Below are 72,089 nucleotides of genomic sequence, written 5' to 3' on the forward strand. Positions count from 1 at the left end.
TGTCTCTAAGAGTTAATAAAATATAGCTGATTTTAGGTTAAAAACAGACCAATTTTACTAAAGCATAACTCGGAAAGTTGCAAACGAATGTCGATGAAACTTCAACGATTTAATATACAAGTATGCATAAATTTTTTAGCAGAAAATGGTGAGGGTGTTTTTTTAAAGAAAGATAAATTTTTTTGAATTTTATGATATAACCACCCGAGCAGGAACGAAGAGAATGATATCACAATATGTTATGGAAGTCGAATAAGTCGGATCAAAATTTGGTCTTTTTTTGGCTGACATAATTGGTAAAATATCAAAAATTTGCTCCTCTAAGGCCAAAAGAATAACTACTTGTGTTATCTGAATAACAAAGCAATAACGTGACTGTATTCAGAGTTTAGAATAACATATTTTAGTATTGTTAAGGTATGGAATATCAAATGCAGTAGTAGGGTAAGAACCCCACCCCAGAATTCGCCCTCCCATTGGTATTCCCTTGATTTAACTCAATATATAGTTGAATTATAAGTTGTTAGTTTAATTTATATTCAATTTAACTTAGTTTTCAGTTATTTGAATAGAATTCGTTGTGTTGTTTTATGTATTTTAATGATTTAATGTGGTTTGAAAAATAGGTATTGTATTTAAGACGCGATTTTTCTATTCTCAAGAACGAGCACGAAAAATAAAATTGAGGAAAAGTAATGGAAAATCGTATCTCTTTGCACTTTTTTCGCATCAATATGGTTATATTTGTTTCAAATTTCATAATTGTGCCTTTAGTTTAATATTTTATCGCAATTCTGCTGAAAATATAACATAAATGCACTGGGCGAAAACTGGGTATTGTAAATCATATGAGTTCCAAAATTGGCCCGGGTCAAATCTGTATATACTTAACCGAACTTACTGTGTGAACCAGTTTTCGCCCTCATCTATCAAATACTTGCAAATATGCCACACATAAGCAAAAGCAAGTCACAATCGATTAGTTTGTTCGCTGATTTATGTTTATCAAAATGGTGAGTGAAAGTATCGAATAAATAATATTTTGATGCAGAAAGCGCATCATATCTTCATTTGAATTCATCTAACAAAAGAATTACCTGCTAAACATGGGTTAATGGGGTTTCTACCAAACGAAATGTTGAATTAGCGATAATTGACATCGAAATTGATAATAAGATTAAAACCGCACGAATTAATAAGACGCCCATAATATTCTCAAAAATCACAATTTTTCTTGTTATGAGAATAAATCTGACTATTGGAAAATCACACGAAAAATCCGTCTATTTTAAAGCATCTAAGCGCAATAAAATTGTTGGCATGGATAAAACTTTGAAAAGTATTTAATGTGCAATGCAGACAACAAAGAAAAAATCGTGGTGATAAAATAGAATATTTCGATAATATCATGAAAACTCTAATATCTTAGCATTACAAACCCGGTCTAACCAAAAATGCTAGTTAAGAGTTCCAAGTTATGTCAAAAAATATCCTAGTTGAGTAGGTAAGATGGATATGCCTACCAGTTACCAGGAATATTTAATACAGTAAACCGGCATACCTGTTTACAGACAGTGATTTACTAAACAATTTTTTTCCTTCATCTTTTTATTGAATATAGAAGTTAAGCTTAGTTATTTCTTGGGGAAGAGGTTAGGTTGTGGACTCGAGTCTCGCCTTCGATTAGTCAATATATAGGGTAGATGATCCATTAGTTGCGCCACTAAGCACAATATACCTTCATTTTGCTTGTTTATTGAGGTATATGTTTGTGGGATATAAATTTATCAAATACAAGGTATTTGTCACAAGGCAAGACAACTGCTTTCGTTGTACGAGAAGCTTTATAAAGAAAAAATGAATGTTCCGATTCAATTATATTGTACCAACAGTTGCGCTAATGTTTCCTTAATTAAGTTTGATGTTCCTTTAATTGTGTTATTCCATGTACATTGCTAGGTTGCTAAGTGAAAAAACATCGTAGCAAAACTATTAATGAACGCCTATAGTTGTGCGCTCCAACTGCGCGTTAGATTTTGGAAAATTGGCATTTTAGCAAATAATGCTTTAATTTTAAATGGTGTAGTCTAACTACCAATACTTCTAAAAACCTGTTTTATATAATGAATGTAATTGTTTTATCTAAAATGCTACGGTGACGAAAATATGCATTAATAATGAATAGTAGCGCAACTATTGGTACTACCACAACTACTGGATCAACTACCCTATAGCCGAATATCAAGATCTTCTAGTTCATCTAATTTTTTATTGTTCATAGTAAACATTTACTCTTTCCCAAAAAATTACTAAACAATGATATAAGTAATCATTAAGGTTATTTAAACTATTAAAATAAACATTGTACCATTCTGTAGGCACTGAATTGTATTTATTCGCCCACAATAGTGAAAATGAATTCAACAAAGGACCAGAAAAAGCACCAACAGGACCATTCATTTTAAATATCTTTGACGAGTGTCAAAGCCCTTATTTTACTGCAATGAAAATAAACATTTAGTAAAAACCCACCTTCTCTGTGTTTTTTAGTTTTACTGAATCAGGTATCAGGAGGTGATCATGATCAATTTATTTCAATTTAAATTTACATTTAAGGAATTCTTGATACAAATTGATTGCCATATTAACCACTGAATAGATATAATCTTAACATTAAATAATAGTAACAACAATTCTAATGAAATAATTGAGGTTATTTGGGAAATTTGTAACAAATAACAAGTGGGCGAAATTTGGGTCACATGGGGGACGAATTTTGGATCGCTATGGGCGAAATGTGGTGCTAGAGATTCCTGCTCAAAATTGGGTCTTTTGCTATCAAATTTCAATTTTCGCGATTCCGAATAGCCAAAATAGATAGAATATTAATATATAGTCATACTTGTCTGAGTTCAGGGCTGATTTTATAATAATATGGTGATTTATTCATTTTACATCATAAAAACCTGATAAAAGGGGCGAATTCTAGGGTCGTTACCCTATATGAGATATTGAAAAATCATTTTATAAAATATTTATAATCTAAAACCTCTTTATTCAATAAATTTTTTTTTATGAAATATATCGAATGTCATTTTATGGTCAAAATAAGATATGATAACAAAATCAGTTATTAAACTCATCTTACAACCACTGTTTAAAATATCTACTCAATAACAAAATGTGTTATCAATGTATCTCCATATCTATTCAATAACAAAATATAGCATTATAACACAGTTTGATATTGTTTTAATATTATTTTGCTCTTCGCTCCTGCTCGGAAAATATTGTCGTTTTATCCATCCCTAACTGCCCAGGCATTGTTTTCGGCTCAATTTCAAGCGTTATAAAACACAATTTCGCTATTATTTTTTTAGAAAATGTCTTTAAAACATAATGCAAAGCTTGCTGCTCTACTATTTATTTTTATCGAGACAAATACAAACGCTAATCTTTCGACAATCGTGGTCTTTCAATCTGTAGTTCAGTTGCTACGTTTAGTATTAATACCTACATTGTGAAAATGTTATGATACATACGCTGATAAATTACATAATTAATTACACTGTTAGAGGAAAAGGATGTCAGCCATAAAGCTTTACATATAGTTGGTTCTGCCACTGACGAACTGACAGGACACATAGAAGAAAATCTTTCAAAAACCATCGTCCTACACATTTTGCTTGCACACTAGCACCCTCTGTTATGCATGTTGCGAAGTAGCTTGCATTTGCAGGGTTTTATGCTGTAGGATTTTTACATTTGTATGGTTTCATAGTGAAAACTCGAAGCAACACTCGCGCGGCGCGGTGTGGCTATGTTGCGAAACATGCTTTTTTGAAAAATAAGTGGTTTTCGATTGGACGATGGAATTAACGCGAGTGTCTCGTCTGTTTGTCTGTGGTCTGCGTATTCTAGAAGCTGTACTTCTTTAACCGTCTAAAAGGGCAACGACAGCTAATGACTATTTTTCATGAAAGTACACTCAAAAGTAGATCAAGATTTAATATTTATGCAAAAGTAATAATCTGGACTAGCAACAGGTAAGAAATATTATAAAATCTTTATATTGTTTTTCATATCCAACACTCTACTCAGATATTTTTATCTTGCAGGGTCAATGGGGTTAACTTGCTACTGCTCGACGGTAGATTCCGAACGCTGTCTGTACATCAGCAACACGTACAACACAGTCCTTGCCTGGGTAAACTGCGATGACCCTTTCCAACATCCACGCTTGCGCAGGCTGGTTATCTTCTGCTAATAGAACCACTGTGCCTACGTCGATGTTAGGTTGTCTCTTGACCCATTTCGCTCTGGATTGCAAAGCGGATAAGTATTCTCTAGATCAGCGGTTCCCAAATGGGGGTTCGCGAACCCCCAGGGGTTCGCCAAAACTTTAGTTCGCTGCAGAACAGTATAGGGAAATCCGTCAGGGGGTACGCGAACCGGAAAAAGGTTGGGAACCGCTGCTCTAGATCATCTTTTCCAAAAGTAATCCCGCAGCTGATTGAGGTACTGCCATCTCGTCAAATGCAAATGGTTTGGTTGTCCTAGTCACAACAAATTCCTCGAGGGCTGAGGGGGGGTTCCGTAGCCGCAAGGTTACCGAGTCTGCTTTGACAAGCAAGTGGTCGTGGGTTCGAATCTTAGTAGAATCAAGCCATTCGATGTCAAGTGACTTTAGCATGGGTTTATTCTCAGGCCCCTCCATTTACCCTTCCTTCGTGCTGAATTCTATATTTACCCTCTGAAGCCTCTTGACAGTGCAAATGTCCCTCCTATAGTTAAGTGTACTGGTCAGAGGTACGAATGAGTCCTCGCCAGGGACGGCTATAATATGGGATAGTGCTGGCAGCGAGGAATAAGTCGGTAAAGTAGATCAAGCTTTGAAGGAAGGGTAATCCCCAATACACGCAAGCACGCATACAATTTAAAATAAGCATATCGCTCACTCAATAGCGATTATAGCTAAAAGAAATGCAGTGCAGGTCATACAGCAAATACCCGAGCGATATTACAATAGATCAACTATACTGGTCGCAGTAATGAGTCCACACATGGGAAAAAATAGGATGGTTTGGGTATCGGCTCCAAAGGCCGACCAAACATCAGATGGGCTGGAGATATCGGTAATGGAACATTCGAATCGAGTACAATGGTCGGGAGTTGACGATTGACTCAACATTAGTCAGCACGGTATAGAACTCTACAAAGGTCAAGGTCACGTTTCCCAGAGTTCTGGCTAAATGCAATTTTACCACATTTACTCTGGCTTCTTAAGATCCTCCGAAGTAAGGCGATCTCGGTGGAATGAACTCCCATTCTACTTCACGGCGTAGTAGAAAATCATTTATTTTGGCCTTCGTAGTTTCTCCACAGAGAACAGACATACATTCAGGAACAAATTTTTCGGGAATTCTTGGATAAAATTTCATATTAAAATCACCTAATATGCTTGCGACACCACCACTATAGTTTCCCAACTAAATGATTCATTTGATTTGCACACTGACAACCTTTGGCTCCTCTGGCGCTAGTATATATGGACTATATGCATTATGCTAGCGCCAGAAGCTAGCTGTTGTGATGTTAGTGTAGAATTTCATGCGCCTTTAGCGACACCATCACTGTAGTTTTCTAACTAATTTTACATAAGTTTTATCCAAGTGGGACCCTTCGCTTGGATGTCTGTTCTCTGTGGTTTGACTATCGAATAGGGCCCGTAGCTATCGCAGCTCCTTGAATGCGCCAACAATGTTGGTTCCGTTGTCGGAAAATATTCTGCGCGCCATACCCCGTCGATTGATAAAGCGGTCTAGGGCGGCCAGGAATGCTTCCGATGACAAGTCTGACACAAGTTCGAGGTGAATCGCCTTCGAGACTAGGCACACGAATAAAGCGATGTACGCCTTCACGATCCTTGGTTGTTACTTGCCCTCCTTCACTGAAATTGGACCAGCATAATCAACGCCAGTCAACTCAAACGGTGCGGCAATGTTCACTCGGGATTCAGGAAGATTTCCCATTACCGGTTGGGTCATTTTCGGCTTCGTGCGGAAACATCTCAGGCAAGTGTGGATCACCCTGCGAATAGTTGAACGAGCGTTGACGATTTAAAATTTTTGACGAATGGCTGCCAAAACTCCGGATTGCCCTTCGAGGATTTTTTGATCAGTAACTCCGTTACTCGGTGCCTTTGAGGAAGCAATAGTTGATGCTTGGCTTCAAAAGGTAATTTCAAATTTTGCAAACGTCCACCGACTCGTAGGAAACCGCCGTTGTCTATGAATGGCAGCAATGCGGCCAAACGCTTTGGTATCTCACCACTTTAAATGCACTGGATCTCTTTCTGTAGTTCGGTCTGTTGCAGGATACGCATAATGTAATCCATCGCCTTACGTATGTCCTGTACGGTCAATCGGTTACACGAATCTCGCTCAGTCTTGGGAGTTCGAAAACGACTTGTAAAAGGAATCGAAACGTTCGAAGCTGGGTTCGTGTTTCGTCACAATCGGGTTTCCGATGACCACATCCTTCAACTCAGTGATTAGTTCATCAGTAACATCTTCTATCGGCTCAGTCTCGTAGTAGGCTTCGTAAAGAAAGGATGGACCGCTCCACCACAGCAGACATTTGGTTAAGAGGGCTGGTTTCATTCCTCGGGATACGATATCCGCCGGATTTCGGTCCGTGCTGACGCAACTCCAATGGCAGTGTTCAGTCAGCCTGTTGATTTGGATCACACGGTTGCGAACGAAGACCTGGAGACGATCCAAGGGTTTCGTCATCTAAGCCAACGCTATTTGGATATCGGACCATAGTCTGATTTCGTGGATTTGCAGCTTCAAGGTTGGAATTACCTTATCTACCAGCTTGGCCAGTAATAAGGTAGCACAGAGCTCTAGTCTAGGAACGGTCATCTCACGGAGAGAGGCTACCTTAGATTTGCTGCATAGGAGATAAGATATTGCTGACCCGCTTTTATCAATGCAACGAAGGTACACACACGCACCATAGGCAGGAGACAGGGCACTCCGCTTCGTCACCTTGTCTTCGAACCTTTTCGAATCAGGTGATTTGTGGCGAAACAGGAACAGGTCTTTCTTCGGGTTCCAAAGCCTTCATCACTTCATTAGCATTAGAGTCCTAAATGGGTACCAGGGTTTCTCGATCCGCTTCATGAATTCCGTCAAGCACTTCCTCCGTGTTGGAATACCACTTTCGGATAGGGAATCCACCCTTCAGCATCAACATCTCCACGGCGTAACTTCTTGGCTGACTCGATCGAATCCGAGCCAGACAGGATGTCGTATATGCAGGAATCTTTCAGGACCACTTCGGCCGCTTTCGGATAATTCTTACTCTCGTCACGGGCAAACTGGATAAGCGATCTCACAGCGAGAAATGAGGCTGATGTTGCTGCCGAAAGATGCTTAGTCTAAATGTTTCCTACCGTAAATGAAATCGCAAGCGTATAAGATTGTCTTACGGGGCCTGAGAAGCAAAAACGTGCTTACATGTGATTGGTTTATTTGTTCATTCTAGACAGTGCCTGGTGCCTGGGCTTATTTCAATAGTGACTCGATAAATTTGTACCATATTTTCTATATTTATCAATGAATAGAAAAATTTCTTATCGATTGATGCAAATATCTCTAAAATCCATTAAAAAATAGTTTAGTTATAAGAATTACACGCCCACTTTTCGTACTTTTAAAGTGTACCTCAATACAATAAACAAAAAAGTAGTTCTACGTTAAAATAGGAAACAGGCACCGGACGGTTAATCAAATCAAATTGATTAATGTACTAAAGTTTAAAAAATACATGTCGCTTTCTCGTACGTTCAACTTATAGAAACAAACTACAGGGATACCTCGATATAAGACATCCTCGTTATAAAACAACCTCGATATAAGATAATTCGATATAAGAAAATTTTTGTCTTATATCGAACAAATCCCTTTGACATAGCTGGTAACAATAGCAAAGCTAATTTTCCATTCCAAAATCGGCGCAAAGATGTTCATTATTTCAAAATAACCCTTAAAAATGTAAAAAACTAATAACCCAAACAATAATAAATAGTTCAAAAAACTTAAACACACAACACAGAGCAAAATTGGCAACCGCCAATGCAATTTTTTTAAACAATCATGTTTCGATATAAGATTTTACATAACTTTTTGATATTATAATTTGCCTTATATCGAGGTATCCCTGTATTCATAAAAGGAAATACCAAGTTGTTAAACAAATTCGGTGCCCTAATAAAAATCGGATGTATCTTTTCCAACGTTAATTATCATGCCCACAACATGCACTTTTATATCTCCGCCCGCGTCGTCGGTGCAATGCATATTTATTGCCACTGGTCGTTCACAAATGTACAGTGTACTTGTTCAGGGTAGTCTCCTTTTGGCAGTGAGTACCACGTGTAGAATGCAGCTAGCATCTCCACTTATTTACGATGCACGTTCCGGCTGCTTTCTCTGGCCGGGTCAACCATATTGCGGTTGATTGCGTGTTAAGAGTCGTATCGTTGTGCGGGCGCGGAGGGCGACGGAAGGTAATCTACTATTGCATCTTGAACGGCAGCTTCCTGGTGCTATGCAACTGGTTTAGTATGAAAAAATTCTAGCTGCTCAAAGCTTTCTGGGGGCCAGACAAGTCGACATAGGCGCGCGACTACACGCGACTGTTGTAGTCATTGCTAGTTGTTGTGACGCGTTCAGATCCTCCCTGGTGGCACTCGTGGGATCGGTTATAGGTCGACAGGTTCGTATTCATTGCGCTTGTCGAGTGCACGTGTAATGAAGCCTGATGAACTTGATTGCACGGTTACGCTAGGCTCAGTTCTGGTCAGAACGTTACAGCAGCCGGTCGAAGTGCAACGAAATAGGAAATGGCTGCTATCTGTTGGTGGATATTTTTTTCTAGTGTTTTTTGGGTCGCCGACAGCTCGCCGGCTCCGGATGAAGATCTTGATACGGTACGAAAGGAGAACGACTTACCACCGGTGATCGATGATGACGCAGAATTGACAGTTGTGAGTAAAGAGGCAAGGACACATTTGTAGAGACACCAACATTTATCGTGCAATTCCTATTCACAGCCACAGCTAATCCGTAAGTACGGCTATAGGATGGAAAGTCATGTAGTGATCACAGAAGACGGTTATATTTTGACAATGTTTCGCATCTTTCCGAGACAGCCCGTCGAAACGGCGAAATTACCTGTTCTCATGGTGCATGGCTTGTTTGGTAGCTCAGCTGATTTCGTGATTAGTGGACCAAACACCAGTTTAGCCTATCTATTGGCAGACGATGGTTACGAAGTTTGGTTGGCGAACGTTCGAGGAACGCGTTACTCAAGAAATCATACATCGATGGTAGTGGAATCCAAAGAGTATTGGGATTTCTCGTGGCATGAAATTGGTTATTATGACCTACCGAAGATGATTGATTACATTTTAAATACGACAAAAGCGTCGAAACTTCACTATGTCGGACACTCGCAGGGCTGCACTGTCTACTTTGCGATGAGTGGTAGTCGATCGGACTACAACGATAAAATAGTGCTCATGACAGCCATGGCCCCCGCTGTTGTTGTCAAGCGTGTTCGCAGTCCAATACTGCGAGTAATGCTAAGTTTAGCCGACAAGATTGAAGAGATCTTGAGCGCCCTAAATATTGTGGAATTATTACCCTATAATGAAAACACATACCGCGTTGCAAAGCACGTTTGTCCACCGGAGGAGTCCAACAATGTATGCAGCCAATTGGTAGGTCAGATAGCAGGACCTCATCCGGAGATGTACGATCAGGTACGTAAAGGTATACACTATCGGAAGGTCGAACACTAACTTTCGACTTTTTTTTATCGATGGTCAGAAATTGGGACTTAAATACATGGGCCATGCTCCAGCCGGAGCCTCCACCAAACAGTTGAGCCATTTTACCCAGGTTGCTCGCAGCGGCTTATTTCGTCAGTACGACTATGGTAAACGTGGCAATCTTCAAACCTACAGTGACTGGAAACCTCCTGCTTATAATCTCAATTCCTCGCTCGTTCCGGTTGTAATATTCTATGGACTGAACGATTGGATGGTGCACCCCCGAGACGTGCAGCAGTTTTCCAGGATGTTGCCCCGCCTAGTGTCGGCGAATGTCGTTGCGGACAAGAAGTTCAATCACTTGGATTTCATTTTAGCAAAAAACGTCCGTTCACAGGTATATGATAAACTAATACCAATACTGAATCAATACAGTGATGTTTAGGTATTAAACAGTTGAGCTATTTATGAAAAGACACGAAACGTTGTAGAAAATTTGGCATGTGCCAGCACACTTGAGATAAACGTTCTATCGTGAGATCATGCGAAACGGTGCTCGGATGATTGTGGGAAACTATTTTTTCCTAATGAAACTCCGTTTCCGTGATTGGATGAAATAAATCGGAATGATCATCCTATAGTAAACGAAGTAATTGTCTAAGGAAATGTGAATAAAATTGACTGAAACGGTATTAGTGACAGTCAGGCACTTTGGGAAGAAATCCGGGCACGGGGGTGTGACGTGCTTCAAAACTGCGGACCTCCATCTGAACAAACGTAGCAGCCTCATTACAATAGAGGCCCGTGAGATTGGATCGGCTCTTCCTGCAGCACCTCTCACTGGAATTGGAAGCACTTCTCATCTCACCGGTACGATGCATCGATGTAATTGTATACTTCCCTATGATGTATAGGAGAATTAGACTTTGCAAATTAATGCGAACTTAATTGCATTGATTAAACAGTAACCACGCTCTCATAGCTTACTAAGTGCATCTATTATTTGATGGTAATTAGCTGTCGTAGTTGGTGTAACATAATTCAGCTTGTGTTAATTTATTTCACATATTTAATATGTACTGAATATGTTTATCTAATTCGGAAATTATTTAGAAATGATCAATTAGCAATCAATCTGAATTAAAATAAAAAACGAAAAATCCGTCTGTCTTTCATGCAACAAAGTGTCATATAGAACTTTTCGAGTAAGCTCAATGAGTTTTGCAAAGAAATACCGATGATGATTTGATTCAAAGATCAGAATGTCACTCTCTGCATATCTCATTGCTTGTTCCACGCAAAAAGGTGATCTTGGCTTATGATATGTATAAATAATATTAATTCCTTTAGTTTTACCTACTGTGAGAACATGTGTAAAGAATATTATTGTAAAACTGACGTAAACTAAGTAATCACAAGAAAAATCGTTCAAATTTTATGAACATTGTTACCATTTCGCACCCTTTACTCTATGACGCCCTTATGGATTATATTACATTTAATGCACCGAGTAGTAGAATAGAATTCATAATGAAATCAACGTATAGCTTTATGTTGGGTGAGCATTTGAGATAGATTATTTGTTATATTGAACACGAAGTTAAGTAAAAATAAAAATTAAAACTAGTACTTAAATATATGTGAGATAAAAATAAATATATAGTAAACACTGCTTCGAAGTTCAAACAAATTATATTTAAAGACTTATTATGCAACTCAAAATCCTCAGCTCCTCAAACACAACACGAAATAAAACATTAACTCACTGACACGAGAAAATTATGCGAAGTTGTACGATTATCGCAATAGGTTAAAAGACGCAAAGCAACCATTTGATTAGAACAGATACAGATAGGTATGTAAAGTTTGCTAGTTATTGGGGGAAAATATCCCAAGTAGCCCAAGTGAAAAAAGAAACGCTGGCAACGGCTCTACGCTGGGTTATTTCCAACATTTGGGAGGAGAAGAAGCTATCGGAGGAATGGATGGAAGGAGTGGTTTGTCCCATCTATAAAAAGGGGGATCGGCTCGTCTGTTCCAGCTATCGCAGCCAGGGATAGAAAAAATCGCTTCTAGCGATCAAGAATATCGAAGCGATCAGATTCAGATTCATGCAAACGACAACTACTTTGTCGCGATCTGTACAGATTATGACAAACATCACATCAGATCTTGTTCAGGATGGCGACAAACTGAAAGCGGTTGATGAGTTCGTGTATCTACGATTGCTGCTGACCGCGGACAACACAAGTAAGGGGATCCAGTGGCGCATTCAGTCGGGAAATCGGGCATACTTTCCTTTCCTTCCTTAGTTGGCCCTACGTCTTATGTCAAGGCCTTCTGGCAACGGATTTCTGGTAACACATTTCATGATTTTATGATTCCATTCATGGCATCGGAATCAAATTTCTTTCCGTGCATAACTCCTCCATTTACTTCAGTTTATGACAGTCTTTAATTCCGCGAGCACCCAGTGCTCGCCAGATTTCATCAGATAGTTGTCCAGCATTTTTGCCACATATCCTGTCCAGTGTATCCATCCAGCTTTAACCACTTTATGAATACTGCGTTCGCCGTAGAGACGCGTGAACTCGTGGTTCATTCCTCGCCTCCAAACACCATTCTCTTGCACGCCACCAAAGATGGTTCTTAGCACGCGCCGTTCGAAAACTCCTAGTGCTCGTAGGTCCTCTTCTAGCAATGTCTATGTCCATACTTTGCCCTTCGCAAAATGTTATGATCAAGAGGGATACGCCGCTGTACGAAGCTGACGATATTTAAAAACCCTCATCAGGCAGGAAGGTAGGTTATGGGCATGAAGTCGTGGAGCTGCCCGCGAAGGATATTCGAGCGCTTGCCGTGTTCGAGCGAAAGGTGTTGCCGGCGATCTTTGGCGGAGTACAAATTGAAAGCGGAGAATGGCGGAGGCGTATGAATCACGAGCTACAAGCACTACTTGGAGATATTCCGTACATCTGGCGAAAGTCAGTAGGCTACGGTAGGCCGGACACATCGTAAAACTGCCGGACGACAGTGCCACGAAAACAGTTCTCTTCAACAGCTCCACTAACACCAGAAACAGGGGGACTCAACGTGCTAGAGAGCCCGACCAGGTCGAAAGTGATTTGCGACTTTTGAGATGACTGGGAAATTGGCCGAGTGGCCCAAGATCGTGTAGAATGGAGACGACTAGTCGAAACAATACTCCTGTTTCGCCACCCCGCCCTAGAGACTGGTGACGACTACGAAAACCTCCATTTTGTGCCAAGACGCATTATTCTTCGGCCTGCGGCGCAGAGGTAACCAGCCGGTAGCCTTCTCAAAGTTGAGCTAGCCAAAGAAATGATGGTGTGTCCAACCATTACATCGTTGAAATAACAATAACATATGCATTGAAAAATGACTGATTTTAGCGATTTTTCACACCACGTTACAAGTTGATTTGCATGCAGCAGCCATAGCGAAAACAGCTAAACAACTACGCTCAATGCTTTGTTCGTACAGCCAACTTCACCCCGTAGCGAAGAAGTTGGACATGGTGAAGCACTTCGTACCTGTTGAATGGAGCCAATCTAGCATTTACAAGAAAGGCGAAAGCGTTGAACGGCACGGAGCAGCTGAAGGTGAAAATCGATTACAAGGCGGTCTCATCGCTGCGCACCTTGGGCCGAGAGGTCGGAGTAACCAGCTAAACGATGTAGAAGTACTTGGCTAAACTGGACTTGAGATTAGTCTATTTCATAGGAACGGGGCCTTCCCTCGAAAACCCACGTCGAGAATCGCGGCTAGCACACGCTGATAGACGTACAACGTCACGTGCAGTACCTTGCAAGTCGTAAGGGCCGGCATAGTGTCGTCGTCCTGTCAGTAAAAACCAGTTAGATTTAAACTTCTTGCTCGGTGGTAATCTGCAATAGATGTAGGAAGAGGCACAATATGTGTCGATAATCCAACCAAACGCGTGGCTATCTTGATAAGTGGATTTTGCAGTCTCTTTTTGTCCAGCGCCTCCATGGTTCAAAGGTACAAGTACCAGCGAACCACATGCCCTGGCGGGTGTTGTGGGTTCGAATCCGGTTATAATCTCAGATTATAGCTTGGTTCGACTCATGCACCTTCCAGCATTGGACAAAAGGTAGGAGTCAAAATGACTACTTGTTAAGCGTAGCTACCAATATCCCCCCCCCCTTTCCTTTCCGCTCTTCCCCTCCTTCACCAAAATTTTTTAATAAACTGGACTTTTTTATACGGAAACGTCAGTCGAAGCTTGCCGTGTCTGAGTAGGTAGTGGGTAATCGCCCAGAGATCGGCTGAAGGTGTCGATGAAGCTCGATGTCGTTGACGACACTCGACACTAAAACTATGATGGCAGCGCATCACGAGACTCGCTAGCGTTGCCCTAGCAAGGCAACCTACTTATCTCTTGATTACTACGAACATACAAGAAAACAACCTAGATAACATAAGATCGTAATAGGAAGTTCACATTAAATCGTTTTCATGTCAAATTTGCATTGAAATTGTATAATGATTAGAGTAAGGTACACCGGGGCTATTTGAAACGATTTTTTCAAGGTTCGTCTTAAAAGTTCTCTAATAAAACTATAAAATAATTATTTTCAAATCTGCTGATGCCATTTACTAGCTTAGTCCAATGACTATCGATAAAAAATAACAAATAATAAAAGTTGTTTTAAATAAACTAATTATTGAAATTTTAGATGTTTATGTGCGGTGTTTACCTCGTGTAGCGGGGTAAGTTGAAATACTGAACTGGCATGCGTTAAATATTTTAATTTTGCTTCTATATTTGCGTAATATGTTCCACAAGTCTGCAAATCTTCAGAATTGTTAAGAAACTAGGTCATAATTTAGTAAGTGGAAGGTTGAGAGGCTGATACATTAAAGTTCTAGAGATGAAAATGAAGAAGATTATCTCAAGGCCATACACTCCTAGATTTAATGTTTAGAGACTATTTTTCATAATGTTATTCAATAAAAACGATATGAAAACGATACAATAGAAACGAGATCACCAAAATAGTTTAAACCATTCAGTTAAATGTTAAAGGTTAAAACAACTTTAGTTAAAAATGCAATACTGTTTCAAGCAAAAGCTTGTTTCGTCAATATTAGGGGAAGGGCGGTAAAGACGGACACTGCAGGAAAGACGGACACTTGTCATATTTCATAAACAATAATTTTTGAAGCAAATCAATGATGGGAAATGTTTCTATAGACTGAATGAACACTTTTGACTTAAACTGCCGATTTTTAGCAGCGCAGCTGTCCAATTTATGAGAAAAACAAAGAAAAACTGCGTAGATGTTTTCGATGTAATTTTGTGTGTGTAGAAAATAGCTGGTAAATCGTTGGCAAACAACATATTCATGCTAAACCGACGACATTGCGTTAGTTTGATCCTTCACTAAATATCCATTGGCAGTCATATAACAGTTGGAATGGGCCAACTTTTAGAAACGATTAATTCGTCACCAACTAAAATATTGAAGGGAACCATTTTATTTTCTCGCTCAAAGGGGGGATCGGGAAGGGGGTTCTTAATACCTACAGATAATTTTACGACGCGTGACTGACACCTTTTTGCGAGTGTCCGTCTTTCCCATATCAAGTGTCCGTCTTTTCCGCCCATGCGCAGAAGATTTATACATAATATTTATAATATTAAAAAAAACATACATACAGCACGTTTTAACTATATTAGACAGAGACTTAAAGGTTCAGTTTGTATGAAAATTGCGATCAATACAGTTATAATTGAGTAGATATTGAGTAGATATTTACCTTAAGGTGTCCGTCTTTACCGCCCTTCCCCTATAGATTCTCTCGGAAGCAGGGCTGTCATTCGCTCACACTATGCGCCCAATGTTCCAATATTATGCCTCGTCGCACAGAGCGATTCGGAAACACACCTCTACAGCTAATATGCACACAGCGTACGAGCGAAAGCGGAGTGGGAGCGAACGACAGCACTCGGTGAAAATCGCCCAGCGAGTGACCATCCAAACAGCACTTGGTGCTGCCCTTTGCCACACTCCGTGCGGAATTAACGCAAAAAAATTGTTTTGTATTTACAAATTTTCTGCCCTTTTAAAAGTGAAAATACACGCTGCACTGAACAACTAATATGGTCTATGTTAAGTTAGTACGGATCAGGCGACGCAACAGTAAAAATGTTTTTTTCAATCACACCAATTCAACAGACCCAGCGCAGGGTGTACAATCCAGCCGCGCAGAGTGCGGCTCTTGGTGTGGTAAAGCACGCAGCAAATTTATCACTCTGCGTTTGCGACTGCCTTTTCCTGGTGCGCGTAAAACACGAAAGAGCGTGTTTAGCAAAAGAGACACTGAAGGGAATTTGTGGGCGAACACACACCGCATGGCGAGTGTTGTGTTGTTTAAGAATGTGTGTCTTTTGGTCTGCGCTGCGGTTTATACCACCTCTGCTCGGAAGGGAGGTTGCGGGTAACGCCTCGGAGGTCGGAGCGAATCGAAGTACAGGTCGGACTCGATTATCCGGGCGAGAAAATTTTTTTTTTATAATCTTTAACACATTTTGAACGTAAATACATTTCAAAAAACCTATTTTCAAATTTTTTTTTTCTTCCGGATAATCGAGTCCGATCTGCAATGTGAGATCAAAAATGGATCAGCTGTGGCTTCTTCAGAGACAAACCGTACCGGCGCTTGAAATTCAAAAAATTATCATCTCTTGGCATGCCATTTTTAAGCACCGTCTTAATGGAGTTTCTCTTCAAATAGTAGCATGTAAGTAGTATGAACATTTCCAGCTCAAAACGCTCGAATGTTTTTAATCGGAGTGATTGAAATTGGAATGTGAAAATAGTTTCTTTCTAAACCTCCAGATTTCCAGATATACTTATAAGCAAAAAAAATAAAAAAGTTTGACAAAACGGGTCTTTCTTTTCTTTCTTTTAAAACAGGACCACAATTAAACCATTAATCGTGGGAGGACTAATCGACCATCAGATGTAGGACTTTTGCTTTCTGATCTAAAACGAACAATCTGACAAAATTTGGTTCAAATCCGTGACGGTCGATTACAAGGTTATCGGATAACTTCGCGTGAATTGACCACAACGCATAATTTTTAGATTTTACATTTGCAATAACTTAAGTACGGCTGGGCTTTAAAAACAGTTTATATAAGCATTTAGTTCAAATAGATGCGTATAGAATTTCATGTTGTTAGTTTTACAAAAAAAAGAATTACAATTCTTGAAATTATTTCATATAATATCCGAGTGCCCATTAGAAGTACTTCACCAAATTTTCGAGCATAATTTAAGCTACATTACAAAAAATAAGGCAAATAGGAAGAGATATTTTAAGAAAATTAACATTTTATGATTTTTGTCATGATTTTGCGAAGTTTTTCTTTCGGTGTAATTTTTTCTGAAAATACACCTGATTTCTCATAACTTTTTCTTTGACAAATAAGATGGTATAATGTTTTTTAATCGAGCAAACAAAAATGCGTTTTAAGCGTTTTTACGGGTTTAGTCGGTGTTCCATACAAAAAATGCCCCCGAACCTAATTAAATTATGCAATGATTCAAACAAAGTACTTGACCTGAGGAGCATTTTGGCAAATTTTCAGATCATTTGACGCCATCTTGAATCAGTAATGGCGGCTAGAGTGAATTTCATTTTTCGCAGTTTATTCCGAAATCAACTCGCACTACATTCAAATGGTTATTAGAGCATTAAGAAACATTGCGAATTTGCAAATGGACACTGATATACTACAGTACTCGCATGCTCGCTATCAGTTTAGAATATATAATCTTTCAATTTATTATTTATTTACAATAAAAATCGAAAAATATATAAAATTCTCACAATCGATTTCGTAATCTATTGATGAAAAAATCTGCGGCGCCATGTTTGAAACACTGAAAGAAATGTTCATTAATATTTTTGCATAATTTTTTTAATTTTTTTTACTGTGAAATTGTAAGAATTACATGAAATTTCAAATACAAACACAATTCTTATTTCAAAAGCACTGCCAGTCATCATAAATTACCAGTAGTGTAAGCAGTGTGTTGGTTTAGTAACCTATTGACGTATTCCTGAACTACATATAAGAGCAATTTTAATATTGAACTTTTCAAAATAAAATTTGACCGCCATCCATATTTTCTAAAAATCTAAAAAAACCTATTATTTATACATTTGATTTAACAATTTTTTGATAGAAAAAAATAAGCGGCGCCATCTTTGGAACACTGAAAAAAATGCTCTTGAAAACTTTTTCGATTTTTTTCACTGTGATATTCGCATCGGAAAATTTCCAAAAAACAATGGAAATGCGTCCTGCAGTGAGAATAACATCTGTGATTTTTTTCAATTTCTTATGATAATTGCTTTCGGAGTAAACTGCGAAAAATGAAATTCACTCTAGCCGCCATTACTGATTCAAGATGGCGTCTAATGATCTGAAAATTTGCCAAAATGCTCCTCAGGTCAAGTACTTTGTTTGAGTCATTGCATAATTTAATTAGTGTGAATGTATTCAAATTGATCACGATCGGTGAAATCATCGGATAATAAATCATATAATTTAATTAGGTTCGGGGGCATTTTTTGTATAGAAAACCTGCTAGACCCTTTAAACGTGAAAACCAAATCAATTCTTTTATTTCACATACATGTTATCATTTTCCATGCAAAATCCTACAAAAAGGAAGACAAAAATGATAGAAAAAAATTTCTGCCGATTTTCGGAAATTCCATTGTACGAATTTCTGTTTCGTGTTAGAAGCGTTAACTTCACTCGTACACTCATTTTTCGAGTTTTTTTAGGCTGCAGAGCCAACCGGCAATTGATTTTATAAAAACATTTGACGTATATCATACAAATTATTTTTTGCCCCACGATTTTTCAAGCCAACTCCCAGGGGGGGTTTGGGGGTAAACAAAAACTTTAAAAATAATTTGCAATGGCCTAAAATCAAAATTTCTCACTTATTTATATTTACCGACCTGAAAAACAATCACTAACCTCATTTTAATTGTGGCTCAGTTACTCTTTATACTTAATTTTCATAACTTCTGCCTAATTTTGATAAAAAGCCAACTTTTCCTATACCTCTCCATAGCATCTTACTACCATTCTTCCGTGAGCCCGGAGAAGTGATTTTATACCGTACGAAAGCCAGGAGCTGAATATGTTTGCGACATTTCAATTCGAAAAAATAAAATTTCGCAACATGAACGCGATAAATAAAAACAACGTTTACCAACTATTTATCGGTTCAGGTGTGAAATGTTATATTGCGATTAGAGATAAACACAAAAACACTGAGATGCATGAGAGCATAATCTTGCTGCGCTGAGTAAATTTATTGTCGCACAAAATTGGGCTGTTTCCAATATGTACAATATGCGTTACAAAGTAACGGCATCTGTTGTATTCAACAGGGAAACATTGTCAGTTTCTAGTATAGAGAGGGCGACGGCAGATAATCTACTATGTATTTAGTTTAGTATGATAAAATTCTAGCTACTCAAAGCTTTCTGGGGGTCAGCCAAGTCGACATAGGCGCATGACTACACGCGACTGTTGTAGTCATTGCTAGTTATCGTGACGTGTTCAGATCCTCCCTGGTGGCGCTCGTGGGATTGGTCGGTTATAGCTCGACAAGTTTGTATTCATTGCGCTCACTGAGTGCACGTGTAATAAGCCTGATGAACTTGATTGCATGATTTAGCTACGTTCAGTTCTGATCAGAACGTTACAGCTGCCGGTTGAAGTTCAACGAAGTAGGAAATGGCTGCTATCTGTTGGTGGATATTTTTTTATAGTGTGTTTTGGGTTAGCAGTTCGCCGGCTCCGGACGAAGATCTTGATATGGTACGAAAGGAAAACGACTTACCACCGGTGCTTGATAATGACGCAGAATTGACAGTTGTGAGTAGAGAGGCAAGGACACATTTGTAGAGACACCAACATTTATCGTGCAATTCCCATTCACAGCCACAGCTAATCCGTAAGTACGGGTATAGAATGGACAGTCATGTAGTGATTACAGAAGACGGTTATATTTTGACAATGTTTCGCATCTTTCCAAGACAGCCCGTCGAAACGGCGAAATTACCTGTTCTCATGGTGCATGGCTTGTTTGCTAGCCCAGCTGTTTTCGTGCTTAGTGGTCCAAATATCAGTTTACCCTATCTATTGGCAGACGATGGCTACGAAGTTTGGTTGGCGAACGTTCGAGGAACGCGTTACTCGAGAGATCATACATCTATGGCAGTGGGATCCAAGGAGTATTGGGATTTCTCGTGGCATGAGATCGGTTATTATGACCTACCGAAGATGATTGATTACATCTTGAATACGACAAAAGCGTCGAAACTTCACTATATCGGACACTCGCAGGGCTGCACTGTCTACTTTGCGATGAGTGGTAGTCGATCGGACTACAACGATAAAATAGCGCTCATGACAGCCTTGTCCCCTGCTGTAGTTCTCAAGCGTGTTCGCAGTCCAATACTGCGAGTAATGCTAAGCTTAGCCGACAAGTTTGAAGAGATCTTGAGCGCCCTAAATATTGTGGAATTATTACCCTATAATGAAAACACATACCGCGTTGCAAAGCACGTTTGTCCACCGGAGGAGCCCAACAATGCATGCAGCCAATTGGTAGGTATGATAGCCGGACCACATCCGGAGATGTACGATCAGGTGCGAAAAAGTATACACTATCGGGAGGTCGAACACTAACTTTTAATTTTCTTTAACGATGGTCAGAAATTGGTACTTAAATTCTTGGGCCATGTTCCAGCCGGAGCCTCCACCAAACAGCTGATTCATTATATCCAGATTGCTCGCAGCGGCTTATTTCGTCAGTACGACTATGGCAAACGAGGCAACCTTCAAACCTACAGTGACTGGAAACCTCCTACCTATAATCTCAATTCATCGCTCGCTCCAGTTATAATATTCTATGCACTGAACGATTGGATGGTGCATCCCCGAGACGTGCAGCAATTTTCCAGGATGTTGCCCCGCCTAGTGTCGGCAAATGTCGTTGCAGACAAGAAATTCAATCATGTGGATTTCCTTCTTTCACAAAACGTCCGTTCACAGGTTTTCGATAAGCTAATACCGATACTGAATCAATACAGTGATGTTTAGGTATTAAACAGATGAGCTATTTATGAAAAGTCAAGGAACGTCGTAGAAAATTTGGCATTTGCCAGCACAATTGAGACAAAAGTTCTATCGTGCAGTTCATGTGGAACGGTGCTCGGATGATTGTGGGAAACTATTTTTTCATAATGGAACTCCGTTTCAGTGATTGGATGGATGTAAACAAAGTTATTGTCTAGGGAAATGTGTATAAAATTAACTGAAACGGTATTAGTGACAGTCAGGCACTTTGGGAGAAATCCCGGCACGGGGGATGTGACATGCTTCGTAACTGCGGGACTCCACCCGAACAAACGTAGCAGCCTCATTACGATAGAGACCCGTGAGATTTATTTGGCTCTTCCAGCACCTCTCACCGATACATCTCATCTCGTACATCGTACATCTCACCGATACGATGCATCGATGTAATTGGTTACTCCCTTATGATGTATATTAGAAGAACTAGACTTTGAAAATTAATGCGAGCTTAATTGCAGTGATTACCGTTACCACGCTCACATAGCTTGCTAAGCGCATCTATCGTTTAATGGTAATTAGCAATCGTAGATGGTGTAACATAATTCAGTTTGTTTTACTTTATTTCACATATTTAATATGCACTGAATATGTTCATCCAATTCGAAAATTATTTAGAAATGATCAATTAGCAATCAATCTGAATTAAAATTAAAAAAAAACAAAAATCCACCTGCTTTTCATACACAACAAAGTATCCTACAGAGCATTTCGTGTAAGTTCAATGAGTTTCGCAAAGAAATACCGCTGATGATTTGATTCAAGCATCAGAATGACACTCTCTGCATATTTAATTGCTTGTTCCACGCAAAAAGTTTAAGTTTAAGATTATTTTAGTTTTAGATATGTGTAATTAATATTACTTCCTTTAGTTTTACCTACCGTGAGAACAAATTATTGTAAAACTGACGTAAACTAAGTGATCTCAAGAAATATCGTTCAGGTTTTATTAACATTGTTACTGTTTCGCGCCTCTTAACCCTATGAAACCCTTATGGGTTAGATTACGTTTAATGCACTGAGCAGTAGACCACAAACTAACAGACGTAACACTTCGAACCAATTTTTTAACAAAACATCGTTTCAATGACACCCTTAAAACTTGGAAATAACACTAGCATCACCTGGTGCGGTCTTGGCGCTACGCCAGAGCAATGCTATAAATTTACTTGCATATTATCTGACATCAGAGCTAGCGCAGGCGAGCGGCGTTCTAGCGTCGCAACTGTTGTTTGAGTCTTGGCTTAAGCGAAAATTTGAAATGATCGTTTTTATTGACGATGGAATGAGGCTTCAGTGTTACGTCTGTTAGTCTGTGAGTATACTATAATTCATGATTAATTAAATGTACAGCCGTATATTGCACCTGACCGCAATTTTACGAGTCCTACGCAAATTCGGTTTTTAATAATAATTATCCTGTACTTACTAAATACATTGAAAATATGCTTGTCAAGCAAGGAGAGGTGCAGTGGGGAAGCAATAACGAAAAACTGATGGCTCAAATTGCTAAATTGCAAACATGTGTGGTAAACGCAGAAAATAACCATGCGTGGGACTCTAAATAGGTGGAAACTACGCAAAATGTATAGCGCCCAACATAAGGCGAGCATATGAAATAAATTGTTCATTATATTGTACACGAAATTTAATAAAAAAAGAAATTAAAACTGATTCCTAAATAAATATGAGATAAAAATAAATATAAAGAAAAACTGTTTCGAAGTTCGGACAAATTATATTTAAAGACTTATTAAAGAGGATCACATGCAACACAAAATGCTCAGCTCTACAAACACAACATGAAATAAAACATCAACTCATTGACACGAGAAAATTATAAAAAGTTGTACGATTATCACAATAGGTTAAAAGACGCAAATCAACTATTTGATTAGAACAGAAACAGATAGGTAGGGTTTTTTTCTAATTCCCGTCATACTAAGTAAAGCCATTCTAATTTTCATCATTTGTTGAGTGGATTTAATGAATACTCCAAAAGTTCTTGTGCTGATTTGACTAAAACACATTTACCTTCCGATCCGTGAACTTTGAAATCACTGAAAAGCGATTTTTAAAGCATATTATTGAAATTACGCAACTGAACTTTATTTCTAAAATTCGTCGTACCGTTTGAAAATCCGTCCATCAAAATTTTTCATCGTCGGAACTAAAAATCACAACAATGTTTACGAAGCTAACGCGCATGTATTTGTGTAGGACGGCATGACAAATGTTATTCTACAAAATTTCTGCAGGTCAGGCAAGTTTTCCTGGCTGTAGAATAACGACAATGCCTTGCGTGAGTTATTTTCATTTATGAATGACGGAAATTGAAACGATTAGTCGACTTTGTCTTCTTCGTCGCACGAAAAAACGTAGGAAATTTGGCTGGTAGGACTTCTTTAAAGATAAAAAGCATTTAAATAGATCTCAGCTCACTTTGATTGATCAAGACAACTAACTAAAATATTAGGGAATAACTAGTTTTGCATTGTGTGTCATAAAATATTTTAATTTTTTTATTATATTTTCAATATTTTCAATTATATTTATATTATATTTTCAATTTGTGTTGGATAGGACGGGAATAGGCAATTACGACGATGTAGCAACATACCCTATGTAAAGCTCACTGGTTATTGGGGGAAACTATCCGAAGTACCTTACCGAAAAGAGAAACGCTGGCAATGGCTCTACACTGGGTGTTACGGCAGGCGTTACGACCAATACGCTAGCGTCGTATGTTACCGAAGGGCACGCTGGTAAAATGAGAACTGGGACCGGGATCAGCACACAGTCATAATGACAAGATCATTTGCATTCAGTCCGTTAATAGATTGTCATCTCTGGATAAGTGCTAATTAAATTTCTTATAATTTCAACATTATTAAAATAGAGTAACGAATTTCGTGAGTAGCTTAGGGTATTTTGTATCTATTATTACTTACTAGCTGACCCGACAAACTTCGTATTGCCACAAATTAACCTGTGTTGTACATAAATCATGAATCTCGGATGATCTTTCTCACTATCTCGAGTTTTGCAAGCCCCCCAGTGGGCGGCGCTTCCGACGGCGGGTCACCGGCAACACTCGCGACCGGCTCGTCCTGAATGATCTAGTGTTACTATAGATAGTTTTTGTGGTCTTGTTATTGATTAATGTTTTATGGAAGAGTCTCGAATTTCTCGAGTTGGATTAGTTTTTGAGTTTCGCAAAAATTTCTGTTTTATTTGTATGAGAGTCCATATCTCCCTACCACAGGGGTGAGAGGTCGGTCTCTAACTATCATAAAATAAATTCAAGACTGAAAAATCTCCTACATGCTAAATTTGGTTCCATTTGCTTGATTAGTACTCAAATTATAAAGAAATTTGTATTTCATTTGTATGGGAGCCCACCCTCTTAAAAGGGAAAGGGGTCGTAATACACCACAGAAAAAAAATTCTGCCATCTAAAACTCTCACATGCCAAATTTGGTTCCATTTGCTTGATTAGTTCTAAAGTTATGAGCAAATTTGTATTTCGTTTGAATGGGAGCCCCCCCCTCCTAAAAAGGTAAGAAGTCCTAATTCATAATGGGAAAAATGGTTGCCTCCAAAAACACCCACACGCCAAATATGGTTCCATTTGCTTGATTAGTTCTCGAATTATGAGGAAATTTGTATTTCATTTGTGTAGAAGCCTCCCCTCTTGAAGTGTGGAAGGATCCTAATTCACCGTAGAAAATATTTTTGCCTCCAAAAACCTCCACATGCCGAATTTGGTTCTATTTGCTTGATTAGTTCTCGAGTTATGGGGAAATTTGTATTTCATTTGTATTGGAGCCCCCCCTCCTAAAGTGGGAAGAGGTCCTAATTCATCACAGAAAAAATTCTTGCCTCCAAAAACACCTACACGCCAAATTTGGTTCCATTTGCTGGATTAGTTCTCGAGTTATAAGGAAATTTGTATTTCGTTTGTATAGGACCCCCCCCTCTCAAAGTGGGGAGGGGTCCCAATTCATCATTGAAAAAAAAATTGTCTCCAAAAACACACATATGCCAAATTTGGTTCAATTCGCTTGATTAGTTCTCGAGTTATGAGGAAATTTGTATTTCATTTGTACAGGAGCCCCTCCTATTAAAGTGGGGAGGGGTCCTAATTCACCATAGAACATTTTCTTGCTCTCGAAAACCTTCACATGCCAAATTTGGTTGCATTTGCTTGATTAATTCTCTAGTTATGAGGAAATTTGTATGGAAGCCCCCCCTCTTAAAGGGGAGAGGAGTTATAATTCCTCTTATAAAGAGGGGAGGAGTCTCAATTCACCATAGAATAAATTCTTGTCACCAAAAAAAAACACCCACATGCCAAATGTTGTTCTATGTGCTTGATTAGTTCTCGAGTTAGGAGGAAATTTGTATTTCATTTGTACAGGAGCCCCCCCTCTTAGAGTGGGGAGGGGTCCTGATTCACCGTAGAAAATTTTCTTGCCCTCGAAAACCTTCACATGCCAAATTTGGTTCCATTTGCTTGATTAGTTCTCGAGTTATGAGGAAATTTGTATTTCGTTTGTATAGGAGCCCCCCCCCCCCCCCCCCCCCACTTAAAGTGGGGAGGGGTCCCAATTCATCATAGAAAAAAATTTTGTCTCCAAAAACACACACATGCCAAATTTGGTTCCATTTGCTTGATTAGTTCTCGAGTTATGAGGAAATTGGTATTTCATTTGTACAGGAGCCCCCCCTCTTAAAGTGAGGAGGGGTCCTAATTCAACATAGAAAATTTTCTTGCCCTCGAAAACTTTCACATGCCAAATTTCGTTCCATTTGCTTGATTAGTTCTCGAGTTATGAGGAAATTTGTATGGAAACCCCCCCTCTTAAAGGGGAGAGGAGTTATAATTCCCCTTATAAAGAGGGAAGGGGTCTCAAATTACCCTAGAATAAATTCTTGTCACCGAAAACACCCACATGCCAAATTTGGTTCTATTTGCTTGATTAGTTCTCGAGTTATGCAGAAATTTGTGTTTCATTTGTATGGGAGCCCCCCCTCTTAGTGCGGGGAGGGGTCTCTAACCATCACTAAAACCTTTCCTGGCCCCAAAAACCTCTACATGCAAATTTTCACGCCGATTGGTTCAGTAGTTTTCGATTCTATAAGGAACACAGGACAGACAGACAGACAGACAGACAGACAGAAATCCTTCTTTATAGGTATAGATTTTGTTATTCGGACCAGGTTCCAACATTATTAATACGCGGCTGCACGGAGTAGGCAGACCTAGCAAGTGAGGTTAGGAGCACCGTAGGACAAATAAAGTCACTAAAATTGTAAGCCCTTTTTGATAACACGTGTTCCGCATTAAAACTAAAAGATATAAATTTACAGCTTTAAAGCTCGTTATGGAATAAACCATTTAGCTGACAGAACGGTGACTTTTCCTATTTGCCGGTGGCAACATTCTTTAAAGAATTTTATCCGGACTTGCTAAACGCTGTAGGAGACGGTGACAGGCAAACCGATCTGCGATGGCTACAAACACGGACGAAGTTGATCAAACCCAGTACAATTGTGCAGGATGCACGGCTGCGGATCATGAGGAGGATATGGTAGCTTGCGATAGATGTAATCGTTGGTACCATTACTCATGTGCAAAGGTTGATGCAACAATCAAGCACCGTAAGTGGCAATGCAAGGAATGTGTGTTGTCGACTACTATTAGCGAGGTCATATCGGTGTCGGGAAAATCTGGTAATAGCTCTCGATCTGCGCGGGTTCAGCTACAGTTGCTGCATATTGAAGAGGAAAAAAAGGTACAAGAAGAACTATTGGCGGAGAAACAAGAACGCGAACGCGTTCGTCAGCAAAACGCTTTGCAAGAGCAGGAAAAGCTACTGATGGAAAAGCAAGAGCACGAACGTCTTCGTCAAGAACAGGAACGTATTCGTATCGAACAAGCATTTAAGGAAAAGGAGAAGCTGCTAGCCGAGAAGCTGGAACAGGAACGTATTCTGCAGGAGACGGCCTTGAAGGAGAAAAATGAGCTTCGAAAAAAGTACTTGAACGAAAAATATGCTGCACTCATCAAAGCCGCAGCAGAAGAAAATGGAAGTGAATGTCGTTTTAGCCAAATCAGCGGTTCGAGTAAAGTGAGACTCTGGATAGACACTCATAAGAAGCAGTTGGCTGGGGCCAAATTCGACGCCGAACCAGTTCCAGTGACCTATCCAATCCCCTCCAATGGGCCTAACGAACAGAAGGGTGCAAATGAAGGGAAACAATTACAGCATGCTGACGCGCTGACGCAGAGTAAAACTTCGGCAGAGGAAATTCCGAAGTATACTGGGACGATAAAGAAGGTACCAATTCCACCAGCAAAGGTCACGTCAACGCCGGTTATTAAGAAAGCGATAGAACCAGCAGCAAGATCAGTGCAAGTGCATCGGTCAGATGCACCGCAAGTAGTGTTACGCTCAAATGTTGAACCAGAACAAATCCAACAGCAAAAATATCAAACAGAAAATCTAAATCGCGAAAGTGTAGCACCGCACCCTAGGCCAGTCGATAGACCATTTGTACCACATCATACAATTAATCAATCTGATTCCAACGTACAGTTTCAACAACAATTAGCTGCCAGGCAGGTGGTCCCTAAGGAGTTGCCGGTGTTCACGGGAAATCCAGAAGAATGGCCATTATTTGTGAGCAGCTACCGAAACTCGACAAGCATGTGCGGTTATACTAATGCGGAAAATTTAATGAGACTGCAAAGGTGTCTGAAAGGTGCAGCCATGGAAGCAGTACGGAGCAATTTATTATTGCCATCTTCCGTTCCTCAGGTGATGGACACATTAGAAACATTGTTCGGGGGTCCTGAACGACTGGTCCAGTCATTACTCAACAAAGTTCGAAAGGCACCACCACCGAAGTCTGATAAACTGGAGACTCTTATTAATTTCGGCTTAGTGGTTCAGAATCTCGTCGGGCATTTGAGAGCGGCTAATCAACAAGCACATCTAACTAATCCAACGTTATTACACGAGCTAGTGGAAAAGTTACCAGCAAACATTCGTCTGGAATGGGCAATGTTCAAGAGGCGCCAAACTATAGTCGATCTTGGTACTTTCTGCGAGTACATGACGTCGCTTATATCAGCAGCTTGTGAGGTCACTATGTTCTGTCCAGATCCCTGCAGACCGGGTCGAAATGATAAATCAATTCCTCGGGAGAAAGTGTTCATGAATACTCACTCGCAGTACGACGCAAGTAAGAAGGTTGATACTGGTAAGCGAACAAAAAATCAAGAAAAACCATGTTTTGTGTGTCAGAGTACTAGCCACAGGGTTAGAGATTGTACTAGGTTTAAGTCTCAATCATTAGCAGATCGTTGGAAAGTAGTAGAAGCGAATCAAATGTGTAGTAGGTGCTTGGTTACCCACGGCAGATGGCCGTGCAAGTCTGCACGACTGTGTGAAGTGAACGGTTGTAGACAGAATCATAATCCACTTTTGCATCCAGGCCGACCTAGAGTAGGTGAGAGAGTAGACACAAATTATAATTTTCCTTCAGTCGTTTCTGTACACCAGCAAATACAAAGTAATACACTTTTCCGTATTGTGCCGATAATGTTGTATGGGAAGACGGGTCAGATAAAAACGTTTGCGTTCCTTGATGAGGGTTCATCGATCACTCTTATGGACAAGAATCTTGCAGATCAGCTAGGGGCAGAAGGGAAAGTCCAACCTCTGTGCCTGACGTGGACAGCAAATGTTACTCGCCAGGAAACCGATTCACGTAGAGTTAACCTGAAGGTGTCGGGACTTGGAAGCACAAAGGTCTTTCCACTGAATAACGTTCGAACCGTGGGAAGTTTAAATTTGCCAGTGCAAACAATGTGTTACGACGATCTCTCTATGAGATTCCCTCATTTACAGGGACTACCAGTTAGAAGTTATCAAGACGCAGTACCTCAGTTACTAATTGGCTTGGACAATCTAAAATTAGCGATACCGCTCAAAAGGCGCGAGGGACGATTTAATGAGCCTATGGCAGCAAAAACTAGGCTTGGCTGGACGGTGTTTGGTAATATGAACGAGTCAGCAGATACTACTACTTCACCTTCGTTTCATATATGTGCGTGTAACGAAGGACTTCGTCTTCACGACTTGGTGAAAACTTTTTTTGCAGTCGATAATTTGGGAATTTCGGCTGCACCGATGCCAGAAAGTGAGGAAGTGAAACGCGCAAAGGATATTCTTCGAAACACAACAGTGCGACTGGACGATGGTCGATTCGAAACTGGCCTGCTCTGGAGGACAGATAAAGTAGAATTCCCGAGCAGTTATTTTATGGCAGAGCGGAGATTAAGATGTTTAGAACGCCGTTTGGATTGCCAACCGGAATTACGCGCTAAAGTGGAGAAACTTATAGACGAGTTCCAGATCAAAGGATTACTTCTAAGATTTGGGAGGAGAAGAAGCTACCGGAGGAGTGGATTGAAGGAGTGGTTTGTCCCATCTATAAAAAGGAGGATCGGCTCGTCTGCTTCAGCTATCGTGGCCGGGATGGAAAAAATCGCTTCTACCGATCAAGAACATAGGGCCGATCATATTCAGATTCATTGACATCACTACTTGCAAGCGACAAATACTTTGTCACGATCTGTACAGATTGTGACAAACATCACATCAGATTATGTTTATGATGGTGACGAACTGGAAACGGTTTAACTACTTTCTGAATACTGGGTTTTCCCTAGAGACGATCGAGCTCGTGGTTCATTCTTCGCCTCCAAACACCGTTCTCTTGCACGCCGCCAAAGATGGTGCTTAGCAAGCGCCGTTCGAAAACTCCTAGTGCTTGTAGGTCCTCTTCTAGCAATGTCCATGTCCATACTTTGCCCTTCGCAAAATGTTACGATCAAGAAGGATACGCCGCTGTTTCGTACTTCGTTCGGCTGACGATGTTTAAAACCCCTTATCAGGCAAGCAGGTAGGTAATGGACCTGAAGTCGTGGCGCTGCCTACGAAGGACATATGTGTGCTTGCCGTGTTCGTGCGAAAAGTGCTGCGGGCGATATTTGGCGGAGTACAAATTGAAAGCGGAGAGTGGGGGAGGCGTATGACTACGTACGAGCTAGATGCACTGCTTGGAGATACTCCATACATATGGCGAAAGTCAGTAGGCTAGGGTGGGCCGAACAAATCGTAAGACTGCCGGACGACAGTGCCACGAAAACAATTTTCTTTAAAAGCCCCACTGGCATCAGAAACAGGGGGCTCAATGTGATACGTGCTACCCCGACCAGGTTGAAAGTGATTTGCGACTTTTGAGACGACTGGAACATTGGCCGGGTGGCCCATGATCGTGTTGAATGGAGACGACTAATCGAAACTATACTCCTGTTTCGCCACCCCGGCTCTAGGCTGCTGACGACTACGAAAACCTCCATTTTGTGCCAAGACGCATTATTCTACGGCCTGCGGCGTAGAAGCAACCAGCCGTTAACCTTCTCAAAGTTGAACTAGCCAGAGAAAATATGGTGTGCCCAACCATTACATCGTTAAAAGTGGTTCAACTCAGCCAGAGTTACCCAGTAAACGGGGTTACTTGCAACACTTTTCTGGTTTTGCGTTTCTTATAATTTTAAATTTGATTTTAAACCTCGAACGACTATTTTTAGATATTTTGAGTGTGTTTGCAATAAAACAAGAGATACTGGAGGTATGTTTTGCTTCCCAATTTCGTCTATCACTTTTTTAAAGACATTCGGTGAAAATGCAGCATGTAAGCGAACTCCAAATTGCCGTTTCAAGGCACGTGGAATTTTTCACAATTTTAATTTTTCTAGAGATGGCAGTAGACAAAATAACATCATACAGATGCAAACTTACTTTGTGCATGCTGTCTATTACGATAATTATATATTTTACAAGTGCTGCAAGCCGCGCCATATTGGAAATATCAACATGATTTCATCGTTTCTTCTCCAAGTTCAAAACATAAACAAAGCTCAAAGTTGCTATTTGTTAGCTTATATGACGCACTAATTGTGTACAGAAACTAAGTGATAAAAAATAATTGCATGTCAATGAGCAGACGCAACTTTGCACATCCATTTTTTCTACTCTGAAAGTGAAATTACTTTCCAATCGTATAAAAACAACCAAAACAATGATATAATGTATTAAACTTAACTAAACAATAGGTAAACGTCCCTTCTTTAAAGCCGCATTGAGTCAATGTCAAGTCAATGGCATTGACTACAAATGGCTATGTTAACAATCAAATGCGTTAGAGCTGTCAAAAGTGCGATGCGCAGAAGTGTTGCAAGTAACTCCGGTGTTGCAAGTATCCCCGGATGACGATATATAGTCATCTTAATTATAGATGCTCCGGAGAAATTAAAAAATAATTATGGTTGCAGTAGAAAGGCCAGGTCACACCGCTAGGTGGATTAGTGAAGGTTTTTTTATTGAATGATTATTTAGGTATTCCGAGAAAATTCGTCTTATCATGTTGAGCTTTTCGAGACTCAGCCAAATCGAGGTTTGGCCTTTCGTGATTCGACCAATTTATTTTCTTCCTTCTGTGGCAGTTGTTGAAATTCGGCCTTTTAGAATTCGCCTATTTATTATGCACAGTAATATTAGGATTCATGCAAGCTTCCGTAAAAGGCTGCTTTTTCCATTACAAATCAAGAAGGAGGAGTCTGAGCCATAGGTCTAATAATCATTGACCGATGACGTACTTTCAGTACCCGCGGCGAACAGCCGATCAAAACAGAATTGTAAAAATAGTTGGTTTCGCACCAATGCACAATGGGCAAAACCGAGCTCGTAATCCCAAGAATTAGAAGCCGCTGCTTTGGAATTTTACAAGATACTTATTCTTATGTAAAAAAATGCAGGAAATCGATTGGTGATGGTTTCATCCTGTGCCGACTTCGGGAAGTGGTCCATTTTGCCCTATTTTCCCCAAAAATCAAAGTATGGAATGAATGGAATTTGATTCTTCTGATGTTTTGACAAAATTTGGAGGCTATTTGAGTTCGCTTCACGGACGGCAAATAAGTTTTTATACTGTTTAATTAGCTTTTATCATGATTTTTGGGGAGAATAGCACAAAATGGATCACTTTCCGAGCCTGCGCAGGTTGAAACCACTACCAATCGAATTCCTGCATTTTCTTACATAGAAATAGATGTCTTGTAAGATTCCAAACCAGCGGCTTCTAATTCTTGGGATTACGAGCTCGTTTTTGTCCATTATGCAATGCATCATATCGATCACTATGTGATCGACCGCATCGAATGTCCGCTACAGTGAACAATGACGTCAACGCCCTTGCACGGCAACATGCAGCCCGGGAACAGTGTGCGTAGACGATTGCATATCTGTTATCGATGCACAATGGACTTATCGTGGAACCGCTAATCATGAATCAGGTCATTGTTCCAAAAAATGCTTGGTACTTATTCTGAGTATGAGAAACTATTATGGATTTCAATGTGGGAATGGAATATAGGATTGGTTGGGAACCAAATCGAAATTCGAGACTCGATCTGCGTGATCACCAACAAATATCGTCTACCAAATAGTAGAATGCGTTGTTCAACCAAGTGGTTTATCAACTCAAGAAATTTTATGGTTTTAGCAATTTTATGCTGTGGGTTTTGTCGTTTAAGATAAATTATGGAAAACAATTAATGTTAATAATTGTTTATACTACAGGTGGCCCTCGTGGGATCGGTTATAGGTCAACAGGTTCGTATTCATTGCAGCGCTCGCTGAGTGTACGTGTAATGGAGTCTGAGGAACTTGATTGCATGATTAAGCTAGGCTCAGTTCTGATCAGAGCGTTACAGCAGCCGGTCGAAGTGCAACGAAATAGGAAATGGCTGCTATCTGTTGGTGGATATTTTTTTATAGTGTTTTTTGGGTTAGCAGTTCGCCGGTTCCGGCCGAAGATCTTGATACGGTGCGAAAGGAGAACGACTTACTAGCGCCGATCGATGATGACGCAGAACTGACAGTTGTGAGTAGAGAGACAAGGACACATTCGTAGAGACGCCAACATTTATCGTGCAATTCCTATTCACAGCCACAGCTAATCAGTAAGTACGGTTATAGAATGGAAAGTCATGCAGTGATCACAGAAGACGGTTATATTTTGACAATGTTTCGCATCTTTCCAAGACAGCCCGTCGAAACGGCGAAATTACCTGTTCTCATGGTGCATGGCTTGTTTAGTAGCTCAGCTGATTTCGTGATTAGTGGTCCAAATATCAGTTTAGCCTATCTATTGGCAGACGATGGTTACGAAGTTTGGTTGGCGAACGTTCGAGGAACGCGTTACTCAAGAAATCATACATCGATGGAAGTGGAATCCAAGGAGTATTGGAATTTCTCGTGGCATGAGATTGGTTATTATGACCTACCGAAGATGATTGATTACATCTTGAATACGACAAAAGCGTCGAAACTTCACTATATCGGGCACTCGCAGGGCTGCACTGTCTACTTTGCTATGAGTGGTAGTCGATCGGACTACAACGATAAAATAGCGCTCATGATAGCCACAGCCCCTGCTGTTGTTCTCGAGCGTATTCGCAGTCCAATACTGCGAGTAATGCTAAGCTTAGCCGGCAAGATTGAAGAGATCTTGAGCGCCTTAAATATCGTGGAATTATTACCCTATAATGAAAACACATACCGCGTTACGAAAGCTGTTTGTCCACCGGAGGAGCCCAACAATTTATGCAACCAATTTGTAGGTCAGTTAGCCGGACCACATCCGGAGATGTACGATCAGGTACGTAAAAGTATACACTATCGGAAGGTCGAACACTAACTTTTGATTTTCTTTATCGATGGTCAGAAATTGGGACTTAAATACATGGGTCATGTTTCAGCCGGAGCCTCCACCAAACAGCTGATCCATTATATCCAGGTTGCTCGCAGCGGCTTATTTCGTCAGTACGACTATGGTCAACGAGGCAACCTTCAAACCTACAGTGACTGGAAACCTCCTACCTATAATCTCAATTCATCGCTCGCTCCAGTTATAATATTCTATGGACTGAACGATTGGGTGGTGCACCCTCGAGATGTGCAGCAGTTTTCCAGGATGTTGCCCCGCCTAGTGTCGGCAAATGTCGTTGCGGACAAGAAGTTCAATCATGTGGATTTCGTTTTGGCACGAAACGTTCGCTCACAGGTTTATGATAAGCTAATAGCGATGCTGAATGAATACAGTGATGTTTAGGTATTAAACAGATGAGCTATTTATGAAAAGTCAGGGAACGTCGTAGAAAATTTGGCATGTGCCAGCACAATCGAAATAAAAGTTCTATCGTGCAGTTCATGCGAAACGGTGCTCGGATTATTGTGGGAAACTATTTTTTCATAATGGAACTCTGTTTCAGTGATTGGATAAACCAAATCTGAATGACCATCCTAGAGAAAACGGAGTAATTATATAAGGAAATGTAAATAAAATTTACTGGAACGGTATTAGTGACTTTAAGGCACTTTAAGAAATACGGGCACCGGGGATGTGACGTGCTTCGAAACTGCGGGTCTCCATCTGAACAAACGTAGCAGTCTCATTACCATATAGAGACCCGTAAGATTTAATCGGCTCTTCCTCTTCCTTTCGATGAAATTGGATGCTCTTCTCATCTCATCGATACGATGCACCGATGGAATTGTATAATCCCTTATGATGTCTATTAGGATAGGAGAATTAGACTTTGCAAATTAATGCGAACTTAATTGCATTGATTAAACCGTAACCACGCTCACATAGCTTACATATCTATCGTAGTTGGTGTAACATAATTCGATTTGTTTTACTTTGTTGTACATATTTAATATGTACTGAATATATTTATCCAATTCGGAAATTATTTGAAAATGATCAATTAGCAATCAATCTGAATTGAAATACTTGAGTCAGAATGTCACTCTCTACATATTTCATTGCTTGTTCCACGCAAAAAGCTGATCTTGGCTTATGAGATGTATAATTAATATTACTTCCTTTAGTTTAACCTACTGTGAGAACATGTGTAAAAAATATTATTGTAAAACTGACGTAAACCAGGTACCGTCAAACGGGGTAACTTGCAACAGCGGGGTAACATGCAAAAACACTATTTCGATTTAATTTACTGTACTTTTTGATCTGTTACTTCAATTTTTAATCTATATCAGTTACTGAATCTTGTTGTTAACAGTTCAAAGAAGCCATAGATACTATTATGTTGATTTTCTGCTGTTTTGGTGATTTTACAAAAAATCCAAAAAGATGGTGTCAAATTCGTCGTCAATTTTTCGTCAGTAAAACGTTTGTGTCGCCCACAGACACTTCAAATAAAAGAAGCCTAACATACATTTTTATAGCAAAATGAACAATAAGGAAACAAAATAATCGATTTATGATGACTAGTTTTGTTTATCTTACTTGTTACCACATTATTCGTAAAACAAGTACTTAAACGTGGTAACTTGCAACGATTGGTAGATATTAAAAGCTGTGTTCCGTTAGCTTCAAGAGGCATGTTAGCATTTAATTTTGCATCAAACAACGCGATTTTGCATAGTGGATATACGACGTGTAATGCGTTATTACACAACTCCCACTCCCCTAAGTGCTTTACGTAATATGTGATTGGTCCTTAAAGAAGGTAGCTCTAAAATATCCAGACAAGGAATATCAACTGCATGAATAATATAAAAAGTTATTTCTGTAATTTCCGTTACGGGGCTCATACATTTTTTCACCAACGTGACATAGGACATTTATGCGTATATTCATAGCAAAAGCATTAAAAATCGCAAGTCGGATTATCATTTGCATATACAAGTCAAAAGAAACTCATACAAATCTTTAAATTCGTTCAATTTCTAAAAAAATATTGCTTGTTGCAAGTTACCCCGTTTAAGGGGTTACTAGTAACAAACTAGTTACAAAATTGTACAACAGCCAATATTGATCGTATATTTTTTCTCAATATATGAAATTGTTCTATCCTAGACCTAATAACTTTGTATTAATTGAATGTCCTCAAATGTACTACAGATAAGTTTTCACTTGCACTCATAGTTGAGAACTGTTGCAAGTTACCCCGTTTGACGGTAATCACAAGAAATATCGATCAGGTTTTATGGACATTATCATCATTTCACACCCTTAACCCTATGACGTCCTTATAGGTTAAACAGGATGTTAGGTAGCTCAGTGAAAATATTTCAGGGGGTGATAAAGGATCATATTTGACGAAAAAAATCCTTCTACGCATACCGTGTACCCCCGTTGGTATGACCTTCTTTAATCTGAACATTTTTAATCTGTACCCCGGTGGTATGAATGCGTTCACATTAAAAACCGACCAAGCGTCACACACAATTGACGTTAAAGTTGACCGGTAAAATAAAAAAAAAGGAAAAAATATTAATGCGTTTCCTCTTGCTCCGGAGCTTTGCCAATACAGCTCATATGCAACCTACCTCTCTGCAGCACTCAAAATAGTTTATTTTAGTTGAAATTCCCGAGCCAATTTCGTCTTCTACAAATCGAACCTTTAGAATTCGCGCATGTTTGAAATGTTTTCAAAACGTTTGTTTTCGTCAAATCAAAACAACAAGTTCAGGCGCGTCTTGCGCGTATGTGAAAATGAATAGAGTTACCAAATATTCAGATTAAAAATGAACTCGCCCAATCTGAACGAGCTGTTTTTCATATTAGCGGGGGTTGAGTGTACAGCCAAATCTCAATCGTTACAGAGTTATTGGACATTTTCAGTTTTCGGTTCTGTTTACCTTAAATTAGCTCTTGTACAAAAACTATGCTAGCTAGCTCAATTATGTTACTTTCTCTTATCTTATCTTATCTCACACTAACGCAGCCAATACTTGAAGGCATCCTGGAAAATGCCGATTGCTTAAATCGGTCATTTTTCTTGTCAACGGCCAGGCCAACTGCGCAGCATGTACCGCAGAGAGAATTCCAAAGAATTAAGTGGAATTAAAAATGATACTTAATTCCATTCAACTCATTGAAATCAAGGGGAAGGAAGAAAGCGTGGACCTCCCGTAAACGCTTCCCTTGAAGATATTGATTAATTTACAGATTACAAATTGTAGTCGTTGGGAGTATCTTTGCTAATAAAGGTTAAGTGATACTCCGGACCCTCGGGGATGAACTTATGGCATTAACCATAGTCTGGCTGCAATAGGCCAAGGTTATAGCGCCTTTTTTTCGCTCTCTGAAAATTGAAAAATTCCGTCTACCTGGCATCATTTTAATTACTTAGTAAAAGAATAAAATTTAGAAATAATAAAATATATGAATGCAGGACAATCAAATAGATAAACGAGTGAAGTTATGAAACGACCTCACCGGCATTTGTTTCTTCGTCCATTCCATTAAATCCCGCCACTGAACAGCATTTTCGATTAAACTTGAAACAGTTTAAAGTCCTATTCGAAAGCTAGGTTTTGGGTGCCTCCGGGGCAGAACTTCATAAACCGCAAAAGTCACTACCGTATGCACAAGCGTAAATTCGGACCGCTTCCAGTAACAGTTGCCTCCAGTAATTCCGTCTGCATCCAAACATGTAACTTTTTTGTCACTATCTTCAAGGCACATGCTAATTCTATATCTGCTGCCGCTGGCCGAAAAACTAATATGTTTGATTATTTTAACAACTAATCTGCTTGATTATTTCCAACTTCCCAATTCGTACGGAACCGATAATTCGTTTTATTAAATATTGTTTTACAAACTGTAAGAAAAATTTTGACAGCGAAAAATTTTGCTGCCGTCCACACGCGCTGTTTACTGCGATCCTTCTCACTCGAATACTCACGCCACTTGGCAAAAAACTTATGAAACATTGTACACCGACTGAAAAAAATAGTATCCAAAAATTAGTAAATTTATTGCCAGAATCTCAAAATATACTGAGATAAAGTTAACGTTCCACAGGCATTGTACAAAACACAACAGCGCGAGTAACCTTCAATTAAGTCGTCATTGAAGTTTCTGGTTTCATCTTTGCAAAGTTCAGTTTCGGCAGTTAAACCCTAGCTCAATTATGTTACTTTCATTCGAAAACTGAAAAAAATTTGTATTGAAAATTGCGTTTTAACCTCCCACTTTATGAGATTTAATAGCTTTTAAGAAGCAAAAAACTTTGAAATAAGTGTTTCTCAGGGCATTTTTATCGAATTTCTCCTAAAAATGTGTGATAAAACTGATTGCTGTTATTCACCAATAAGCTCTAGTACCGTTGTACAATTAGGTCTTTGACTCGAACTCATACATCACGCATAGCGCACTAGATTAACGCGTGCGAGAGACACGGTAAGACGCATATGGGAAAGAGTTTCGAAACTGACTTTTCGAGTCTCTCTGGGACGTTTCTGAAAACAATTGCAGTATTAAAATGTATTCTCCGGGACCACTCGCGGACATTTACCTTTGTTATGGCTCCGCTAATTGTGTAGCAACGACAGCCCTGCAGGAGTATGGTTGTAGATTTTCTGATCGTCGGCTACATAATGCAAGTAAGTGAACATAAATCCAGAAGTGTTCGTTTTGTTGCACAATGATTTTCATTCAGGGACGTCTACGACAACGCACCGTCGCTTCCGAGAAGGAACAATGTTTTCAACCTCATCAGCAAGTGGCGTCAGCAATTGACCATAAAATTTTGCGAATCGTGGGAAATGATTTCAAGACAAGCACGAGGCAAATTGCGGCACAGTCCCTTGTCACCACGGAGGTGAGGAACCTATTGTACCGTGTAAAAAGCATTCTTTCCACACTGCAGGTTCAAGAGCTGCTACTAGCGAATAAACCTAAGCGGCTTGAGTTTTACAGGATTATGCAAGCAAAAGTGGCGGCAAACCCTCAATTTATGAAAAACATTGTTATTGTTTTTCATACGTGTCACTGTGTCAGAATGAGTTCATCGCACGTGGTAATCTAGTGTGATATGCGTGATGTATGAATTCTTGCAGTTCAGATACTAATTCAACACCCAAAACCATACGTTTAAAATAAAATGGCAACGAAACAAGAAGAGTAAGACGTTTTACGTCAAAGAACTAATTGTAGAACGGTACTAGAGCTTTAAATTGGCGAATAACAGCAATCAGTTTTATCACACAGTTTTAGGAGAAATTCGATAAAAATGCCATGAGAAACACTTATTTTTTTGCAAAGTTTTTTGCTTCATAAAAGTTACTAAATCTCATAAAATGAGAGGTTTAAGCGCAATTTTCAATACGAAATTTTCTCAGCTTTCGAATGAAAGTAACAGAACTGAGCAAGCTAGCATGGTTTCAGAGCTAATTTAGGGCAAACAGAACCGAAAGCTGTAAAAGTTCAATAACTCAATAACACGATGCAACATAAACCCCTCAGCTCTACAAACTCAACACGAAATAAACCATTAACTCATTGACACGAGAAAATTATAAGAAGTTATACGATCATCGCAGTAGGTTAAAAGTCACAAAGCAACCATTTGATTGGAACAGAAACAGATAGGTATGTAAAGCTCACTGGCTACTTACTTACTTATCCAGCCGAGAACCGGGGTGGCTCTTGCCGTATGCAGAATTCCTCTCCATTCTACTCGGTCCTGGGCTGCTCGTCGCCAATTCGGTTTCAACCTGGTCGAGCCATCTAGCACGTTGAGCCCCTCTATTCCTGGTGCCGGTGGGGTTCTTGAAGAGAATGGATTTCACTACACAGTCGTCTGGCATCCTTGCGACGTGACCGGCCCACCGTAGTCTCCCAACATTCACCAGGTGTACGATGGGAATTTCTCCAAGCAGTGCCTGTAGCTCGTGATTCATACGTCTCCGCCACTCTCCGCTTTCCATTTGTACTCCGCCAAAAATAATCCGCAACACCTTTCGTTTAAAAATGGCAAGTGCACGTATGACTTCCGTAACCAAAGTTACTGTCTCAAGTCCGTAGAGGACTACCAGTCTGATCAGCGTTTTGTACATCGTCAGCTTTCTGCGGCGGCGTATGCTCCTGGATCGAAACGTCAAGCGGAGGGAAAAGTAGGCTCGATTTTCAGCTTGAATGCGTCGAGGGACCTCCTTACTCGTATTACTGTTTCCGGTGACCAGAGATCCCAAATATACGAACTCATCAAACACTTCCAGTTCATCGCCGTCAATAGCCACTGTCCATGGGAGGCAAACATTACTTTCTCGGGAGCCTTTTCCTACCATATATTTGGGTTTCGATGCATTAATTTGTAACCCTATCCTCCCAGCCTCCGTTTTAAGTCTGGTGTAGATTGCCTCCGCCGTCCCACGGTCTCTGGTAATGATGTCGAGGTCGTCTGCAAAGGCTAGGAGTTGGCTACTCTTGCTGAAGATCGTTCCTCTCTTTTCGATGCCCGCTCGCCGGATCACACCTTCAATAGCGATATTGAATAACATACAGGACAGTCCATCTCCTTGCCGTAACCCTCTGCGCGATTCGAAAGGACATGAGAGTGTCCCCGAAACGCGCACGTAACACATCACTCGTACCAGAGTAGCTTTGATCAGCCGCGTCAGTTTGTCCGGAAAACCGTACTCTTGCAGTATCTGCCATAGCTGTTCGCGTTCAACGGGATCGTATGCTGCTCTGAAATCTACCAAAATATGATGCGTGGGCACGTTGTACTCTCGACATTTCTGGAGGATTTGTCGGAGAGTAAAAATTTGATCCGTAGTAGCACGGGCCTCCGTAAAGCCCGCCTAATACTGCCCAACGAATTCTCTTGCTATTGGGGATAAACGACGCATCAAAATCTGGGAGAGCACCTTGTAGGCGGCGTTGACCAGCGTAATGCAGCGGTAGTTGCAGCAGTCTAGCCGGTCGCCCTTTTTGCAGATGGGACAGACTACGCCTTCCATCTACTCCTCCGGTAGTTTCTCTTCCTCCCAAATCCATGAAATCAGCCAGTGAAGTGCCGTTGGTTGCTAGAGGTTCTTGGCCATTTTTGTAGAGTTCTGCCGGGAGTCGGTCCTTTTCGGCGGCACTATTATTCTTCAGCAGACCGATTTCTCGCCGGATCTCTTTGATTCTCCACACCTTCTCGCGTATACGACAGATCTTCTGCAATGCCACGATGCCAAACCGATGCCACCAACGAAATTTAGCGATCTGTCGTTCCAGGTACCAAGTCCGAGAAGATATTTCTTGACTCTTGTTAGTTTTTTTGGGTTTAGATAGGTAGCCGTACTAGGGCTTACGCTATCGTCATCTTACAGTGCCGAGAAAACACTGTGCCTCCCCCCTGTTGGTATACGACCTTAGTTTCCACCGGAGTTGGTTACCCGATCTTCGCTAAGGTTACTCGTATTCCGGCTGGTACCACGTGGAGATAGGGGTAGGAGTTGCAAAATAAGAGGCTAGGGACCACAATGGGGTCTGTTTTACGCATTATCCAACCATTTATCAACCACTGCTCACTGGTTATTGGGGACAAATATCCCAAGTACTTACCTCAGTGTAAAAATAAACGCTGGCAACGGCTCTACGCTGGGTTAAATTCAAGATTTGTGGTCTGTCCCATTTACAAAAAAGTGATCGGCTCGACTGCTGCAACTATCGCGGCATAACGCTGGTGGTAAACGCTGCCTGTTACGCCGCTCCTGTTACGCCGCCTATCACCGATAGCTCAATGTTGCATATAAAAGTTATCGAGCGAGCTTCATGAAGTTCCAAGAAGCTCGCGGCTCTACAGACGGCAATTTTTTCTTCCGATAGATCTTGCAGTAATGTCGGGAGTACAATGCGCCCACGCATCACATCTTTATTGATTTCAAAGCAGCATACGGTACAGTCGATTGAGACCCGCTGTGGCGAAAACATACACGAAAACGAGTTTCCGGCCAAATTGACGCGACTGATCAGAGCTAGGATCCAGTGATGTGTTTCGTGCGCACCTCGGGGACATTCCAGGGTTCCTTCGGGACGCAGCAAGGGATGAGACAAGTTAACGGTGTTATTCAACACTCTTAAGTGAAGCCCTGTTAAAGACTTGTTCGTCGAAGCACTCAGCGCAGAGAGCAACCGCTCGAACCTGAGTTCCCGTGAGCTGATCGACGTCCTAATACGGGCATGTGATACCACTATGCTTAGGACGGGGCAGGCAACGAACGGTCGTCGCGCGGTATACTGGTGGAGCGAGTCCATCGCTCTGCTCCGTTCTAGATGCCACAGAGCGAGAAGGCAAGTACAGAGGGCTCGAACCGCAGCAAATGTTTAAGCGCGTGGGGTCGAGCTTAGAGCGGCCAGATTGGCGCCCAACAAAGAGATTAGGTGTAGCAAGAAGCTCCTGTTTTCAGGAGCTATGCCGAGATGCGGATTCGAACACCTGGGGTGGTGCCTACTAGGTGGTGATGAAAAAGATAATGGATGCATCTACTCCACAGGAAACCTGCCCCCACAAGCTGAAAGTCATCGTGGAAGGGCTTTTCCCGCAACACGATCCAATGTGGTGGCCTCCGACCCCGTGCGGGTTATCGAATGATATCCTAATTCCGGTCACGAATGAGGAACTCAACGTAATTGCCAGGAGCTTAAAAACGAGGAAAGCGCCCGGTCCTGACAGGATTCCGAACGAGGCAAGCAAAGCGGCGATCCAAGCATATCCAGATATGTTTAGAGAGACACTTTCCGCGAATTTCCAGACAAAATGAAAGTCCAAAAATTGGTACTGCTACCAGACGGAGACAATACAAAAGCTGCAGGTCTGCGTCAACCTTTGTCTGCAATACATCATTCTGGCTTGAAAGCCTCACTCTTAGATTTTCAATTCGATTTTCCATTCGTACTACGTGCGCGAAACGGTGCTGCCACCTGCCCTAGTTTGATCGATTTGTGAAGCAGAATAGGGATTGGTTAAAGAGTGCAAAGGATAGACAATTCTTTGCAGAAATCTTTACAAATCTTCCATATGGCAGTTCCATGAGAATACAAGAGATCGATTTATGCTTACATAGCGAATACGGTACTCTATCGTCGATGACTTTTGCGGCTAGTGCAGAGCTCTGCCGGGAGTCTACCATTCAGCTGTTCTAAATCGTATATAATTTGTGAACACCCTCAGGATAACGTTCGTTCCATTTCTTTCATTGCACCGCAATGAAATTGTCAATAGAGATACTATTAATATATCATCCAGCGATCTTATTAAGTTGATTAGAGGCTGCCCAGAAGCAATAATTTTCTAGATATCCGTATTTGGGTCCACAGAAGATCACAGAACAAGATAAATATTTCTATATTGGCTTCATACTATCTTTACTTCAACAAAGGATTTTCCCAGTAACCAAACATATTGTTTGTATTTGAATTTTATCAACAAAAAATGATAACACAGCTCATCAATTTGTGGCTTGCAATTCGAAACCACACTTTGTGCGTCACACTCTTTCGGGAGCTAACAACCCAATTCTAATACACGTGCAGATGATAAGATAAGAAGTACTATATATGGTAGGCGTAAGATCCAATCATTTGAATGATTTGCGAAAACGTTTTACTTATCTTTACGGTGGAGATTTGTCATCGCTGCGGGAGTTCAATATAAGTGTATTCATTGAGATTACTTTATTGGGTTGAAACACTTTAGCAGATAAGCTTAAATTGGTAAACCCAATTTTTATTGCTAAAAAGGCGATAAAAAGCAGATTAAATATAGAAATATGTATACTGGAGTCTTCGGATTTACATTCTGTGGTAAGCAAAAAACGTTCGAATCGTTCCACATGAATATCGTAGTATATTCCTCTAGGCGTAAGCATGAAGATCCGAAAGCAGTTCGTCGTAGAGCAAAGATCGCACATTAATCGCCCAGATGAAGTCCATGTGGTTAAACTCACGCTGCCGAACCAGATACTGCTTGTGTACGTTTGGTAATTCCTGGCGAAGCAATTGTACGTCTTCCGGTGCCGCCAACCAGTCGTTTGTGCTGTGGTACAACAAGGTCGGTGCCCTGACGTTGTCGAAGTTATAGCGAGGTGGTACGGCCTGACCATAGCGGATCATGTTCATTGTAACTCCGTGATCGTATTGACGGAAGATGCGCGAACGAATCGTCTGAGCGTGATGAATCATCTGCATGGTTGAAGCTCCTGCGGGTGAATGTGCGTGAATCACGGGAAGCATTGTCTGAAAATTGTAGTTTGAACTATTAGATATGAAATATTTGAGACAAGAACACGTAACTTACAAAGTTCACTTCTTGCGAATTGAATCCAGCGATTAGGAAAGTGTTGATCGTGCACATTTGTTGGAAAGGTGCTCCATCGTGGCAGTTCTGAAGACCGCCCTGGATGTTCATTTCATCGGTAGGCGAGAAATACCAAGTACCCATCATCTGTAGCATTAATTCCGTAGTGTGCAGGTAAGTTGCAAGAAATAGGACATAGGGACTACGGGTGTGATGCATGTAAGCTGCTGGTGCAAGTAAATGTGCGCTCTTTACTCTGTTGTTATAGTAAGGATGTTGAGACATCATCACCCAGAAAGCAGTGGTTCCTTGTGAGTGGCCAACATATTGCAATCCTGTTTGTCCGGTCCGCGCCAGAATATAGTCTATCATATTAGGTATATCTATGCTGCCTACTTCATGCCACGAAAAGTCCCAGAATTGCTGGGTTTCATTGTTCCTTGAACGATGACGATTTGAATAGCGATTACCACGTCCGTTACCAAGCCATACGTCATATCCTGCGTCGGCCAACATATACACCAGGCTTGTCTGCGGACCCATGAGGATGTAGTCAGCTGAAGAGCTCAACATTCCATGCTGTAACAGAACTACTGGTTTTCCGAAAGCTGGCGGAGAAATGGGGCTTCCAGGGCAACGGTGCACTCCCAATAAGTACCCATCATCCGTCTCAATAATATGTTCTTCCGCAGGATAGCCATACTTGCGCAGTAATCCCAGCTATAAAACAAATCAATGTGAGTTCTTCACCTAGATTGATAACGCAACCTGGTTGGCTTACCGCATCCAAGTGCGCGTCCTCAATGATATCCGGATGTATCTGCGCGCTGATAGCCACTACTAGGGTGGCAAAAATAAAAATCAACTGTTTCATCGTATGTTTCTTCTAAGAGCGATTCTAACAAAACTGACTGCTGTCTAACTTCAGCACGCATTTTTATAATCCTCGAACTTATCGCTTCGAACCCGCGTGTGGGGTCACCTTGTTGTAATTTATGGCCAAACGCCGGATTAGATTATATTGGCAAATCTCCCCCTCAGACTCTTATCACGTTTGAGAGTACACCGGAATACGATTACGGTTGTAATCGGCAAAGCGATTGACTTTTGAGAAAGTACCGAGGATTAGACAGCTGGCCCCGCAAAAACTGCGGAAGCACTTTTCTTAAGTGGTTTGAACAACCTGTCTTCAAAGGTGGCGCAGCACTTGAAAATGCTATATAAAATTCATCGTTTTTGTGAGTATAACACTAGTTTGCCACAAAGAAGCTATGGATAAGATCTTTAAAACATTCGTCTTGTTGTGCATCAGCACTGTAAGGAGTACTCCGGTTTATTATAATAACAATACAAGAGATTTTCAAGTAGATTCGGCGGACGCACACCTAACAGTTCCTCAGTTAATTAAAAAATATGGTTATTCAGTAGAGCAACATCACGTAGTCACAGAAGATGGCTACATTTTGGAATTACATCGTATTCCTGGCAAAAACGGCAGCTTACCTGTATTCCTCATGCATGGATTGCTTTGCAGCTCTGCCGATTGGGTTCTAGCCGGGCCAAAAGATGCTTTGGCTTACCTTTTGGCGGACAAAGGATACGACGTTTGGCTCGGTAACGCACGAGGAAATACTTACTCACGAGCGCATCTCACATTGACACCAAACATGTTCGCATTCTGGCAGTTCTCTTGGCACGAGATTGGTTTCTACGATTTACCAGCTATGATCGATTACGTCCTGAATCACACCAAGCACCGAAAACTACACTACATCGGTCATTCTCAGGGAACCACAACTTTCTACGTGATGGCATCCACACGTCCAGATTATAACGACAAAATTCATCTGATGCAGGCTCTCGCTCCAGTAGCATATACGGAGCACATTCGAAGTCCTCTACTGCGGGTCATGTCCCGGTTTCAGGATACATTAACTGTCCTTTTTGAGATCTTCGGAATTGCTGAATTCCACCCGAACAATGCAATCCTGCATGAAATTGCCAACCTTCTATGCACGTCTAGTGCAGTCAATAATCTGTGTTTAAATGTTCTATTTCAGTTGGCTGGAGCCGATCCGGAGCAAATTGATTTGGTTAGCTTCCATATTTTTCTCCACAAATTCAACGATCCTAACTTCTAGTATTATATTATTCCGCAGAAACTGATCCCAATTTTAGTCGGCCACACCCCTGCTGGGGCAGCCACCAAACAGATCGCTCACTTCGCACAGGGAATTCGATCTCGTCTGTTCCGTCGCTACGATCATGGCAAGATCAAGAACCTTTTCGTGTACGGCACACCGACTCCTCCAGTGTACAATTTAACGCAGATCACGGCACCGGTACTGGTGTACTACGCTCTGAATGACTTCCTGGCCAGTCCGGCCGACGTTGATCGTTTGTCAGCGGAGATTCCAAATCTCGTTGAACGCCTCCAGGTGGCTCACGGAAAGTTCAATCATTTGGACTTTTTGTTTGCGAAAAACGTAAAAGAATTGCTCTACGATGAGGTTATAAGGAGGATTAGCTTGTAGAAAAAGTAGGCGAGAATTTCCAACTGTTGTAAGGAAATTGAAAGTATAGATTGCGCTACTTGTAATGCTTACTACCAGAAATGGACAGCTAGAAAAAGTTATTTTATTGCACAGTAACTAACAGACTTTGTTAGTGACAGCGCTGTTTACTGATTCATAAGCTATTATTGTAAGAAATGATATATGACAACTAAAATAGTAGTAAACTAAGCAATACATGACTACTAAACTAAGCATTAAAAACAAAAACAATTGACTTTGGAAAACATTCTTCTTCATCAATTTAGAATCGGAGTGGCTCATGCTTCATCAAATCTCCACTTCACTTAGTCCGAGGTCCGATTCGCCAATTGGTCGAGCGACTCGACAATTGCAAGTCTGCGTCAACCTAGTAGAGCCATCTTGCACGACGGGCTCCTCTATTTCTGGTGCTAGTAGGAACAGATTCGCCGTTCTAGCTTCCGAAGTGATTGGCTCACCGTAACCCCTCTCATTTTCACCAGGTAAAGGATGGGAATCTCTCCAAGGAATACCTGCAGTTCATGCACCCCCACCACTCTTCATTTTTCGTTTGTACTCCGACAAAAGGAGTCCGTAGCAACTGTCGTTCGAATACGGCAAGTCCACGTATATCTTCCGTAAGCAAGGATGCACTCCGTAACCTGTCTAATCAGCGTTTTGTACATCGTCGGCTTCGCTCAGCGAGCATGCGGAAGAAAAGCCTTCAAATCTTCGCTTCTAGTTTTGCGCATATTACCTCCGTCGTCTTGCTGGGAATCCTGCCTTCCGTTTCGATGCCGGCTACGCCGTGTTACTCCTACAATAGCGATGTTAAATAACGCTCAGGTTAGTCCACCGCCTCGCCGCACTCCCCTGCGCGATTCGAAAGGGCTCGAGAGTGTCCTCGAAGTGCATACATAGTAAATCACAGATGATCCGTAATGATTGCGTGGTAGGGTGTTCGGTGCATGGGTACATTGGCGCAACCTACAAGGGAAGCTAGGCGTTTGAAGCTTGAATTCACAAGCCCCAGGAAGTTCGTTGGCCGAATACTGGTGTACACAAGACATCGCCCGGGCAAGTCTTTCTCTACTCAAGCATACGAGGTAAAAATGTTACTCAAGAAAGTAGAGTTGGATTCCTACTGCGCCCAGAAACACATGCGGTCCTCATGAATTGGGAACTAATAAACAAAAGAATAAGCGTGGTTAAATTTTGAACGTGGGTTTGAAACCTTACTGTAGTCCAGTGATATGTATCAACAGATGTTGCGGACCTGCAAGAAAAGAGAGCTTTTACAACCAGCTGAACAGTGTTGTAACAAAATCCCGAAGGGGGACATTCATATCTACTTGGGCGACATCAATGTGAAAATTTACTCAAATAACGCGGATCTTAAACGCGTCATGGGATGCCATGGCCTAAGAGAGCCAGCGGAACCGAGGCCGAACGACACCGCTTGGGCAGTAGTATATTGATCGACGGCGATGAGTTTGAGGTAGTCGATGAATTTGTCTACCTTGGCTCACTGGTAACGGCGGACAATGATACCAGCCGTGAGATTTGGAGGCGTATTATCAGCGCAAGTCGTGCTTACTATGGGCTTCGCAAGCAATTGCGGTCGAGCAGACTAAGTCCTCGTACAAGTGCACCCTGTACAAGACGCTTATTAGACCGGTTGTTCTCTATGGGCATGAAACATGGACAATGCTCGAGGAGGACCTGCGAGTGCTCGGAGTTTTCGAACGACGAGTGCTAAGAACGATCTTCGGCGGCGTACAGGAGAACGGAGTATGGAGACGGAAGATGAAGCATGAACTCGCACAGCTTTATGGCGAACCCAGTATCCAGAAGGTGGCTAAAGCTGGACGGTTACGATGGGCAGAGCATGTAGCAAGAATGCCGGACAACTACCCTGCAAAGATGGTGTTCGCATCAAATCCGGTAGGAACAAGACGACCACGAGCGCAAGATGGCAAGATGGTTAGACCAGATGGAGCGAGATCTGGCAGAGAGTACTCGGTGTTCGAGGAATTGGAGAGCGGAGGCCCTCAACCGAGTGACATGGAGAAACTTTGTTGAACAGACTTTTTCTTAGGACGGCAAGCCACCTAATGAATGGCCTAAGAGAGATGAGCGAAAACGGAGAGCTGTTTACAGAGCTTTGTGGTAATAACAACTAGTCTTTAGTGGATCGCACTTTCCCTGTGGGTTAGACCGGACGTGCGAAGCCTTCTGGATGTACGCCACTAGCACAGCTCCGATATTTTATGCGAGCATCACCTTGTTATTGCTGAGATACACTAACGCGTCGATAGTGTCCAACGGCGGCAGGAGCAAGTTGGATATCGTTACGACATCCTAGCCAAAGAAGAATCCAGCCAGCACCAACTTGTATATCAATGTACGAAAATTATTGTAAATATCTCTCAACAAATTCGGATTTGTAAATAAAGCCTAATAAAGCGCGCACAAGTTGATATTCTATCGTTTATAACGCTAGTAGCTGACAAATATACGATTTCCAGCACAAAGTTGTAAAGCTGTATGTAGCTGGTAGCGCTTAATCGGATCTTATCGTATTGCAATACCTATATAAGTGTATCGCTCAAAATTATTGAGTGCCTCAGTGCGTATATCGCCTCCAAAATGGTACGGATAAGTGGGTTTTGCGCGTCGAATACGATTTTGTTGGATACATATCAGTACGTAACTCTTATTTGCAATCTAATTATATATATATATATATATATATATATATATATATATATATATATATATATATATATATATATATATATATATATATATATATATATATATATATATATATATATATATATATCAAAATGCTGACTGGGAAGGAACCGCTACCGCCAGATACGTATTTCACCTACGACTTGCAAGCTTCATCAGGGTCTGTTTTTGACAAGTCAAACCTGCCGACTTGCGACAAACACCTATCTTATTGTATACCTGCAATACCAAATCAAGAAAGTTATTCTGCTCATACGACAATCACTCGCAGCGACAATCCTTTATCCCTTTATTTTGTTGTCGTGACGTGATACATTCTGTTTGCTACATATGTTTGTTTTATAGGCAGAGAATAACCAGTTTATTGCTCTTCATTTTTGTTGTTTATTTCTGGGTATGAACGATGATATTTTAATTCTCTGCTCACACCTCACTCTACATACCGAACCCCATATTTTCAACTCTAACGTTAAATCCGTATAGCTGCATGCTTGACTGTATGTGATGCATCTCAGTAGAGACAACGCAAAAACTGCGGGTATTTACTATATGCTGCCTGCGATGGCCTGACAATTAGATATCCAACGAAGAACTCCATCGTTGATGTCATCAACGACCAATGGCAACAGAAATCCGAGAACGTAGGCGGAGGTGAATCAAACACACCCTGAGAAAAGGAGCGAACGAGATCTGCTGGCAGCAAAGTACTTGATTGGAATCCGCAGGGGCATCGAAGAAGAGCCTGACCCAGAGACTCATGGCAACGCACAGTGGTAAAATTTTGAAAACACGCCGACATTAGCAGTTGGGTAAAAAATGCGTAATTTTTCAAGGGTGGTGCCTTTGGAGACGCTTAATAATAAAATATGTCGCATCTTTCTGCACTACTTGGGTGACCGTGAATTCACCTATTAGGGTGATACGAACTTTTGTTTTTCTAAATAATTTCAAAAAGATTTTTTTTCTTCGAAAAGTTGCAGAGCATACTAAAATAAGCAAATTTGCTGAATGTAGTAACCATCTATCTCTTACTGGTTGCGAAATATAATGATGTGCCAAAAAGCAGCACTTAAAAATCAGTTATGCTCAATAACTTTACACACAATTTTTTTATTGCTTTCAAATGTTCTACAAAGTTATTCAGTATGCTAAAATACACATTTTCTCTGAAGACTGTTTGTCGCTAGGACTAGTGCAGATAGGTGCGCTATATTTTATTATTAAACTTCTCCAAAGACACCACCCTTCAAAAATTACGCATTTTTACCCAGCTTAACCAACGACATCTGGGCTGTTGGCGAGAACCTGTCCTGGTGACAGGTGAAAGCCATTGTGGGTAGCCGTCGGCAGTGAAGATCCCTGATTTCATTTCTATGTTCTGCTGGACCGGCGGACGTGCACTAATAAGTAGGTAAGTAAATAGGTGGCTACGTCTTACTCCCGAAATTTCTGAAGATTTATTATTATTGGGGACAAATGTCGTTACAAATGCCGTCCTAATTACAGCAATCAGTCTGATTGCTCTTTTTGTAGGTGGGACAAACTAGGTAGTTTTTTCTTCTGTCGGGTCAAAGAAATTGTCCAATGAATTTCCATTACTAGTGGTTGCGTACCATGTTTGTAGAATTCTTCCGCAAATCGACGCTTTCCAGAAGCACTATTAGTGTTTAGTTATTCGCTGGATCTGGAGAGAGCTAGGACGCTAGCCTTTGTGGACACTCTCAATTTAACTTCATATCCGTATCCTTCCGTTATATCGTCATAGAAGATCTCATCAATCTATTACTTTCACCTGTCGACCACCGGGTACTCGTTTGCAATCTGGTTTCCTTCCACATCCCTAAACTTGTCTGGTATAAGTGTGTTGTGTAGCACTTTCGAGATTGGCACACCTTCTTATAGAATTTGGGTGTGTCATTAGTTATTCTAATTCTTTATTAACTCTACCCTGCATCTGACGCAGAAAATTGAAGCACCTAACTTCACAGAGGAAGGTGGAGCCTCATCTAGTAAGCATTCGTAGTTCTCGGCAGCTTGCGAGTTATCCAATTGCCGAATGTTTAACCGAGGAGGACGGCTTTGTTGCGAATGGAATACCAAGTCAATTACCTTATAGGGATAATGTTAGTGACGTTCGAGAAAACCCGGCCATCGATGAGAACGCCGTCGAATTGATTCATTGTTCCTTGATTCACCCGGATTTTTTTCACCCAGATTATCGAGTCCGACCTGAATTTCAAAATTTTCCTTTTAAACTAGCTTACAGTTTAGTATTTTTCACTAAATATGCAAGCCCATTTGACACTTCTATGATTTATGAACGCATTTTTAAGCAACACTGCAAACACTTAAAACTTCAAGAACTATTGCAGTATTTTTGGACCAGCCTGAACAACGGTTTAAATCACACTAATGCTTGAGCTGCTTGGTAGGTAATTGATAATTTTGAAAGGCCAAATTCATACCAACCCCACTCCATGACAATGTGTATCAATCGATTGGTCCAAGATACAAACCCGTATACCGTGGCAGCTTGCCTTTTGTTGCGGTTTTGTTGTTCCCGGATTTTACACACGGATGACGAATGCTATCATATTGGTTATCTTAATGAAAGAAGCATTCAAATAAATAATTGCGTAAACAGGTAAATCCTAATTATACCACACAATAAATAATTCTAGTAGTGTACGAAAGCAACCACCTAGGGACTATACATGCAATACCGGATATAGATAACTACTTGCTTGTACATCAAAATACAAACATGCCCGTCGAAAAAACTGATTGGAATACTAAATACAAATGTAAAAAATGGTTGTTCGGTAAATTCTTTAGAACGCCTTACAGTTGGATAATATTGTGCTCAACAACACTATTATAGAGATCAGTGCAGGTGAGTTTTTATAATCCTAATTCTCACTTTCGATGCTCCCGGATTGCTATGTTTAGTACTTCACACATTAATCATGTTATTTAATGGTGTATTGTACTGTATCTATACAATATTGCAGTGTACTGTACTTATTCTTAAAGAAGATTCTTCAAACAAACGGATCTCTGAAGGTAGATATCACCTTATTGTCACTAAAGAAACGGACGGTATTTAATTCTATGTTTAAGATTTGTTACGCATTTCTTTTGTATTGTTTTCTATTTAGTACCTATTTGTTGGTGCTATTAAAGCTTTCGACCTGTAGTTAGAGCTAACAATTTCACAGTCCCAGTTTGTATCCCCAAGTAACATTTTTGTTGTATAATAGCTTATCAAGCACTTGTTCCATGGGAAATAACTGTATAATAGTTTAATAAGCTATTATAGTGTAACTTGGGTCTTATGCCAACTTTGGTTGAGCTCTCCGGTTACGATCGAATGGAAAATCTGATGATGTTACTTAATAAAGAGTCGGGAATTGTGACGAACTACCATCCCGGAACCGGGAATTTGTAATCTAATCCGCGTGGCTCTAGTGCGATAAGTTTTGGGATTATAAAAACGCGTGCACAGGTATGCAAAACTTAGTTTGGTGAAAATACTTCTAAGAGAAGCATATGATGAAACAGTGGATTTTAGTAGTTTGTTCCACCCTGGTGGTGGCCATCAATGCGCAGATACATCCGGATATCATTGAGGATGCGCACTTAGATGCGGTAAGTCAGCTGCCTTTGCTTTAAATTGCACAACCTATTTCAGTTTGTTTTATAGCTGGGATTACTGCGCAAGTACGGTTATCCTGCGGAAGAACATATTATTGAGACGGATGATGGATACTTATTGGGAGTGCACCGTTGCCCTGGAAGCCCCATTTCTCCTCCAGCGTTTGGAAAACCAGTTGTTCTGTTACAACACGGAATGCTGAGCTCTTCAGCCGATTACATCCTCATGGGTCCCCAGACAAGTCTGGTTTATATGCTAGCCGATGCGGGATATGACGTTTGGCTTGGTAATGGACGTGGTAATCGCTATTCAAATCGTCATCGTTCAAGGAATAACCAAACCCAGCAATTCTGGGACTTTTCGTGGCATGAAGTGGGTAGCATAGATATACCTAATATGATAGACTACATTCTAGCACGGACCGGACAAACAGGGTTGCAATATGTTGGCCACTCACAAGGAACCACTGCCTTTTGGGTGATGATGTCTCAGCATCCTTACTATAACAACAGAGTAAAGAGCGCACACATGCTTGCACCAGCAGCTTACATGCATCACACCCGAAGTCCCTATGTCATATTCCTTGCAACCTATCTACACACTACGGAATTAATGCTACAGATGATGGGTACTTGGTATTTTGCTCCTACCAATGAAATGAACATTCAGGGCGGCCTCCAGAACTGTCACGATGGAGCACCTTTCCAACAAATGTGTACGATCAACACATTCCTGATTGCCGGGTTCAATTCGCAAGAAGTGAACTTTGTACGTTACGTGTTTTCATCCCATACCGTCTGATAACTAATATGTTAAACTACTATTCTCAGACAATGCTTCCCGTGATTCACGCACATTCACCAGCAGGAGCTTCCACCATGCAAATGATTCATCACGCCCAGACGGTTCGTTCGCGCATCTTCCGTCAATACGATCACGGACCTACAATGAACATGATACGCTACGGCCAGGCCTTACCGCCTCGGTACAACTTCAACAACGTCATGGCACCGACCTTGTTGTACCACAGCACAAACGACTGGTTGGCGGCACCGTCAGATGTGGAATTGCTTCGTCAGGAGTTGCCGAACGTTCACAAACAGTACCTGGTTCGACAGCGTGAGTTCAACCACATGGACTTCATCTGGGCAATAAATGTGCGATCTTTGCTGTACGACGAGCTGCTCTCGGATCTTCATGCGTACGCCTAGAAGAAAGTAATTGAACATTTGATATGGAACGGATTGAACAGAATATTCTGACGTCCCAAATATATGTATTGATTCCTGCTCAACTTTTTGAATTTATGTCATTTCATCTAAGAATGATCCAATGATTTTGATGAAGAAAAGTTCAGTTTGCATTTTACGGTCAGCCTACTACTCAAATGGAAAAATATTATCAATAACCAGCGTCCAGCGCCTTTGCGTGTGGTTGGCCAGACAGGCCCCCGCCAAGGGCGTTAGCTCTTGGAGGCGCCAAAAAGGGTGTGCATTTCAGTGAAGCATTAGCAATAACATTCGCATTAAAAAACTGTGATTTAGCGATTTTTCATGCCACGTCATCAGTTGATTTGCATGCAACAGCCATGGCGAAAATGAAAACCGTCAAACATCTACGCTCGAAGATTTATTCGTACTACCAGCTTCACCCGAAGCAAAGCAGTTGGACACGGCGAAGCACTTTGTATCCCAAGCTGCATTTTTGTTGTATAATAGCTTATTAAACTACTGTATAACTAATTTCCGTGGAACAAGTGCTTGATAAGCTATTATACAACAAAAATGTACCTTGGGACTCGCTAAACAGATCCAATCTGACATTTACAACATCCTCTCACGCTAGAAAGGCGCATGCGTTGAACGGAAGTCTAGTTCCAACCGCCCGAAGTTGCTGAGTGACTGTAACGTGCAGCAAAAGCTTCTAAGACGAAGACCGGGAGGGTCTCGTAGTTCCGCGCCTGCCTTGAGCCGGGAGGTTGGAGTAACCGGCTAAACAGTGAAAAAGTACTTGACCAAAATGGACATTTTTATACGGAAGCGAAGCGTTAGTCGAGGCTGGCTGTGTCTGAGTAGCAGAAAATCGCCCTCAGAACGCCAGAAGGTGCTGGTAATGAACATCTTATCGATGTCGAAGCACGATGTCACGGTCATGATAAGCGACGAAAATTACTTGACGCTGGATGGCAACGACTGGCAGAGGACCGAGTACTTTACGTCCCCCACCAAGAAAGTAAACTATGTATATCTTTTGCGCCAACTTCCCGAAGAAGATCCTTCTGTGGCCGACGACCAGCGAGAAGCTTGAACATTCTCAAGCCGCTGTCCTTTCATTTGGGGTTTACGGTGAACGAGAAGATACGAAGATACAGTACGAAGTATCTACCGGAAGTAGACGGCTTCATCAAGAGGTATTGCACAAAGCATGTGCCCATTTGACCGAACCTGCCTTGGTCCACCATACCAAGAGATCAGGTGATAAAGGAGATGAACCGGCTGAAGATAAACACTGCACCGTGGGTCACCAACTCTTACAGCGTCCCCAACTGCGACCAATAGAAAATTTTCGGACGAAGCTCAAACGGAGCATTTATTCCAATAACTTTGAGGGCAAATGGAGAAGGAGCTGATCACCAATGCCACGAAAGAGTTGAATAATATTCCGACTTCTATCTTTTGATCTGCCGTCGCTGTAAAGCCACTTGGCAGGGAGTCGAAGTATTTTTATAGAAGACCTTAATAAACGTAGGATTTCAGCAAAACTTGTTTCATTGAATTTCATATTTGCAGTATATACGTTAAGTGCTGTACAGTATTGGATAAGAGGCACATACGTAAAAATGATAAACCTGGAAGGAACACTGATTTAGGAAATGAGGGGGCGCCAAATCGGGTTTCCGCCAAGGGCGTAACAATGTCACGCTACGGTTCTGTCAATAACTGTAGAGTAAGGAGGGGTAAAAGTGCGATTCATGGACAGGGCAAAAGTGCGATTTATGGACGAGGCAAAAATGTTTAGCTAATTATTTACAGCTTTATGCACTATATTACAGATACTAGAAAGGGAATATCTGCAGAAAACTGTGTGCTCTACAGGTGTTGGCCGAAGGAAAACAATGTTTTTCCACTGACGAACCAAAAAACAAACGTTTGGAAAAGTTTCGATCTGACGGAGGCTGCAATACACCGACGCAAAATAGGAAAGGTGCAAATTGAGAATATTCCTTACCAAAATATACCGCAGATTGAAGATAATATGCTTTTGTTAGCTACTGCTGTGCTAATTTCATGGATTCGAGCTTCGCACTTTTGCCCCGCTAGTGGAGTAAAAGTGCGAATCGGCACTTGATCAGAAGAATGAAGAATTTATGTTGCATAACACTATTATTTCAGATGAAGACATAGAGTTACTGCATCACTATAAAATATATTTTGTTGTTGTCCTTTTTTATATCTCACGAAAATTGATTACAACTTCAAACATCGCACTTTTTCGCCGCCCTTCTCTATATATGAATATGAATATATGGCCCTACCACCTGCCTGAACAGAACATCCGTTCATAGCAATGAGCCTATCATGTCAAAAAGAGTTGAACATATTCAACGATTGGTCATGCTTTCCAACTCTTGTATGAAGGGCCAAAAGGGAATTGGTCGATAAGCAACATCACTTACACGTACCAGGGATTTAGAGAATCTCCTTCCAAGGGCTAAGTCACCTGAGTCAATCGTTGAATAAACCGTCTTAATGCAGAATGACTCCAGCAGGTGGGGAGAAGAGCCCGCTCATTATCCACGATGTGTTGTTAATCGGGCCAAGATTAACCCTAGAAAGTTGACTGTTTCACTCTCCCTAGGCCCACCGCTTCAAACAAGTGCTCTGATGGTCCCTCCCTCTTCCCGATTCTAGTTTATTTATGAAATGTGGTATATATGGGTAAAAATAGAACAATCTCACCAGCAGTCCTTCGAATGGAATAGAGTTGCGTCCTTTTAGTTTCCATAAATGCTTCTAATAATTAATTTAATTTTTCTTCTGGTATCCAATATCCATGTGCAGTATTAACACTCGTATTGGCCAAAGTTTTCACTATAAAGCAGTAAATGCTTCATAAGCTAAAACGAAAAAAATAATTAAAATAACTTATATTATGCTTACCAGATCGTGTGGCTCCACCGTCTGCCCAAAACCTCGATTATGAGATCAGGCAGCCGGGAACCACACAGTATCGCACCTCCTGGCTTGGCTACTCAATAGAGCATTACCGGGTATGGCCACGTGGAGGCGCTAGCTAGAGCTATATTGGACGATCCCCATTTCATACCCAATTCGTTACTAATGACACTGAGGGTCTAAACGAAGAGAACACGGCTGAAGAAGCAAGAAGTCGACCTGCTCGAACTGTCCGTAAACCTGAACGATTTAAAGATATGTGTTTGTATTACTTTTTCCAGTAGATACACGGCCCCGCCCTTCTCTATATCAAATTCCTATAATTACCCATGGACTGTTTCGTGTCTACTTAATATTGATCTTGCTTTCTAATATTCCACAATAAATATACAACAATGTTAAGCTAGTCACTCAACTGACAGCAAATGACGAGTGAATTTGTTTTGAGTTGATCGTGTTTTGAGGTGCTCTACTGTCCATTTTTCCCGTACTCGACACCCGACAGTGACTGAATTCAGTCGCGTTGTTCCATAGGCCTTACATAATAGGGCCCTATATGTCGTTCGAATCATACAAATCGGTTGTTCTTTTTCTGCATGTTCTGTTTTGTATTCGGTCTCCATTAGGCAGCATTTTTAAGTGGATACATAACGTGAATAGTAGTGGTCCTAGTTGATTTCTTTGTGGCACTGCAGAAATTCCGAAATTCACGTAAAAAGCGACTTCAGCAGATTATCCGCAAACTCTGCTGAAAGCAGAAATCTTATTTTTGCACAAAAAGTGCGAATCATTGCACACGAGTGGACGCGGCATCATTGGAGAATCTCTTAAAAGAAAAGCTGAGCTCACAATAGCACTAAGCGTGAAACAGGTAACCATTTCCAGGCTTTGAAAGTTTGATAGTGACACAGAAATAACACCGGCGGCACGTTCCACGTACTTTCTGGTAATACGGTTGCAGTCTGTCGGTTAAGTTGCTGTTTCATTAATTGAAGATTGCTGACGACGGAGCATCATACTTCAGAGTACACTGTATTAGCAGAATTATAAATTGTAAATACAGTTATAATTCTAACGATTTCAGTCACAGTTTGTAATTACACGTAACAGATAAAATGAATATTATTTCTAAATTTATAAATCATTTTCTTAGCATTTGATCTTACCAACTTATCTGCTGCTTCGAAAATTTCCAAAGCATTTCAAAAAGATTTCGAAAGCAGTGTTTATTTTTACGTGCACTGTGAGGGGGAATACCAGCATGTGCGGTAATCTAATCGATCGTTAGCCTTATAAATCAACCCCTGGTGGTCTCATGAATGGGGTTTCATGAGATAAGGGCCGGAATTTTGAATGCACGTGCCTCAGTCGTATATAATATATGTTTTGTTTTGTGAAACAGGATTCTGATTTGTGGAAACTCAAAGCCGGTCGTTAATGCGCAGATCCATTGCATCATAGAAGACACACTGAAATCGATGTAAATAAAATCAGCTAGCTTTATTGGTAACACGCTCTGTTGGACTATCTAATCTGTTGATTTGACTTCGACCGCAGCCCTAATAAACCAAACAGATAGTCCGAACATTTGACAATTTATTTGAAACGTTCGATTTTTAATTGCGGTTCAAAATTAGGGCTATAAATCAGGTAATATGAATCGTTGAATGCACTTATTATCAAACTAACTTTCGTTTATTTTTAGCACAATTCTCAAGCACTGCCACAAGGTAGTAAAATAAGACCGTTATTTTTCATAATAATCATCAACGACGTTTCGCTGCTACCTCCGTACGGTTGCCTAAAATTCCCTGCGGATAATGTCAAACTATTCAATTTAGTTCGGAAAGATTGAGTTGCACTTCAGCGCTTAGTGCGGTTCACAGTAGAAGCTCGCTCCATCGTTTGGCGTCCATACCACAATAACTCATTGTAGTCAAATCGATCAGCAACATATGAAACAAAAAAAAAATCTGTGAAATTTTAAAACATACTCGTAATGTAAGATTGCTTCAATAAAATGGACCACAAGTCAGTGGTGCCGCGTGCCGGTTGCATCCAAATCGCGAGCGAACAAAAGCACTCTACTGCCCTAGTATATTTACCACTCGCGAATGCATCTGCATCTGTGTACCACCACCACCCCAAAGGGAGGCAGATGCATCGCGCGTGTCATAATCAATGGTATCGTCAATCGCACCGAGTGCATCTGTATTGCGTTTCCCTTTCATGGTGGGCGCACCTAGACCTAGTGATGCCTCCTCGCGAGCATCGAATCCCGTCCACTATAGGGATGCGCTCGAAATGAGTTTTCGCGTTCCGGATTGCACGAAACTGTCCAGCGTGTGCTGTACGGGAACCGTGTTCCAACGCAACCGACCGGATGCTGCGCTCCCATTCAAACCAAACTAAACGTCCTTCATTGGTTGGTCACGCGATTTCGAATCCGACAGAAATCTTCGTAAAAGTTTTGTAATCAAAATAATTTCACAATCGGTAACAACACATAAAGATAGTAACGATCATTTGTGAGATGCGAAATTTATGCAAAATTTTAACACAGTCTAAAAGCCTCCCCGACGGTCAGAACTGCGTGGAGGTGAAGCCCACGTGAGCGCGAAGTGGGCTCGCGAATGGTGCCTAGTCAACCGCGGATTGGTGCCACCGCGCATGCAATCGGCATCCCGGAAACGGACGATGCGATCCTGCTAAATTATCTTGGTACGAAGAAAATTTACATTATCATCGACGAAATTTCGTGGACAGGAAGGGAAAAGGTTTGTGCGTCGAGTGACCGCAATCTGAAATTATTTAAATGGCAGCTTAATTATTTTCGTCGCCGTGCGTAACCAGCAAAGCTCCGCTACAAAAGAAACGTTTTTTTACACTGCAAACGCACCGGAGGATAAAAAATTCATTCGGAAATTAAGATAATGACAATCAACAAATTATTTTAATAAGACAATACGGCGACGCACTCGAACGCCTCATTAATTTCGTCAGCTATCGGGCGCCAATGACAAATCAGGAGGACAATTTGATGACGTGGTGACCCCTAGCACCACCCGGTGTGTCCTGACATGGAAAGTGCATCCGCTGTACGCGCGGGGCCAATAATTGCATTGGGCCTGCATCCGCCAATTGCATTTCTGCAGCGCATACGCAGACCTGTGCTAACAACCCATGAGGAGAATATGGAGCGGCAAACGAGGCAATCCGTGGTCGAATCGAGGGTAGTGAGTAGAAGAGAGAAAACCCTGAAACGATGCATTTCCCCATTTATTCAATTTTGGGTTGATCGCGTGCGAGAATGTATATCATTTATTGAATATACGTGGGCATTATCTGCTTTACTTCTATCTTTGACCACTGACAATTGTATGCCAATGGACAGATACTAGTACATCTGGTTTGTCGTGATGAAATGGTATTTTGGGTTTGTGGAATTCAAAAAAAAACAGAGAATCCTGCGATAAATTGTAATTTACCAACAATATTGCCAGTTTCTTTGATAATAATAAAACGCGCTATTCACTTTTTTGGTAGCTTGAAATCGTCGCAGAAAGAATCTGCTTGCCTGTATGTAAGTTATAAGTACATATTATGCTTGTCTAGCACGTAAGCTATTGATTTACTTGACAAAATAAACGATATTTGCCCCCGCGACTATTCTGGCGACGGTTTCGCCCGCGACGGTTATAATTCATCGCGTACGAAAGGGTGGGAAATTGACAATACCATCTCATACCCTGCCACAACTGTGAGTGAGCTTCTTCCACAGAATATGTTACATCTAAAAGGAATGAAGGAAACAGGAACAACGACTCATCCATCAAGTAGAGCCAAACCTACGTGCTACGATTTCGAAACTTGACGTTCTGGTTTTTATTCCACAGTACAAAGTGCAGAACATCTGCAAGGCTACTAGTACCACTATCACATTGACTCTAACAACTGACCTCCCCCAGCTGAGATTCGAACATACGACGACTGGCTTGTAAACATCGTACCTCGAGGCTATCTATAAGGCAAGTATGAAATTTAATATTACTATGAAAGAAAAATCTGATTAATAAAGAACAGCGACAACAGAATGTCATAGGGGTCAGGCTTTTTAGCTAACTTTTCACAACTTTTTGGTACATCCTTTTACGGTATACCAGTCTTCTATGGTTCAAGAGTTACGCAATACCGGCGAATCATGGGGCCTCACAGTGCCAGTGGTCTAAACGTACGTAAAGCGTAAATAACGTACGCATTGGAGTTTTGAGTGGGAAAACTTGGCTTAAGGTTTATTGAACCTTTGGAAGATTTTCTTGAAATTAAAAGTTGTGTGAAATTAAAAGTGGAATTCAAATTTTGATTAATGTCCCTAAAAGTGAAATGAAAAATTTAACTTTCTTTAGTTGCAATATAGCACATCTATGTGTTCTGCAAAGTTTTAGAGCACTTTATTACAAGAAATTTCGCAGACAGTAACCTTGTATCTCTTCAGCGAGGATAGAAACATCCTATTTCTGATAAATGAGTCGTTAAAATCAGTTTTTTTTCTATTTTAACTCTTTTAACTCTTTTATAGTTGTTATATGACTTTTTCATGTTTTACACAGTTGTACAAATAATAACAATATACAACTTTGCTGAATGTAGTATATTTCTATCTTTACTTGTTTAGGAACTGTAGAACTTTTAGTATAAAAATACCCTAATTTTGATCCCGAATTGCTTAAGGGGACATAAACGACTGAAATTTTTGAAAAAGTCATAAATTTTTTATTTCAGATTTTGATTCTGAAGTCTTTTCCGTTTATTTTGATACTAATTTTCTAATGATCCGACCACGGGAAGTGGCCGAAAAACGATCGAACACAAAAGCACTTCAGTGCGGCGTGGAAGAACTTCGCTGGAATAAAACGCCGCTCCTGTAAAACCACGATATTCAAACTTTATGAACCTTTTTCTCAGAAACGACACAGCGTATTGGAACAAACTTTTTTTTGTTTTGTTGGTAGAAGCTTGGTAAAGACTTTTATAACTTTTGAGTTTTGTAAACTAAACACAGCTTGAGAAAAAAGAAAAAGAAGAAAAAAATATGGTTGAAAAAATTTAAATTTGTCTTCTTTTTGCTTTTTCTCCCGGTAGTCATGAACGGCGCACTCTGTTTGTCACATGAGCAGATCGCTTGCCAAATCATGTATTTCTTGGAAAACTTTGAAAGTTCCTTACTTCCTCCGTTACATCAAACTTATGCTGGGCGGTGGAGAACAGTAGCCCCGGAAACTGCCGGAAGTCCGCCTTGACGTAAGTCTCATCATCCATGATGAGACAATGAGGCTTCGTCAGCATCTGAGTGTACAGTTTGTGGACCCGTGACTTTCCCACCGTATTTTGCCGTTCGTCACGATTTGAAGCCTTCTGCACTTTGTACGTATGCAGTCCCTCCCGGTCCTTAGCTCTCTGACTGAATGAAAGACTTGAACAAATTCAGCTGTTTGGCCTCATCCTTGACCAAAGTATTGGGATTTTGCTTAAACGTTTCCACGACATGCATGTGATCCTGATCAATGATTACTAATAAAACATTCTTCCTGACCGCATTTCTCCCTTCATTCGATGGTTAGAATTTCATAGTAATGCTTAATCACACGACTCAGCGTTGATCGCACGATCCGAGTTGTTTTCCGACGTTCCGATGAGAAAGCTGAGGATTTTCTAGGTGCTTACTCAATATCAATTCGCGACGTTGCTTTTAGGTGACGCCATTTTTTTCAATTTTCGAAAAACTGACAGCGGTAAAAATACAGTGTAAACAATACACTTTAAACTACTTGTACCCAAATTTTCAAGAGAAAATACCTAATGGGTACTTTTTTACAGCGTTTTTCCCGTGATGCAATTTGATATAGGACACCCTTTATGAAAAAAAAACCTTTGTTTCGCCTCCGTTATAGAGATTTTCATAGAGCAAACGGATGCATAATTAACTACGTGACAGAAGGGATGGGGGGTTGCGGAGAACGTGGGTATAAATGCATGTTCCGCAACAGCTCCGGAACATCTGGACGGTTCTTCATCAAACATCGTTTGCCAAACACAACCCAAGTAACAATTCCAAGTTTTATTACGTTCGTATAGCGGTTTTCATGACCAATTTCATAAAACCGCTAATAAAACTATGAGCTCCACCAGAACTTTCTGATGACCGCTATAAAACTGCTTTCTGACTAAGTGGCCCACGCCTCAGAATGTTTTCATAACCGCTATAAGAATCAGGCTATAAACTCAAGTAGTCGTATTACGCTCTGCTAAAAGCAGCAATAAAACCGATTAAGCTTTCGCTACTTGACAGCCATCGCCATAATTTAAAAAAGCTTTTCGCTTTTTGTTTTTCGCTTTATACTTTACGCTTTTTGCTTTTCGCTTTACTAGCAAACGCCAGATAAGTTCGGTAGCTTTGTCAACTTGAAAATATATCCGTGAGCAGAAAAGTTTTAGTTTTACTGACAGATCATTCTGAACGATTTGGTTTATAGCGACCAGAATAAAATATCCCATAGAATATTTATTAATTTTAAGCAATTTCGTTGGTTTGCACTATGTGCGCATTTAATTTCATCGTGCATTTTGATATGATAGGTCGATAAAATCAGCGCGCCACTGAAATTTTGCAATTTTCGAAAACTGGTTGTTTTAACAAATTGAAAATATTCAGTTAGTCAATCTCAATTTCTAGCAAAATCATTTTAGTTGCTTCCTCTGACAGGAAAACCGATTGATAATGACCTTCTTTATGCAAAATACTTTGCTTTGATGAATTGTTGTTTGTGAGCTAAAACAAAATACTACAATATGGCAATATGGCTTCGCATAAAAAAATGATTTTGGTGTTGAACTTTGGTATTCTTCATAATAGCAGCAAAAAAACTGTTTGGTTAGGGTGTTACCATTTTAATACCTCTATAAAACTAACAGATTTATTGCGGTTTGACAAGTAACCGTGATAAGATCAATTTTGATTGGTGCGCCATTTTGTGTTGCTACGCCACACTTATGGTAAGTTTATAGGAGACGTGCTGCAGCCAACAAGTTTTAACGTGGTAATATAAGCAACCACAATAAATTCGCTTTATTAACAGTTTTATTATGGTTTTCTAGCTAGCTATAAGTGTGTTTGGACTCGTATCCTCTTGGTATTGCGCAATACCACCATAAATCCAGTAGTAATGATTCATACCGCAATAAAACCTTTATAAAGTTCAAGTAAAACCAAGTGGCTTTGAATTGTTACTTGGGAAATCAGCGCAGGGGGGTTAACAAAAGAGAGACACAGTCTCTTACAAGGAGGGAGGAATGTCCAAATGGGTAAAGAGGTGCGTTTCTCTTGCATTTGGAACGATATATATAAAAAAGACTTTGTCTCGATTTATAGGGATTACCGAGAAGAAGACACATTTCCAAATGGCTGGGTGACAACAGGAGGGGATCTGACAAAGGGAGTAGACACATGACGGATTTGACGCCAACTCGACCAGAGGTTGGCATGACCCTCTCAGAATTTAATGAAACTTTGTATATGTAAAGAGTTCATGTAAATAAACAACTTTGCATACTTAGCTTTCCAAAATTAATCTAGACTAACTTTTGGAAAGGGCTTAATTGTTTTTTAATAAAAGATATATCTCGAGAACTATAAGACCTAAAAAAATGATCTATGGGTGACTTTTAGAAAATCTTCTGAATTGTTTTATAAAAAAAAATACTGAAAAAAATTAAAATTAATTTCTACACTGAGAAAAAAGCATTTTAAAAACTAACAATCGATTTTGTAAAAAAGGCCATGACAGAAATTGATGAAATTTTTTTGAAGATAGATAATTATATGGCCTATAATTCTACCATACATTGCAAAATGGGCATATTTGAGGGAAAAATGGTTTTCGAACAAAAACTTTTTTTCGGAAAAAAATATTTCAGTACTTTCGAAAATTATAGCACCTACATAAAAATGAACTATGAGTGACTTTTACAAAATTTTCTGAATTTTCATAACAAAATACTAAAAAAATAAAAATAATTTCTTCACTGAGAAAAAAGGCATTTCAAAAACTAAAATTCGATTTTCTAAAAAATCCCATCCCGGAAATTGATGAATGACGGTAGACATATATATGGCCTACAAGTCTCCTATATATTGCAAAATGGATATATTTAAGGAAAAAAAGTTTTTCTAACAAACACTTAACCTATTTGTACCTTTTTTCCGAAAAACTTTTTGGTCGGAAAACTGTTATCCCTTAAATATGCCCAGTTTGCAATATATGAGAGATATTTTTTGAAATGGTGGTTCTACAATTGACGAAGGGACGGTAGGGGAAAGTAATAAAGAATTTTTTCAATAGAGCGAAAAGAGTGGAAAAATGAGGGGGGCAACTTGCTAAGCATTGCTACCAATAACCCCCCCCCTCACCTTTCCACTCTTTCCCCTCCACTCAAAAAATTCTTCATTACTTTCCCCTACCGTGCCTTCGTCAATTGTAGAACCACCGTTTCAAAAAACATTAATATATGCTTCATCGCATTTCAAGGTCAAAACTAAAAACACGAAGTTTGGCGTGTACGTCATATAATTGTCTACCTTAAAATAAATATCTGTGTGTGTGTGTGTGTGTGTGTGTGTGTGTGTGTGTGTGTGTGTGTGTGTGTGTGTGTGTGTGTGTGTGTGTGTGTGTGTGTGTGTGTGTGTGTGTGTGTGTGTGTGTGTGTGTGTGTGTGTGTGTGTGTGTGTGTGTGTGTGTGTGTGTGTGTGTGTGTGTGTGTGTGTGTGTGTGTGTGTGTGTGTGTGTGTGTGTGTGTGTGTGTGTGTGTGTGTGTGTGTGTGTGTGTGTGTGTGTGTGTGTGTGTGTGTGTGTGTGTGTGTGTGTGTGTGTGTGTGTGTGTGTGTGTGTGTGTGTGTGTGTGTGTGTGTGTGTGTGTGTGTGTGTGTGTGTGTGTGTGTGTGGGTGTGTGTGTGTGTGTGTGGGTGTGTGTGTGTGTGTGTGTGTGTGGGTGTGTGTGTGTGTGTGTGTGTGTGAGAGAGAGAGAGAGAGACGCTTGACTTTAGTCGTCTGTTTCTCGGTGATGGCTGAACCGATTTGATCTCCGTTTGCTTTTTTGAAAGGTGTTACTGCCTTGTAGATCACTATTGAATTGTTTTGCGGTCCGACGTTTCGTTTAAAAGTTATAAGTAAAATAAGAAAATTTCGTGACACGTTTTTCTCCGGAACCACTCAACCGATTTGAACAATTTTAGTATGAAATAAAAGATCTTGCTGCATTTTACATTTTAAGGGGAGTTTTGTCGAAAACAAAAATGTTGTTCAAAAGTTATGTTTAAAAATGTGTTTTTACCAAGTGTCAATTAGTCGAACGTTTCTCCGAGATGGCCGAACCGATTTATGAACCGAAGTATATAGTAATGTATAGTATGTTAAATGTAAAACAGTATATTAAATACGTATTGATAATATCTGACAAAACGTTAACAAGACTTGTTAACACAGACTTGTCGATTTCTAACTCAAATGACAAATAAGGTTCCTTCCACCAATAGGTGAATTTAATCGGGTTTTTATAATAAAAGAGAAAAAAATTAAGCCCTTTCCAAAAGTCACTCTAGACCAATTTTCGAAAAACTAAGTATGCAAAGTTGTTTATTTACATGAACTCTTTACACACAAAAAGTTTCATTGAAATCTGAGAGGGTGCTGCCAACTCCATAGACGAGTTGGCGTGAAATTCGTCACATTCAAATGAAAGAAAACGGTTTTGTTTCTTGCAATAAGAATTTTTTTCACAATAAACGATGTACAAGTGGCTGAGAGACTAAGGGGCCCGCCTAAGATCGGACAATCAGCTAGTTTTGTAATAAAATGGAAATAATCCAAATCACAGAAAACAGAAGGTGCATTTAATTGTCGACCCGGTGCTGCACGGGTGTTATTTATAGATTCTCCCGAACCATATCACATTGTCGGGAGGAAGAAAGCTATTCACAGCATTGTTGCACTATCGTGAAAGCGTGCATTAGGCATCGATTATTCGCAGTCACAATCGTGACAGTAAGTCCTCCGTTAGGGCGGGCGTAGTCCCAAACAGATTGAATCGGCTTTGTTTCGATTGGGTCATTTGTGATCTCTGCGAGGTTGGGACGCAGAGAACAGACGTCCATTCCAGGAACAAATTTTTCGGGTATTCATGGATAAAATTTCAAATTAAAATCATCTAATATGCTAGCGTCACCACCACTATAGCAGCACAGACAAACAGACATAACTCTTGGAAGAAAAATCAACAAAAATTATCGTACCTCACATTTAGCCTGAACACTAGCACCATCTATGACCGACATTCCCAAATATCAAATAGCAACATGGGTATTCCTCGAAGTAGCAAGTATTTTTATGGGGAGACATTCCCAACTAAGCCCAAATTTGAAAGGACGGTTTAATCGGTACGAAGAATGGATAACGAGTGTTATGTCTGTTTGTCTGTGACTATAGTTTGCCAACTAAATGATTCATTTGATTTGCACACTGACAACCTTTGGCTCTTCTGGCGCTAGTATATATGGACTATAAGCGTTATGCTAGCGCCAGAAGCTAGCTGTTGTGAGTTTTGTGTAGAATTTTATGCGCCTTTGGCGACATCATCACTATAGTTTCTCAACTAATTTGACATAAGTTTTATCCAAGTGGGGACCTGTCGCTTGGATGTCTGTTCTCTGTGGTTGGAATGTGAACCCGAGTCCTCACCTTAGAAGCTGGAATGCTCTAACCACAGTACAGTGGACCCCCGTTCGTTTGAACGATTCCTCATGCAAACTAACGGGGTTGGTTTTTAATTTGAACAACTGGTAACCCTAAATATGCTGGAACTTGTGTGAACTGGCTGCCCTGTTCTTTGTTATTGTTTTGGTGGTTTGATTCAGTTGGCAGTTGAAAGCAGCGAGTATTTCATTCTCCGATTGGATTTCTACACTAATCGTTGGAAAAACGCAATGTGAAACAGATTAAACACGCTAGATCAGTACAAACAAACGTGTTTATGTGCATTGTCTGCATAAGCAAATGATGTCATATTGAGAATGACATTTGAACCATTTTTAATTTGCACGTCGTGCAAACCAACGGGGTTCAAATTAAAAAGTGTTCAGATTAAAAACGGTCAAACGAACGGGGGTCCACGGTACCACCAGTACCACCTATCTAAAGGTTGGAATAAAAATTTCATGCATTCTATGCTATTTATGTGTGATTTATTTTTAAATGTAAAACGAATCTCTTGCAACATCCCACTTAAAAACATAGGTGGAATCTTGAGATTAGAATTTCGAATACCTATACCTACCTATAACGTTCACAATCTCATTGAAAAGGTGGGCTTTCACGATTAATAGCAACGGTTTTGAAACTGAAGTGCGAATTAAGCTGCTGGTTTTCGTGTTCTCGCGAAAATTCTCCTTCGGGTACTTCAGAATTGCACGATTTTTCTTGTAATTCCAGATCGTTATCTATAGGCAATTCTGTTTGGCACGTGCTCTTCAAGATTCACTTGATAATCATGTACAGATTTTTTTTGGGTAAGAAACATTTTGGATGAGTCTTAAACAATTGGGATGGGCAATATAATATAATACAGTTTTCATCGTTATCTGTAACTTCGAAGCTCATCGTAATAATAGGTAAAATTTACATCACTAAAATTTTATTCATTTCTATATTTTTGTGGTTTAGCTTAAGCACGTCAACGGTGGTATCAATGTTCTTCGATATTATCGTTCGCCTCTAATTTACCGTCCGAATCGTAAGTCAAAAACCGCAAGCGATTCGATTTCCCGGTATGATCCCCTGGGACAACGAAAATCCATCGCTTCGAAGTTGGGGAACATTCCGGCGCATGGAAAAAAAGCATCGTATCAGCTTCCCCTACCCGAGCCGAGCACTCGCAACTGTCGATTTCCCAAACGCTTGTATAATTGGTAATCGAAGTATCAATTTTAAACATATGAACAACAGAATAAAAAATAATCGAACTTTTCCCTATCGACAATGTTAATTAGCGACCGGCAAATATGTCTCCCACAGCAGCTTGGCTCCTGTTATTCGACGAAAAATCTACGAATTGCAGTCGTTCCTTATCCGGAATCTTTGGGACCGCTAGAACTTTTCTGATTGGCACCCAGACGCTGGCTTCTTGATCTTTGCTTGAGCCACTAGCAAATACAGTTTTGATATAAAAAACAAGGATGTGAAGATGCATTTCAAGTTGCTGTAAACAGACGAACATGATTCGCAGGTGCCATTCGTACCCGCTAATTATGCAAAACGTATACGATAAGTGATTTTTACTCCAACAATAATAAAAATAAAACAAAATGATTTTCATCCTACCAATCATCTCAGCCCTCCCGGTGCTGTGGTATAAAATTGTATCTCGTCACCCATCGCGAAACCGAGTAACTGGGGAAAGGGATAAATGACTCAATTAGTTTAAAATATGTACAACTGCCATTAATAGCTTGTTTACCAATTTGCGAACGTGATTCTGCGCTCGCGTTTACCGGCATGGTGCACCGCTGATGATGATGATCCCCGGTGGGAAAATTGTTTTTCGATAGGGCGTTGGTATTTACATACCTGTGCAGAAACATGTAAATGTTCCCATAATTGTGCAGGATTTATGTGTACGTTCGGGCACCTGCATTCTTGGTGTCACTACATTCCTGGGGTTCAATAAAAATCAACAGGTTTGATTGACGGGTTTTTACTGTAAAAAATTGGAGCATTGAATTTTTTCGTACTAACGATATAATTTACCTAAATAGGTTTCTACATCTCTAATTCTAATTCTATTTCAAAAACTCACACTTCTAAACTGGTGTCAATTGTCAATTGTCAACAGTCACTGCGGAATCAAAGGAAACGAAACTGCTGTTCAATTGGCAAAGAAAGGATCATCCATGCATTTCATAGGACCCGAACCCTTTTTTGGACTATCTTCCTGTGCCCTTAAAATGGAACTTAGGAACTGGAAAAAACTGGAAAGGTACAGTCTAACTGGAATATTACCTCGAACGCCCGGTAATCAAAACGTTTTATAAAGCCAAATGGTCTTCAATCACAAAAACTATTAAACCTTTCAAAATCTGACTTGAGCACATACACCAGTTTGTTAACAGGACATTGTAGTTGTAAATTGTAAGTATTACCTGAAACTCATCGGTAAACTTAATGAATAGACCAAGCTCGTGTTGTTAGTCTTTATAACCTTGAAATGCGGTTAATACCTTATACATATTAATAGATTTTTGAAACTGTGGTTCTACAATTGATGGAGGGACGGTAGGGGAAAGTAATGAAATTTTTTTTGTGGGAGTGGAGGAGAAAGGTGAAGAAAGACCCCTCCCCCTCGGTAGCTACGCTTAACAAGTTGTCGTAGTGACACCTACCTTTTGTCCAATGCTGGAAGGTGCAGCGCCTCTATGGTTCAAAGGTACAAGTACCAGCGTACCAGCGAGCCACATGCCCTGGCGGGTTCGAATCCGGTTATAATCTCAGATTATAGCTTGGTTCGACCCATGCACCTTCCAGTGTGTGTGTGTGTGTGTGTGTGTGTGTGTGTGTGTGTGTGTGTGTGTGTGTGTGTGTGTGTGTGTGTGTGTGTGTGTGTGTGTGTGTGTGTGTGTGTGTGTGTGTGTGTGTGTGTGTGTGTGTGTGTGTGTGTGTGTGTGTGTGTGTGTGTGTGTGTGTGTGTGTGTGTGTGTGTGTGTGTGTGTGTGTGTGTGTGTGTGTGTGTGTGTGTGTGTGTGTGTGTGTGTGTGTGTGTGTGTGTGTGTGTGTGTGTGTGTGTGTGTGTGTGTGTGTGTGTGTGTGTGTGTGTGTGTGTGTGTGTGTGTGTGTGTGTGTGTGTGTGTGTGTGTGTGTGTGTGTGTGTGTGTGTGTGTGTGTGTGTGTGTGTGTGTGTGTGTGTGTGTGTGTGTGTGTGTGTGTGTGTGTGTGTGTGTGTGTGTGTGTGTGTGTGTGTGTGTGTGTGTGTGTGTGTGTGTGTGTGTGTGTGTGTGTGTGTGTGTGTGTGTGTGTGTGTGTGTGTGTGTGTGTGTGTGTGTGTGTGTGTGTGTGTGTGTGTGTGTGTGTGTGTGTGTGTGTGTGTGTGTGTGTGTGTGTGTGTGTGTGTGTGTGTGTGTGTGTGTGTGTGTGTGTGTGTGTGTGTGTGTGTGTGTGTGTGTGTGTGTGTGTGTGTGTGTGTGTGTGTGTGTGTGTGGTGTGTGGTGTGTGTGGTGTGTGTGGTGTGTGTGGTGTGTGTGTGGTGTGTGTGTGTGTGTGTGTGTGTGTGTGTGTGTGTGTGTGTGTGTGTGTGTGTGTGTGTGTGTGTGTGTGTGTGTGTGTGTGTGTGTGTGTGTGGTGTGTGTGGTGTGTGTGGTGTGTGTGTGGTGTGTGTGTGTGTGTGTGTGTGTGTGTGTGGTGTGTGTGGTGTGTGTGGTGTGTGTGGTGTGTGTGTGTGTGTGTGTGTGTGTGTGTGTGTGTGTGTGTGTGTGTGTGTGTGTGTGTGTGTGTGTGTGTGTGTGTGTGTGTGTGTGTGTGTGTGTATGGGCCTAGTTCTAGTGAAAGAACAAGTGATTTTAAT

At 40.6% G+C, this 72,089-nt stretch overlaps 5 protein-coding genes across 5 annotated transcripts; 4 read left to right on the forward strand and 1 right to left on the reverse strand.

Annotated features, from left to right (window-relative positions):
- The first annotated feature begins 8,911 nt into the window (after positions 1-8,911).
- Positions 8,912-10,286, forward strand: LOC128745578 (lipase 1-like). The gene is made up of 3 exons (XM_053842655.1): positions 8,912-9,055; positions 9,122-9,832; positions 9,900-10,286. The coding sequence occupies exons 1-3, from the start codon at positions 8,912-8,914 to the stop codon at positions 10,284-10,286; spliced, it is 1,242 nt and encodes a 413-aa protein (XP_053698630.1).
- Positions 10,287-19,658: 9,372 nt separating this feature from the next.
- Positions 19,659-21,029, forward strand: LOC128745579 (lipase 1-like). Its single transcript, XM_053842657.1, has 3 exons — positions 19,659-19,799; positions 19,866-20,576; positions 20,643-21,029. Exons 1-3 carry the CDS (start codon positions 19,659-19,661, stop codon positions 21,027-21,029), a joined length of 1,239 nt encoding a protein of 412 aa, XP_053698632.1.
- Positions 21,030-43,865: 22,836 nt separating this feature from the next.
- Positions 43,866-45,181, reverse strand: LOC128732512 (lipase 3-like). Its single transcript, XM_053825778.1, has 3 exons — positions 45,089-45,181; positions 44,308-45,027; positions 43,866-44,246 (listed from the first exon to the last, which is right to left on the reverse strand). Exons 1-3 carry the CDS (start codon positions 45,179-45,181, stop codon positions 43,866-43,868), a joined length of 1,194 nt encoding a protein of 397 aa, XP_053681753.1.
- A 397-nt stretch (positions 45,182-45,578) lies between these two features.
- On the forward strand, positions 45,579-46,841 carry LOC128745580 (lipase 1-like). Its single transcript, XM_053842658.1, has 2 exons — positions 45,579-46,400; positions 46,467-46,841. Exons 1-2 carry the CDS (start codon positions 45,579-45,581, stop codon positions 46,839-46,841), a joined length of 1,197 nt encoding a protein of 398 aa, XP_053698633.1.
- A 6,309-nt stretch (positions 46,842-53,150) lies between these two features.
- On the forward strand, positions 53,151-54,464 carry LOC128732650 (lipase 3-like). The gene is made up of 3 exons (XM_053825943.1): positions 53,151-53,246; positions 53,302-54,021; positions 54,084-54,464. The coding sequence occupies exons 1-3, from the start codon at positions 53,151-53,153 to the stop codon at positions 54,462-54,464; spliced, it is 1,197 nt and encodes a 398-aa protein (XP_053681918.1).
- The last annotated feature ends 17,625 nt before the right edge of the window (positions 54,465-72,089 follow it).

This window comes from Sabethes cyaneus, chromosome 1 (assembly GCF_943734655.1).
Source record: "Sabethes cyaneus chromosome 1, idSabCyanKW18_F2, whole genome shotgun sequence".
NCBI classification, from domain to species: Eukaryota; Metazoa; Arthropoda; class Insecta; order Diptera; family Culicidae; genus Sabethes; species Sabethes cyaneus.

Excerpts from the sequence above, each read along its gene's own strand:
- LOC128745578 (XM_053842655.1), top strand. The coding sequence starts at position 8,912 with ATGGCTGCTATCTGTTGGTGGATATTTTTTTCTAGTGTTTTTTGGGTC. Across the intron at positions 9,056-9,121 it reads ATGACGCAGAATTGACAGTT|CCACAGCTAATCCGTAAGTA; the intron begins GTGAGTAAAGAG and ends TCCTATTCACAG. Across the intron at positions 9,833-9,899 it reads ATCCGGAGATGTACGATCAG|AAATTGGGACTTAAATACAT; the intron begins GTACGTAAAGGT and ends ATCGATGGTCAG.
- LOC128745579 (XM_053842657.1), top strand. The coding sequence starts at position 19,659 with ATGGCTGCTATCTGTTGGTGGATATTTTTTTATAGTGTGTTTTGGGTT. Across the intron at positions 19,800-19,865 it reads ATGACGCAGAATTGACAGTT|CCACAGCTAATCCGTAAGTA; the intron begins GTGAGTAGAGAG and ends TCCCATTCACAG. Across the intron at positions 20,577-20,642 it reads ATCCGGAGATGTACGATCAG|AAATTGGTACTTAAATTCTT; the intron begins GTGCGAAAAAGT and ends AACGATGGTCAG.
- LOC128732512 (XM_053825778.1), bottom strand. The coding sequence starts at position 45,181 with ATGAAACAGTTGATTTTTATTTTTGCCACCCTAGTAGTGGCTATCAGC. Across the intron at positions 45,028-45,088 it reads AGGACGCGCACTTGGATGCG|CTGGGATTACTGCGCAAGTA; the intron begins GTAAGCCAACCA and ends TTTGTTTTATAG. Across the intron at positions 44,247-44,307 it reads ATTCGCAAGAAGTGAACTTT|ACAATGCTTCCCGTGATTCA; the intron begins GTAAGTTACGTG and ends TACAATTTTCAG.
- LOC128745580 (XM_053842658.1), top strand. The coding sequence starts at position 45,579 with ATGGATAAGATCTTTAAAACATTCGTCTTGTTGTGCATCAGCACTGTA. Across the intron at positions 46,401-46,466 it reads ATCCGGAGCAAATTGATTTG|AAACTGATCCCAATTTTAGT; the intron begins GTTAGCTTCCAT and ends ATTATTCCGCAG.
- LOC128732650 (XM_053825943.1), top strand. The coding sequence starts at position 53,151 with ATGAAACAGTGGATTTTAGTAGTTTGTTCCACCCTGGTGGTGGCCATC. Across the intron at positions 53,247-53,301 it reads AGGATGCGCACTTAGATGCG|CTGGGATTACTGCGCAAGTA; the intron begins GTAAGTCAGCTG and ends TTTGTTTTATAG. Across the intron at positions 54,022-54,083 it reads ATTCGCAAGAAGTGAACTTT|ACAATGCTTCCCGTGATTCA; the intron begins GTACGTTACGTG and ends TACTATTCTCAG.